The sequence below is a fragment of the Callionymus lyra genome, chromosome 7, assembly GCF_982586985.1.
Source record: "Callionymus lyra chromosome 7, fCalLyr1.hap1.1, whole genome shotgun sequence".
Classification (NCBI taxonomy): Eukaryota; Metazoa; Chordata; class Actinopteri; order Syngnathiformes; family Callionymidae; genus Callionymus; species Callionymus lyra.
In genome coordinates, this window is record NC_141824.1 from 28,526,734 (window position 1) to 28,598,822 (window position 72,089).

A 72,089-nucleotide genomic window follows, 5' to 3' on the forward strand; every position below is an offset into this window, starting at 1 on the left:
CCGTTTTTTTTTTTTTGGTAACTAGACAAAAAAAACGCTAGGCCTCTGTACATACAAAAACTGATTATTTACCCTCTATTCTTGAATGAAAGTGTGTTTTTTTTGTGGGATGAATTAACAATAACAACGCTAGGCTTCTGTACATTAAAAATGCTACATTTGTTGTGGGTCCTGATGGTGTGGCTGCTGAACCAACAAGGTGTTCTCTATGCTCTCTCTGACACTTCTGTCCCTCGTGTTGCTCTTGCTGTGGTTGCTGCTGGAGAAGCTAGGGCCCTGGGACAAATTATTAAGAAATGCAAAGTTGTTTGTGATTTGACGAAAAAAGCAGACAAATCTAGCCTGTTAGAGACATTATATCTTCCTGATGTAAGATGTAAGATGTAACAGTAAATAGTTAATCCCAGAATACCATACTCTGATTGCTCCACTCAGAGCTATGATGAAAGCAGCCATAAGAACACTAAATGAAAACTTGTGTGGTCAAATGATGCAGAATTTTATTTTAACTAATTAAAAGTGACTCTGTCTAGAGCTGCTGACTTGTCACCTCCAGACTATACTATAGAGACTATACTATACTAAACCATTCCATCTTGATGTGAGTGAAATGTATGATATTGTTCTTTGGGAATTAGACTTAAATAGTGAAAATGGTAAAAATAGAGACTAAAATACTGTAAGAAGATCAAACAAAAAGAATAGATTAAGAGATAATTAAAAGAAACACTGAGAAAAATAAATATGACATTCTTCTCTCTAGTTGAATAAACCAAATACCTATAGACTAAGAGGAAATCTCCTTGAAGTGAATATTAATTAAAGAAAACAGTTAAGAATAAGCAAAAAAGTAATCTAGAATAGATACTGTATTTCTGTTATGGGTAAATAAATAAAGAGGTCTGACTGACACCTGATCAAATTAACTATTACACTCATAAAACAGATTTGAACACACACAACACTCTCAGACATTCACACAATTCTTACAAACAACACACTGAGCTCAGAGATAAACAAAAATACAGATGAAGTCTTAAATTTTAAATGCTATAACCTGCTCCCTGTGTGTGTGAGAGAGTGAAAGAATTCCCTTGAACCCCCGCCTCCGTCTCTCTCTTCTCCATGAAGTCAAAACATACTGATAATTTGAACTCTCTGCTAACTTCAAGGTTTTTTCAAACAAAACACATGACAAACTTTAACAGACATCCACAGACATACAAAGTTTGGAATACACATCTCATGACACATACACAACGTCCTCATCTCCACCTGAATAGATTCATAACTGACCTTCTCATACATTCTGATCATTCTTATCCTGTTAGGTGGTGTTGAGAAGCCCTTCAGTGAGGGAGAAATAAGAAGCCACTGTCCACTGCAGACTTTTAAATATATCAAAAGATATCCTCGTTAGAAGGTGAACAAGAAACATGAGCCAACATGTGTAAAGATAAAATCTTGATTAGCATACTTTTAAATGTATATATGAACAAATGTAGTTTTAAGAAAGTACTCTTTTGACATGTGGTGAAATAGTAAAGATGTGTAAATTACCAAACAAACAGAAATCATGATTTGAGATGAATCCAACTTCCCTCAAATATGTACCTTCTTTTAGCATTAAGTAATGTAAGGAAATGAAAACTTTACTGTAATCGATCATTTAGATTTAACACACATTTCAAATAATCACTTGATTAACTGATAATGTTCCATATTTCATTCATATTAAATAATCATTGTCTTGCATTGCATCCATTCACTGCAACTACTGAGATTCATATCCACAGGTCAAATAAGCCTTTCACACACTGAGAAAGATTAAACAATCCCAGATTCCCAGCAAGTCTGTGGCAACCTGTTTGAAAACTCACACTGAAAGCCACAACAGGCCAGCAAGTCGCTGGGAACAGTTTCTTTCTAGAAGACAACAACCTTTGGTGAATTTCCACGACGACCACGTGCGGCGGCCATCTTAGAATCAAGTGTTTACAGTTACTGACCAATCCTTCATGTACAATTGACTAGAGGCGTTAACGTGAATATTCATACTATAAAAGATCCACCATTTTGTGAGATCTTTGCGATCTGGCATTCGAAGACGTCTGCGATAGAACACTCTCCTTGCTAGCGCCTGTGTTCACGTAACTTTGTCTCTGACTTTTGCATAATTCACTAAACAAGCATTTTTCTTAAACTCATCCATGTGTCTGTCCTTCATTTTCCACCACCACGTATGAGACTGGGGAGGGGTCGGTTCACCGGAAAAAAAATCCCCACACTTAAAAAATGCTAGGCTACTGTACATACAAAAACCCCTGAGTTATCTATCATAACCTCAGGTTCTACGAGTTGGTGCGAAGCCCTCTAACGGCTTCGCTATTGGTTTACCCCGACGCACCGCCTCGTCTCTGAGAAAGCTTAATGAACTCGCCACCCAGCAGGGGGCAGTCCACTTCCTATAAAGGCGGGAAGCACCCGCCGCACTTTCTCCAACTGAAAACTCAGCGAGAAGGGCGGCCGCTGGGCGACGAGGTTAGAGGGCTTCGCACCAACTCGTAGAACCTGAGGTTATGATAGATAACTCAGGGGTTCTACGTCATTGGTGCTCCGCCCTCTAACGGCTTCGCTATTGGTTTACCCAAAAGGCGAAGCCTGACGGGATAAATGTACCCCCAGCTGGACGCCGCTCCTGAAGCAGCATCGCTAGGGCCCCACCGGCCCAGGATCCAAGTCCACTGGAGCCGTGGGCCTCGAGGGGGGGCACAGCAGCGCTCAAAACCGCATGAGCTTCTGATCCCTCCGTCACGTCGAAGAGATAGGCCTTAGCAAGGTAGACGTGGACGCCCAAGAAGCAGCTGAGCAGATATCCTCTGCTGCCACACCCCGCAAAAAGAGCCACTGAGGCTGCCACGCCACGGGTGGAATGTGCCCTCAGACCGCTAGGAGCGGATCCACCCGCTGCTCGGTAGGCCCGGATAATGGCCGATCTCACCCAATGAGAGAACCTCTGGGGGGAGACCGCCTCTCCCCGTCGGCATCTACCGTGGCAGACAAAGAGGGCATCAGAGCGCCTAAACACGGCCACCCGCCGCAAGTAACAGGCCAACGCCCTCACTGGACACAACAGGTGGAGACGTTCCTGACCCGGGTCCGAGTGGAGCGGCGGGTGAAAGGCCCGCAGCGTGAAGGTCGTCGCCCGGAACAAGGAACTCAGAATCTTCGGGCGGAACGCTGGGTTAGGACACAAAGACACCGAAGACTCCTCAACGCCAAAGGAAGACACCCAGGGCTAATGGAGAGGGCACAAAGCTCACTTGCTCTCTTCGTGGTTGTTAGTGCCAGAAGGAGCGATACCTTGAAGACAAGATATCCAGTGGGACTTGGTCAAGAGGCTCGAAGGTCGGGCCTGTGAGAGAGTCCAGTACCAACTGGAGATCCCACTGAGGGCTGGAAGGCCTTGCAGGAGGTCGAAGCCTGCAGGCACCCCGCAGGAAACGCGCCACCAAGGGGTGGGCGCGAACCGAAGCACCCTCAAAACCGACATGCCTCGTCGCTATGGCTGATGCGAACACTCTCAGTGTCGCCACAGTCCGCCCGTTATCCAGCAATGTTGCAGGAAAGACAGGATAGCGGAGACCAAACAAGAGCTGGGGTCCAAGGACCTGTCTGAACACCAGCGAGAGAAATCCCCCACTTTGAGGCATAAGCCTGCGTGTTGACGGGGCCCGGGCGTTCTCCAGCGTGTGGAGAACGTCCGGGTCCAAAGTCCCGATCAGCTCGTCCCGTGCAGGAGCCACACCTTGAGAGGCCGGCCCAGCACCGGGGGCGCTGTCAGAGTCCCCCCCGCCTGACACAGGGCAGCGGGGCCCCAAGGGATGGCCCACGGGGCCCCGACCGCCATGCGCACCAGCTCTGGGAACCAGAGCGCCCCCGGGGAGTCTGGTGCTACTAGAATTAACCTCAGCCCCCCCCCGCCTCGCCCTCCGAATCAAGGGGAGAAGGAGCCGCGGAGGAGGGAAGGCGAACAGTAGACCGAGTGGCCACCTCGAATGGGCTAAGCGTCCACGCCTAGTGGGGGGCAATCCGAAGCCCTGAGGGAGAACCAAAGAGGGCATTTGAAGTTCTCCTTGCTGGCGAAGAGGTCTGCAACCGGGTGACCGAATCGAGACCAGATCTCGCTTGCCACTGACTCGGACAGACCCCATTCGTCCTGGACGGCCCCCCTCGACAGTCTGTCCGCTACTGCATTCCGCTCGCCCGGTACGTCCTGAGCTCTGAGCGAAAGCAGGTGACAGTCTGCCCACAGCCAAATCTTCTTTGCCACACTCAGAAGGGCTGGGGATCTGACTCCACCTTGGCGATTTACGTACGCCACCGGTGGAGCTGTCGGATAGTACTAGGACGTTGGAACGTGACAGTTGGGGAGAGAGGTGAAACAGGACATTGTGAATCGCCTTCAGCTCTAGCCAGTTTATGTGTCTGAGCACCGGACTGCTCCAGACCCCACTGGCGTAGGCCTGACCCGAGGTGCCTCCCCAACCTGTCAGAGAAGCGTCTGTAAACACTTGAGTGCAACGAAGGACGCAACCCAATGGAACTCTCCGCCTGAGGTTGGCTAGAGAGTTCCAAAACTGGATGTCCTGCAAAACCCGAGCGGGAAGGCGCACTTTCCGACCTCTTCTCCGCTTGAGGTCTAGCTTGAGACGACCAAACCATCTCTGAAGCTCCCTCATGTGCAGCAAGCCCAGCCGAACAACCGTGTGGGCTGCTGCCATGAGCCCCAGGAGGGACATAACAGTGCCTGCTGTTGTCACGTGACACCGAGCTTCCAGCAACTGTGTTGTCAGTCGGAGAATGGGCTGGATACGCACGTCCGGGAGGCGCGCGTATCCCTCCTCCGAGTTCAACAGTACCCCCAGGTAACTAACTGTTGAACTGGAGTCAGAGCGCTCTTGCTGAGGTTCATTGTGAACCCCAGGGTGGCAATATGGCTCAACACCTTCTGTGTGTGAGCGTAACTTCCTGCCTCTGACCTGGCAAGGATCAACTAGTCGTCCAGATAGGTCAAGATCCTTACCCCACTCACTCGCAATGGCTCCACTGCCGCTTCCACACACTTGGTGAAGGTCCTGGGTGCCAGAGAGTAGCCGAACGGGAGTCGAGTGTATTGAAACACCCGACCCTCGAGGGCGAAACGCAAGTACTTTCGATGTCTCTTGACTATCGGTATGTGAAAGTACGCGTCGGTCAGGTCGATAGATGTCATCCAATCTCCTGGACTTACACCTGAAAGCAGTTTCTTGACCGTCAACATGCGAAACGGGCGGGTAGCTATGAACTTGTTCAAATAGCTGAGGTCCAGAATGGGCCTCCAACCCCCGGTCTTCTTCGCCACGAGGAAGTACCGGGAGTAAAACCCTGTCATCATCTCGGCTGCAGGGACCAGTTCTACGACCTCCTTCTGCAGCAGAGTAGACACCTCGTTTCTCAAACAGGATAATTTCTCCTGCTCCGCCATACGCGTCCAGAGAATCCCTGAAAACGCGGGGGTTGACGGGCAAAAAGTAGCGCATAGCCCCGCCTGATTACTCCCCCCAGCCAAGTGGGTCTTAGAAGTAAAACCAGGCGACTCCAAGTCGAATAATGTTCTGTCAGAACCGCAGCCCTGGCGAACCTTGGGTAGTCCTCCGGCCCGCCCCCCAAGGGCGGGCCATAGACGAAAGGGCATCACACAAGCCGCGTCTCTATCTCTTGAATCCACAGAGCATGTACTCGAGTTGGATTCACTAGAACCCCCACTCTCATACATAAAAACCGGCTCTGTGGGAGAAGCGCGCAAGTGCGCGTGAGACACCTCAGATGCGCGTCGTGCGTGTTCCCTTCCCCCCCCGGAAGTCTTCCCAACTCCCTGAGCACTTCTTAGTGTCACCGGAGCTGACAAAACCCGCGATGTGGAGGAAAGTGCTGGAGAATTAACCCGGAGCTGAAGTGAGTTAGGTCGCGCGCGCGTCGGCACCGCATCACTCACCCGGTCCCGTACATTCTCAAGCTCCGCTGGCGGTCCAGACCTGCTCGTCACTCGTGAGATCCGACCGCCACGCACCTCTCCAGTTGATCGACCAGACGGGGCGGAAGTTCTTCGCCCTCGCCTGGTCTCAGGACGGCGAGAAAACTCGCGCGTAGAAACACCAGGTTGCGTCAGTTCCATGGCGTTTCTCCGCCGCCAAACGTGACGTCCTCCACGGTGCCAGTGCTTGTAGACAGCGCTGTGGGGGAAGGAACAACCTCCGATCAACATAGACATGTCTGGACTAGTTCCACTCACCTCCGCTGTCAAGCTCTGTCGGGCACGAGCGCTGGTTGACGCGGAAGTAAACACAGCTGACTCAGCCGGTCTCGCGGACCTCTGCTCGTCTGTAAACAAAACACATGTGGTTGGAGTCTGCCCCTCATTCGTGTGGACAGACTCCGTTATTACAGTCTCGGCATAACCCGGGCGAAGGGGTTTAAACCCTCCTTCGAACTGTGTTCTGAGAGGAAACTCTCGCCGTCTATGAACGGCAGAGCATGTTAGCTTAGCATTAGCGGCGAAAATCTCTAATGACGCCTGTGAATACGTCACACTCACAGGCGGAGCCACATGCACACTACTAACATCTCTCAGAACGAACCACAGAAACGTCATACGTTCTCTTGTTTTATTCCGCGTATCCCCGTCGCGCCTCGTCATCACGCCAAACGTGACGTCATCCATGACGTTTCTCCGCCAAACGTGACGTCATCCATGGCGCCGGGATTTTCTTGACAACGCTCATCGGCGGTCAAACCCCGTCATTGCATGTCAACACGGAAGTAAACACAGCTGATCAAGCCGGTCTCGTGGACATTTGCTTATCAGGCCGACGAACGGGATCTTCTCCGCGTATCCCCGTCGCGCCTCGTCATCACGCCCATGCAGGTGATGGCGGAGCTGTGCCGCCTCCTGCCGGGCCATTCCTCTCAATGGTGCGTCCGTTCCATGGCGTTTCTCCGCCAAACGTGACGTCATCCATGACGTTTCTCCGCCAACGTGACGTCATCCATGACGTTTCTCCGCCAAACGTGACGTCATCCATGGCGCCGGGATTTTTTTGACAACGCTCATCGGCTGTCAAACCCCGTCAGCGCATGTCAACACGGAAGTGAAGTAAACACAGCTGATCAAGCCGGTCTCGTGGACATTTGCTTATCTGGAAACAAAGCACATGGTTGAGTCTGCCCTTCATTCGTGTGGACAGACTCCGTTATTACAGTCTCGGCATGACCCGGACGAAGGGGTTTAAAACCTCCTCCGAACTGTGTTCTGAGAGGAAACTCTCGCCGTCTATGAACGGCGGAGCATGTTAGCTTAGCATTAGCGACGAAAGTCTCTAATGACGCCTGTGAATACGTCACACTCACAGGCGGAGCCACATGCACACTAACACCTCTCAAGTGAACCCGTCGAGTGCTGCAGGAGGGCCATGTGGCCTGCAAGAGATACTCACCTGATCGCTCTCGCATACCTCATGGTCGACTCCATGCAGCGAGCCAGTCATCCTCCTCTTCGACGTCTGTTCATGACCGATGGACGACTCAGCTCGACTCATCAGGGCCCAACACGTTGGAACGTGAGCTTGTCGAGTGCAGCTCACAGGACTGCCATGTTGCTTTCTTAAACAACATGGCAGTCCTGTGTTGATCATAATCATGATCTGAGGCAGCGTGGGTCGACAAGCCTCGAACGCTTCCCAACACTGTCAAAAGCCGTGGGAAGCGCTCGGAAGGCCACATAATCATCACGTGTGATTTGGGCCTCTAGGCAAACGAAGCAGACATGTGTGTCTCCTCTTCAGGGAGTCTTCGTGCACACATGGTTCACTTCAATATTCATTCGCCATCATTACATTCCACTGTCAGGAGCTTTCTCGCTGAGTTGAAAAAGGAGAAAGTGCGGCGGGTGCTTCCCGCCTTTATAGGAAGTGGACTGCCCCCTGCTGGGTGGCGAGTTCATTAAGCTTTCTCAGAGACGAGGCGGTGCCTCGGGGTAAACCAATAGCGAAGCCGTTAGAGGGCGGAGCACCAATGACGTAGAACTGATTATTTACCCTCTATTCTTGAATGAAAGTGTGGGTTGCCATTCAAGGTTTGTTTTTTTCACAACTTGGATGGCCAGTGTTTTGCACAATAATTTCTGGGGGGAAGGGAAGGCATTCACTCAGGACAGACACTTGTCTCCACTGTCTCACCAACTCTGCCTGCTGTGTACTGGAAACTCCATTTTCCTGACAGGGATTAATAAAGTATATCAAATCGAATCTACTATCACCAGAAATAACAGTCCCTTTTCTATTTCAGAATTATGTATGCATTTCCGTTTTTGCAGAGGAGGCGGAGAGCCTCTCCCTGCCTAAGCCGAAGTGGCTCTTGGCTGTCTACACCAGGGATGTTCTGGGGCGCCTTCCGGAAGTCAAGGCCATGATCACCAGCGTCCTAGGTTCCTTCCTGACAATGGACTCCACCAAAACGGTATCACAGCACCTATTATCATCTATCTATTGTCATAATACTATGTTTTATTTACACACAGAATAGTTTTTGACTCTTTCGTATTATCTCCAAAGTTGACCAAGAAACTGGCCAGCGCCTCTACGGGCACAGCTGCATGGTGCACAAACGTGGGCAACGAGCACGGCCAGGTTCTCGTCTCTGTCCTCGAGCGAGTGCAAAGGCCTGGATGCCATGGCGGTCGGCCTCATGAAAAGGAACAGAGAGGCTAGAGTGGACCCACCCAAGCTGATGTATGTGGACAGAGACTGCTGTAGCCTGCATGGCCATTTTCGGTTGAAGGTCATGTTCTCCGAGTGGCCGCTGCTCACGGTTCGCCTGGACATATGGCACTTAATGCACAGCTTCTCCACCAGCGTCACCACGGAGGCCCATCCCCTATACGGCATTTTCATGGCCCGCCTCTCGAGGTGCATCTTTGAGTGGGATCCGGAGGACGTTGTGCCAAAAAGGATAAGGGGGCGGCGCGGGGGGCCGGTCATGTCTCGGAGGATGCCGTCGACGGTCTCATCAGCCGGAAGGAGTTGGCGCGCCACTGCCGGAGGAGGACCAGGGGGATGGAGGAGACCGTCAGACAGATTGGTTCGCTGATCAGGCTGTTTGACAGCGCAAGCGGGAAGGACACTTTGGGCGTTCCGTTGTTGGACCATGAGCGGATCCAGAAAATCTGGAAGGAGCGCGGAGACACGTGCCGTTTATCCAGGACCCCAAGGGCGTGTCTTTGTACCTGAAGACAGGCACCCTGAAGAAAGGCGTGGAGCTGCCGTGCTACAGGTGTGCCTGTGGCTCCACGTCCCTGGAGTCCTTCCACCTCCACCTAAACAGGTTCATCCCAGGTAAGCTACGAGTCTTAACAATGACACCACAGTCCTTCGCAGTGACGAGACACCATTGTAATAACCATTGGCATTGTTATTCAGGATCATTGCACAGCTTAAACCCAGCGATGTGCATTTCCAGCGTATCTTCTGGAGGGGCTGATGCGCTGGAACGACTGGCGCATGGAGGCGGCGGTCGAGCCTCTGGTGCGCTCGTACAAAAGCACTGTCAGGGAGGCGGTGGAGCAGCTGAGCTGGCTGGTGCTCGAACGGACATGTTATGAGCGGTACCGCAGACCTGGAAAGTACACAGGCAAGACATTAATATTATAACTTCATCATATTTGGAATACATGGAATATTATTATTGCTTTTCATCCACAATTTGTGTCGGATCAAATATTGAAAACGATTGCTTTATCTGTCTTCTTTTGTAGGGGAACTCCTGGTGATTGAATACTTGTACAGTCAGACGTGATGTGGAACTTCACGATTAAGGGGTTCCACAAACACAAATAAATGATCTAAGGAAGAGGACGCGAATGACGGCACACTTCAAGTTCTCCTAGAAGAAGACCCCTCCAACGTCTCCCCCTTGCCCGCCTCGGGACGACCAGCCGTCCGCATCTGCTGTGGCTTCTGTTGCGCCTGCGACCTCTCGGGTAGGATGCCTTCGTGGCCGTATTCAGACGAATGTCAACATGGCTTTAACACTCTTGTTTATTCATTTGTAGGGAGAAGTCGTGGGACCGGACAGAGTTGCCGGCTGGGACAAGGTCCAGGATCTGGCTGACACTTTAGGGCAGCGGTTGACGTCCTGTCCGGCGCATATCCAGCTGATCGTTGGATCGAATCCAGCAGCCTCCAGCCATCCAGGGTCTCATCTCTCTGACCTCCGCTCGTCGGAGCGTCAAGCGGACATCAAAATAAAAACTGGAAAAACCGGGAAAGACACACCAGACATAACATACTTATTCATGCTCCATTACAATACTCCATAATGTAACCTTCCTAGCTGTGGCCAGGTTGATCAAATCATCGTTTCTGTTTTAGTGTCATGAGCTGACAGTTGAATAAAGGAATAAAACCAACTATGAACTTAAAAAGAGACAATGAAGAAACTTGTTTTTCACAGCCCAAACAGATCTGTTTTTCTTCAGAGTTGTGCAGTTTTATGACCATATCAGAACACATTTGAGATCCACTAAATGAGGTTTTACTTCTCAAATCTAGGACATTCGCTTCTGTTGCACAAAATTAGACAAAATTGTATTTCTCTGGATGAAATTAACCAGAATTGTCTCTTTCCCTGCATGCTTATGTACCATTTGTGAGCGATACAAGTGGATATAATTGGACTTTCAGAGACAGTAATGGGACTGAAGTAATCAACTGCACAATCAGTACATCTTCACACTGATCACTGTCTTTGAAAATAATACTTAATGGGCACAAATAGAGGAAGATAGAACATGCAAGAATAAAACCATTGGTGTCATGAACCGATCAGGACACGAGACCCAGATGCGGAAGTGTCAATAATCCACGGAGGAACAGCTCAGAATAAAAGTATTTTAATAATCCAAACGGTCCGTAATGGGAACGAACTGGAACAAAAAACAAAACAGGCGCTCGGGACGGAGGCAGGGCACGGCTGGAGATCGGGGTCTCAAACAGCAACTAAAAACAAAAAGACAAAAAGACTCACGTGAGTAAAATAAAGCGCTGACAACGTCAAGGGTTTCCATAGGATTACAAAGTTCAGATTTCAAACGCGAGGAGCGAGATCAGAAGGATAGCCAACCTGGTCTGGAAACTCAATACTCTGGCGAGTTCTTCCGGGTAGAGATGCTCCTTATCAATAGGAAGAACCCGCCACTCAATCATCACCAGCCAGCAAACACACCTTCAAAATAAAACAGGACGAACATAAACATGACAGTACCCCCCCCCCTCTAGGTAGCGCCTCCAGGCGTTCTACCAGGTCTCTCCGGGTGCTCCCGGTAGAAGTTTCGGAGGAGGGAGAGGTCAAGGATGAGAGAGCGGAAATCCAAGATCGTTCCTCTGGACCGTAGCCCTCCCAGTCCACTAGATACTGATAACCCCAACCTCTGCGGCGAACCTCCAGGATCTTGTGGACTCTATACGCGGGATGATCGTCGATGATGAATGGAGGAGGTGGAGGCTCGGCTGGCGAACTGAGAGGACCAGAGGTGACAGGCTTCAGGAGTGAGACGTGGAAAGTAGGGTGGACCGTGAGCGATGGGGGAAGCTTGAGGCGCATGGCCGTGGGACTGATGATCCTCTCAATCTCGAAAGGACATACGAACCTGGGGGCAAGCTTACGAGATTCCACTGGAAGGGGGAGGTCCCGGGTGGAAAGCCAGACCTTCTGGCCAGGTGAGTAATCGGGGGCTGGCACACGGTGCTTGTCAGCGAGACGTTGATTACGGATGGCGATGCGGGACAAAGCAGCCCTGGTATGGTGCCAGATAGATCGACAACATCGTAGGTGGGCCCGGACAGAGGGAACCGCAGCTTCCCTCTCCTGAGAGGGAAAGAGAGGTGGTTGATATCCGTAGGCAGCCATGAAAGGTGACATCCCAGTGGCTGATGACGTCAGGGAGTTGTGGGCATACTCCACCCAGGGGATATGCTGACACCAGGAGGCGGGTTGACGAGCCGACACACAACGTAGTGCTGATTTCAAGTCCTGGTTAGCCCGTTCCGTCTGTCCATTGCTCTGCGGATTGTAGCCTGATGAAAGACTAGCATTAGCCCCCAGGGACTTGCAGAATGCTCTGCAGACTTGAGAGGAAAACTGAGGTCCACGATCCGAGACGATGTCCACTGGAATGCCATGAATTCTAAAAATGTGTTGTAACCAGCAGTCCGCTGTCTCCAATGCGGACGGCCACTTGATCAGAGGGGTGAAGTGCACTGTAATCCTTACGGCACCGTAAGGATTACAGTCATACCCATGGAGGGAGGAAGACCAGTGATGAAGTCCACTGAGATGAGCGACCAGGGGCGACTCGGCACAGGTAAGGGTTGAAGGAGTCCAGCTGGGGGGCGACGAGATGACTTTCTGCGAGCACAAGTGGCACAGGCAGCCACAAACTCCTTGACACCGCGTGCCATCTCCGGCCACCAGAATCTCTGTCTGAGAAAAGCGAGAGTCCTTGAAACGCTAGGGTGGCACGCTACCCTGTGGTTGTGCCCCCACTGAAGCACTTGGGCACGAGCTGGCTGCGGAACAAAGAGTCGATCAGACGGTCCAGAGCTGGGTCCTGGGTGATTCTCCTGAGCCTCCAGAACTACCCTCTCTATATCCCAGCTGGCCGCCCTGATAAAGCACCTTTGAGGGAGGATGGTCTCATCCGCAAGACCCTCCTGGGGAGGAGCAAACTGTCGGGATAAGGCGTCAGGCTTAATGTTCTTACCTCCTGGACGATAAGTCAGTGAGAAGTCAAACCGCCCCAGAAACAGGGCCCAACAGGCCTGGCGGGAGTTCAGGCGCCTGGCCTCCTGTAAATAAAGCAAGTTCTTGTGATCTGTTAGCACCAGAAAAGGCACCTCTGAGCCCTCCAGCCAGTGCCTCCACTCCTGAAGTGCAGCCACCACCGCCAGGAGCTCCCGGTTGCCAATGTCATAGTTGCGCTCCGCTTGAGACAGTTTCCGGGAATAAAAAGCACATGGATGCACCTTGTTGTCCCTAGAGCACCTCTGGGAAAGCACCGCTCCTATGCCGGTGTCAGAGGCGGCCACCTCCACGATGAACTGAGGGGCTGGGTCCGGGTGTTGTAGGATGGGTGCGGAGGAGAACAGCGAGCGCAGCTGGTTGAAGGAGTCTTCCGCCTTGGCGGACCAGAGGAAAGGACTCTTAGTGGAGGTAAGCTGGGTTAGTGGAGCGGTAACCTGGCTATAACCCCGGATGAACCTACGATAGAAATTAGCGAATCCCAGGAACTGTTGCAACTGCTTGCGGCTAACAGGCACCGGCCACTGGGAAACTGCCTCAACCTTCATAGGATCTGGCCTCAGCTGACCCTGCCCTAAAATAAAACCAAGAAAACTCATGGTGGAAACTCCAAACTCACACTTCTCTGCTTTGACAAACAGTCTGTTCTCTAACAGCCGTTGGAGAACGCGGCGGACATGGCTGAGGTGTTCATCACGGGAACTGGAAATAATCAAAATGTCATCAAGATAGACGTAAACAAAATCATTTAAGAAATCCCATAAAACTATACTCGAAGTGTCCTAAGGGAGTCTTAAATGCTGTCTTCCACTCATCGCCCTCTCTAATACGAACCAAGTGATACGCACTTCGAAGGTCCAGCTTGGTGAAGACCATGGCCTTGTTCAGTGGATCAAAAGATGGGTCTATGAGAGAGAGGGGATAACGATTGTTGATGGTGATACTGTTTAACCCCCTGTAGTCTATGCAGGGTCTCAGGGATTTGTCCTTCTTGCTAATGAAAAAGAACCCTGCACCAAGAGGCGAAGAAGAGGGGTGAATCAAACCGGCCGTCAGTGACTCCCCGATATAGGTGTCGAGGGCCTGACGCTCAGGACGAGAAACCTTGTACAGTCGACTACAGGGAAGTGGAGAACCAGGAAGTAAGTCGATGGCGCAGTCATAAGGACGGTGTGGTGGTAGGGATAGCGCACTCTCCTTGCTAAAAACCTCACCCAAACTGTGATACTCCGGAGGAACGGAGGAAAGATCAGGAGGGGGAGAAATGGGAAGCGGAGGACGAGAGGTAGTAGGCGCAGAACGAAGACACTGTGAAAGACAATGAGGACTCCAACCAAGTACAGTAGAATTCACCCAGTCAAAGTGAGGTTTATGGATACGAAGCCAGGGGAGACCAAGAACTATAGGAGAAGAGGGAGATGAAATGAGAAGAAAACAAATGACCTCAGAGTGGTTACCCGAAATAGTGAGGGAAAGGGGAGTGGTCTGGTGAGTCACGTCGAAGAGAGGTCGGCCATCTATGGCGCAGACCGGGAGGGGAACGTCAAGTCTAACCAGGGGGATGTTAAGGGAAAGGGCAAAGTCCCGAGTGGCGAGCTGATCCTTGATGGAGTTAATTAACACCTGGGTAAAAGCAGTTATTAGCGCGGGCTCATTCCAACCACTCTCAGCGGCTAATATTCGAAAACTTATAGAATAATCCCCCACAGACTCATCTCCCTGTCTTAAACAAAGTAATCTTCGAGCGGAAACAGCGGGAGAGCGATGTGGCAAGTCGAAAACCCGCCGCATCTCGTCAGTAAAACAATCATAATTAGACAGAGCTGGAGAGTTAGACTCCCACAGAGAAGTTGCCCAGTCAGCTGCTCTACCCCGGAGGAGATTTATCAAATAAGCGATCTGGGCGCGACCAGTGGAAAACCATGATGGCTGCTGGCTAAACACTAGTTGGACCTGGAGCAAGAAACGTGCACAACAACCCACATCTCCATTATAATGCTCCGGAGTAGGTATAACTGGTTCACGTAGAGCAGGCAGTCTTTCAGGATGAGAATGAGCGGAGGCAGTCGGCGCGCGCACAGAGGCTGCGGCGGCTGCAACAGGTGCGGGAGGGGTCAAACGAAGAGTTAGCTCACCCACAGTAGCTGACAGCTTTACGAGCGCTGAGTGACTGTCACGTGTCACCTCCTCGACGGTACAGAGTCTGGTTCCTTGCGAGCCGAGAGCTTGGCGGAGCTCCTTTACTTCCGCTGGGTCCATCTTGTGGCCAGAGTATTCTGTCATGAACCGATCAGGACAGGAGACCCAGATGCGGAAGTGTCAATAATCCACGGAGGAACAGCTCAGAAAAAAAGTATTTTAATAATCCAAACGGTCCGTAATGGGAACGAACAGGAACAAAAAACAAAACAGGTGCTCGGGACGGAGGCAGGGCACGACTGGAGATCGGGGTCTCAAACAGCAACTAAAAACAAAAAGACAAAAAGTGTCACGTGAGTAAAATAAAGCGCTGACAACGTCAGGGGTTTCCATAGGATTACAAAGTTCAGATTTCAAACGCGAGGAGCGAGATCAGAAGGATAGCCAACCTGGTCTGGAAACTCAATACTCTGGCGAGTTCTTCCGGGTAGAGATGCCCCTTATCAATAGTAGGAACCCGCCACTCAATCATCACCAGCCGTGCACCTGCCAGCGTCTGTCAATAGAAACACACAGGACACATACAAACGGAAACACACCTTCAAAATAAAACAGGACGAACATAAACATGATAATTGGTCCACAAATGATAAGAAATCAATAGATAAATAGATAGATAGAAACTTAATAGATCCCTCTGGAGGTCTTCTTCGGGATTGTTTTTCCAGCCAGCACACAGCAATACAGTACAAGAACAAGAACAACATTTTCTATAAAAAGAAAGTGCAAGATGACAGAATTTAAGTCTGAAGTTAAAGAACAAGATCAAAGAAAAGATAACAAAGACAAAGGATACAAAGATTAACATAGAATATCATCATCTTTTGGCTCCACTCCTGCCCACACACTTAATTAGACTTAAACAGTCTAATAGCCACGAGGAATTAATGAGTCCCTGAGTCTGTAAGAGTTGCATCTGGGAAGAAGCATTCGTGCACTCCATCTGCTTCTCTGTTCACTGATGACAGTGTTCAGAGGATGACTGTCATCATCAATGATGGACAGTAGTTTGTCCTCTCTGCAACTGTAAGTAAGTAAGTAAGTAAGTAATATTTATTTATATAGCGCTTTTCTAGACCAGGGTCACAAAGCGCTTAAACAATCAAAACAATACTCAAAAAAGTATATACTTTAAAGATCAAGATAATACTGAGAACAACACAGGAGTTCCAGAAAATCAAGGAAAAGCCTGAACAAATAGAAACGTCTTAAGATGTTTCTTAAAGGAGTCAGTAGACTCCATCAAGCGCAAAGAGAGAAGAAGATTGTTCCAAAGCTTAGGAGCAACAGCCTGAAAAGATTTCTCTCCTCTGGTCCTGAGTCGTGTGCGAGGAACCATAAGTAGATTCTGATCCATAGACCTCAGAGCTCGAGCTGGGGTGTAAGGCTGTCACCAGAGAGTCCAGCTTCATGCCAACCACAGAGCCAGCCTTCCTGATCAGCCTGTCCAACCTGTTGACACTCCCCTTGGACACATTCCCACCCCAACACACCACAGCACAAAACAGGACACTGGCCACTACAGACTGGTAGAACATGCAGAGGAGTTTCCTGCAGATGTTAAATGATTGGAGCCTCCTCAGAAAGTACAGTATACTATGAACTTTCTTATACACATTGTCTGTGTTGCAGGAGCAGTCCAGTTTACTGTCACAGCCACACACCAAGTACTTATTTTTAACTATCTCCACCTCGTCACCTCTGATGGACACTGGCCGTGGCTTTGTCCTGGACCTCCCAAAGTCCAAGACCAGCTCCTTGGTCTTTGAGGTGTTCAGCTGCAAGTGGTTCCTCTCACTCCAGTCCACAAAGTCACGTATCAGACTCCTGTACCAGTCCTTGCTGTTGTCCCTGATGCATCCAACAATGGCAGTGAAGTCAGCATACTTCTGGACAAGACTCAGCTCGGAGTTGTAGCAGAAGTCTGAAGGATATATGGTGAAGAGGAGAGGGGCCAGTACAGTCCCCTTAGGTGCTCCTGTACTGCATACCACAGTGTCAGACGTAATGTCCTTCAGCCTGACTGTCTGATACTGTCGTCGATCAGTGAAATAATCCGAGCTCAGAGAGTCCACATGCATCCGTGTCAGTTTGTCCTGGAGCAGAGTGGGCTGGATAGTGTTGCAGGCACTAGAAAAGTCCAGGAACAGGATCAACAGAATAGGAGTTTAGAATGATGGAGGACACGTACTGATAATTAGTTGTTATAGAAAAACAATTTTCTTGATACTGCCAATTAGTTTGGGTGAGTTTGGGTAAACTTACATTTTTGTAAAGGTTGTAGAGTTTATCTTAATGTGACAAGAACTGCCTCATTGTATTTGACTTTTACACTCGACTTTGGCTTTTAGCTTAAACTCTTTCTCGTTGGTTATAGTTTACAGTGATTACGATAGGCAAACAAATCAATGGCTAAAAGCCAATCGTATTAAAAAGTTTGATAAATTATTGATTCAAACTCAACTCAACTCAAATATAGATCTGAATGTCATAGGATCAAGACGCCTATGATCCAAGATGGACATAGAATTAAAGGGCAACTAATATAAAAACCCAAATTTCCTAAATCACACGTTTCAAATGTTCAAGTCTTCCTCTCCAAGATGCAGTAAGTCTCTCATCATGACGATGTTTTGAAGTTACTACTATATAAAGTTCTCCCCCATCTGAAATTGCAATGTGGGTGTGGTTGAGATTTACAAGATTTGATTTCTAGAAAAGGCGCTTTACAAATAAGATTACTTTCTTTCTTTCTTAGTTACTTTCTTACTTACTTACCTACTTGCTTGCTTACTTGCTTGCTTGCTTACTTATTTACCGTACTTTCAGCACTATTAGGCATACCAGATTATGAGGCGCAAATTAATGGCCTATTTTAGAACTGTTTTCATAATAGGGTGCATCGGATTATAAGGCACATAGAATAAAAGACACAGTCAAACGTTTGACTGGGGTTGCATTATGCTCCCACTAGATAAAGCTGTGCTAAAGGGAATGTCAACAAAAGAGTCAGATAAAGTCAAACTTTATTAAGCGTTCTGACAAATCTGTTCACTCCCACGGTAACGATGACTGGTGTTGTGAGCAGACAAATGTTGAGTGCGCAGCAGAGAAGTTGAGCGTGTGTATGACAGCTAGAGCGTGTGTGTATGACATGTTGAACGCACGTGTATGACTGGTTGAGCGCACAGCAGAGTGATTGTGCGCCAAAAAAAATTGTTTGGAGTGTACAACAACCAAGACAAATTCGCTCAAAACGGTGGCAGTAATCCCACCCTGTGATGACGCAATGATGTAATCCCGCCCACGGCGTGTCGGCTCAGTCGGCGCAGTTTCAAGAAAGTGTTTGTAAAAAAAGTCACCCACCAGGTAATGTTCATATATAAAGCGCTCCGGATTATTAGGTTAGGTTAGGTAGAACTTTATTGATCCCTCAGGACGTCTCCTTCGGTAAATTGTTTTTTTCCAATTAGACACAGCAATACAGCAATTAAAGTAAAAATAAGAACAAGCTCGAGCGAACCAGGTCTATCACAGCTTCCTGCACTCGAAAGATGGGCAAGGTTGTAACGGCCAGGTATGTCCACGTATTCACTGTACAACATGTTTTACTTTCTCTTGTCATAAATCAGAATCCTCCATCTAAAGCCACCATGATCATCCACCCTATGTTTTGTTTAACGATGCTGAACCCAAGAGCAGACAGAGGCGATGTTCAAGGGAATACAAAAAGGGTTTATTGAATAGGAGGGGAGCAGGTAGTGGATGAGGAAGCCGGAGGAAGAGCGAGGTGGGCGAGCTGGAGTGAGTGATCCGGGTAACTGCAGGTAGAGGAACAAAAGGTTAGATGTGGTCCAAAAAACAACAAGAGACTAGAGTTAGAGAGCGAGGTAGCAAATAACACTGAGCCAGGCACGTATAGTTACCACGGTTGTGCGTAGTACGATCTGGCGCCGACCGTGGGGAATCTAAGGGTTTATGAAGGGGGTTGATTGGGGATCAAGACCAGGTGAGCATGATTGAAGATGAGGACCAGGTGTGAGGTGAGATGACAGGGGGAGTGGCAGACCAGGAGGAGGAAAACACAGCAGACTGCTGTGACCACAACACCCTAGTCACCTTTTTCCTGGTACTTTCATCTCTAACTATCCTCAATCAACTCTGAGCTCCCCACGTTGTATCTGCTGTAAAACTAGGAAATATCTTCTAAACTAGACGAACCTTGATCGTGAAAACTCAGCCATTGTAACAGATTACATGATCATTAACAGTGCAGGTGTGTGTTATTGCAGCTCAAAAAGGCAACTATAGTGCTTATTATTTTTGCTGCAAAGTTAACTCTAGATTGCCGTTTTTGAAAAACTAATTTCTGCTTCCCTTCATAGAAAAGTGGTTCTACACTCAAACTTTATAGGAAACTTACTTAAAATGTTTATATTTATTTCAAAAGCATCTTGAGAGCTTTTGCGTGTGGTATTAAACTGTATAAAAATGTGCATGAGGTTGAATATGTTCATACATTGACCGGTTTATTTCTGAATATTTGAATAGACCGAGTCAACATTCATCAACTGTCATTCCTTCCATTGTGTTGTCATTGAAATATGTGTGCAACATGGTGCAGGTAGTGTCCCTGAATGTTGCTAATAAGTAAGAAAAGAAACAAGTTTTAAGAAGAGTAAGAATAGAGGAAAAGGTGCAGTGCAGTGCAGTGCAGTGCACTGGATGGATGGATGGATGGATGGATGGATGGATGGATGGATGGATGGACGGACGGACGGACGGACGGACGGACGGACGGACGGACGGACGGACGGACGGACGATGAAGCTGATCATGAAGTCAAATATAATAATAATAATAATAATTTGGATTTATTTCTACCTCTGATTCCCTTATCATGATTTGCTACTCCAGGCAAGAAGCCTGTCTCAGGAGCACACAGAGACTTCTACTATGCTTTTGGGAAGAAACTAGAGCACACACAGGAATAATGTATAAAAATCCATTCAAAAACAATAAAAAAAAACAGGTACCCTTAATGATAATGTACTATGATACAAATCACTTAATTTACGTGTAAATATGGGAAAAGTCACACACAGGTTAAAATTCTGAGACCGTCTTCTCCATCTTACACCTTGTACTCATGCATTAAAAGTAGCCTCTTTTTTTATCTTCGCCCAAAACTCTTTAAATATTTTAATCCATTTTACTTAAGCTTCTCATTTTTTTTCCAGAGGTAAAGGTGGATTTCTATTTTACACTCATTTTCATTATTTCATGATCTAACTCTTACACAAGAACTCTTCCTACTGTTTGATTTTTGATTCTGTTGAAGAGGTGGTCTTTATGCATTGATGATGTATTTCCTCTGCAGGTTTGCCTGATGGGTGACTGTGTAGGAGGTGTTTTATGCTTCGATGCATTATGCTTCAGCAACCACCAAAGACCCGGCAGCCCAAACCACAGCAGCAGGAACAACAGCACAGAGAGTCTGAAGGTGGGACTACCAGAGAAAATGCTTTTTGGTGAAAAGGACTTTTTCAGTTATGTCTAAACGCTGCAATGAATGATATCAAGGAATATTTTAGATGTCGGTTTTGTAAGCAAATAAATAGAATGTATTTTAAATACTAATGAATCCATGTTGTAAAAAGGCAATAAAAGATCAATAGATTAAAATATGTATTAAAATAGTATTAAATATGGTTCACATTTGAGCTTATAGGATTAGATATAGCACTTGGATAATCAGTGCTTGGTTCAAATTTAAAATTTGACTTGATCTTTAACTGTTACTGCAGCCAAGTTTTCAAACCGTCCTGCTACTCAGTGAGAAAAGATATTTGTTAAGATTACGGGTAATGCTTTTGGGTTATTGATTCTTCTGCTTCTGCAAATATGGCTGAAGCTGCAGGTGACGAGTTGCCATGGCAATAACAACGCTAAAGTACTTTCACCAATTCAAGTTCATATTGGACAGTTTTACTCAGCTGCCTGTATTGAAAATGTGATAATGTTCTTAAAGCAGGATCTTTTTTAACTTTTCAGATTTAGCCCTGTCTTTTTATTCTCTCTTCTTACTCTGACTCAAAAGGAGTTGTTCGTTACTCGCTTCTCTTCCTCCTAACTCCGGTCTGCTAAAAGAATCGAGTCCAGGTCTGAGTTCAAGCAAGAGACTCAGTAAGCAACTCAGTAACAAAGTGACTCTTATGATGGAGACAGTTTGTCAACAGGCCAGAACAGCTTTTTCTCCAGGTGAGGCAGCACTCATTTCAGACATTGTCTCCAGAATGAAGAACTATCTGTACAACGTGAACCATAATAATGGCACTATAGAACTGGATCTGAAGATTAAGGGTGTCTACTTTGGTTGTGTTTGCTAAATAGTGAATGGTTCCTACTTATATTACTAATCTCTGCTTGTTCAACACTCTAAGCACTTTACACTATGCCCTCATTTACATACGGACGGGGGTAGGCTGTGATGCACCAACTCCCGATCAGGAGCAATCAGGATTAAGCGTCCTGATGAGGGATACAACACGATCATATCTGGAGCTGTGCTTGGACCTGCAACTTCCTAGACACAGCCACTACTCCACTGTATGAGCTATGTTTTCGGTACTAAACAAAGAAGTAGTTTCATTGCAGTATAGTACTTTAAACCATTTTAATGTAAGAATATATGATATTTGTTACATTTGTTGCATCGGGTTACAAAGTTTTGTTTCTTTTTACTGTTAATTACATTATATTATGTGATATTATGTCATTTAACGTACGTTGTACTGTACTGTGTTAAGTTATATTATGTTACCACTTTACATTACTTTATATAATTAATTTAATCATTATTACTTTATGTAATTGTGTTGTACTGTATTGCATTGTATTGTATCATTAAAAAAATGATTGAAGGAAGAACAGGGATAATGTGGGACCATTATCAGTTTATGATTCACTATATCAATCCCATAAACTTGGCAGGCCACACACCCAATAGTAGTGGACCAGCATTTCATTGTAACAACCATGTGTATATCAAGTATATTTCCTGGAAAGTGTCACCTTGTCTCACCTCTCTTTATCAATATTTGGAGCTCGACTGCCCAGCTGCCTCCCCACCTCTGCAGGTCTATAAATAGCTTGTTTGTGTCTGAGCCAGCCAGTGTGTCTGGAAGAGTCCCCCTGCAGGGGAATTTATTTGGCTAAAGGGGTTCATGTTGCTATGTAGCAGCATCGCTGCTGAGACATGACAAGCTCACATCAATCCACTGTCTCTCTTCGTTGTCTTCATTAGGATGCGCCGCACACCTTTCATTTGTAATACTGATGTGTGAGGGAACTGACCTCTGAGCCTTTGTTTCCTCTCTGTACCACTGGTCCATCTCTGTCACAAAGACCGCTCATCAAAGGTCCCTTTTTCTCACACATTAGCCCTCCCGTTTGACTCATGCCTTTCCGCTTTTCACTCAATAGCACACATTTTAGTCTCCACTCCCCTCCCTGTGGCTCACATTTTGGAATTGTATATGAGCAAATGGAGAACCTGGAGAGTCCCACAAAGTAGTGGAGATCTTAGTTTAACAGTGGAAAAACTGAAGCCAACATTCTTAGGACCGGCTCGCTACTACGATATGACCGTCTCAGTCATGCATTCTCTGCATTGTCTACAAGTTTCCCTAGTTAGGCCTCAAGCTACACGACTCATTAATAAAAAAGGACACACATTTAGCTTTATTACAAAACTAACTCAAATTCATCAAGCACTGCTGTGTCAGGACTGTCCATTAAATCTTATTGAGTCTGTTCAGGACATTTTCACATGCAATTGATTCAGTTACAAAACAATATAGACACAAGTCGCTTAGACTTTTGACAACCTTAACTATCACTGTCTACTGTATACATGGTACCTGCCACTTATTTATAGACACATTGGTCTCTTTCTGTGTCCTAATACATTTTCAGATTCCACGTTTTTTTAAAGGTCTGGGTTCTGTTGTTACTGATTCTCAATCATGGATACAAACATCTCACTGACATGTAGACCACAGTCAGGAGAATAGCATAATTGCTACAACAAACAGATTTTCGGAATCGATTCAGGCTGAATTCTAGAGTAAAGATGTTGCAGGCTCTCTGGGAGTGGGAGGCGGAAATCAATTTCCTGGATCTGATTGTTTGATGCCTCTAGCCGTGTCACACAACGCAGTGTTGTTTGTTTCAACGCAACATGACAATAATTTTCCCACTCAGGGTATAAATGTGGTGTGTTTATGTCAAGTTATGAAGCAATCTTCTCCGAGTGGTTCCAAATCATAACCACCTGCAACCAAGCGGCTAGAGCTTACTTCATGTTTTGCATCGTGGGTCTGAGAGGACCACAATTTCATTCATGCTGTGTGTCTTGATAGATGTATATTTGACAAATAAGAACTAGAGTTTCTTCCAATTCTGATCAGCTATAGCATTAGGACCACCTGCTTACTATGATGATGTGTTTCTTTTGACAAGCAAATGCTTTTGGATTCTTTGGAATTCATAGTGTTCTGTGTATAAATTGATCTATCTTTAATTATTACGTCTGGTCTGTGATCAGCTAATAATAATTTGTTTCAATGTGTTGTTTGTATTTCTAAATCTACTGCCTTCTTCACACTAAGCCATAATAAACTACAAAAGCACACATTGAACTCTTGTTAAAGAATTGATGTTGCTTTTATAGTCTTATCACAATAAACATGTAGTCATGCTTTCTGTGGCTCACATGAGCTGGAAGGAATGTGCCCGGTTAGAGTTTCGTTTCTCGAGAAAGTCTTTAAAGACTGAAAATAATGACGTAAACGGTGCCTTTAACCAACAGCTAAAAGCAAATTTTGAGTGGTCTACAAGAGCCAGTTAAACAAGTGAAGCAGAAAAAACACGACAGAGCAAGCGGTGCATACTACATCTGTCACAGAAAAGGTCACATAGCTTGTGAATGTTACCAAAATCCAAAAGGAGGAAAGCCAGGACGGAGATGATGATGACGATGAGGAAAAAGCATTACTAGAGAAAGTAAATAGAGAAAAGACAAAGAAAAGTTCAGAAGAGACAGAAAAAAAAATTACTACGTTCCAGAAATTGAAAAAAATAACTCAAACGAAGCAGCTATTTATTTACTGTCAAATGAAACAGATTACAAACTTAAATCAGAAATTGTACTACTAATTAATGGTCATCCTATGCCAATTTTAGTAGATACCGGAGCGGAACAAACAGTAAACAATTTCCTGAAGGAGACCTCCTGAGGGATCAATAAAGCTTTACCTTACCTTACCTAATCAGTGACATCAATAACTTTACAACAGGAGAAAAAAACATAAGAGTAATGTCAGCAAATGTAATTGTAAAAATCAGCCCAATCAGTGAAATACTGACAAGACAAGATAGTGATTTGATTACTGCAAAAGTCTGGTACAAGATTTGCAAGCAGTAAATGCAGCAGTACAGCAGAGGGCGCCAAATATATCAAATCACATACGTTGCTCAACTTGATAAACTCCAAAAAGGACATTATTGTAGATGTAAGCAATGCTTTTTGGTCCATTCCTTTAGAAAAAGAAAGTCAAGCATGGTTTGCTTTTACTTACAAAGGAGAAAAACTAACTGGGACAAGATTACCACAAGAGTACACTGCAAGTCCAACCATTTTTACCTTAACCAAACAAGGTAGAACAGTGAACCAAGAAAGAAAGGAGCCAAACTAAGTTATACATAGGCCCCGAAGAAAAAACCTGGTTACCAAAATTAAATGGGCTGCGGTATTGAGTCATGGATTGACCCTTGTCTCAACAGGAGACATGGTAGACCAGTTAATGGGATTTATAACACGCACAGGTTTTATTCCTTCTTGAAGAATTTTTGTAAGCAGAAATAACTCCCAAGGTCAATTGAGACTAAAACATGGCTCATTCCCTGATCCAATTTATCCATTTCAGACCATTCCCCTAGATTTAATTCAGTTATCTAAACAGAAAGGTGTTGAATATTGTCTAGTATTTATTTTGTATTTATTCCTCAGTTTGGAATTCTGGAGATCATCAGAAGTGACAACGGATCACATTTTGTCAACGAAGTAATTGATAGCAACAGACATCGGTGACCTGGTCTTCATCAAGGTCATCAAGCGAAAGGCGTGGAACAGTGATCGCTAGGAAGGTCCATTCCGGGTTCTCCTCACCACCCCTACGGCTGTAAAGGTGGAAGGAAAAATCCCCTGGATTCACCTTTCCCACTGCAAACTGCAACATCTTTACAACCCTCCGAGACCTGTTACTGCAGACCACAACTCATCCAAGCAACAATAAGATGCAGGACTTCAAACTACTGAGCTGAGACAACAACAGTGTTCTGACAGGGTTTTTATCGTGCTAGTAACCTCTGAGTACCCTGGGCACTGCAACAATGATTTGTCCCCCTTTTCTACACCCCTTACTCACCACATGTGTGCAGACTGCATACCAGCTGTGTATACTCACTCATGGAAGCGTAAAACAAACCCTGGAAGTTTAAAAAAGCGAAGATGTTTCTGAGTCAGAGTGTCTAAAATAAAAGAATATTGTAAAGTGTATGACCTTCGGCCTCCAGACTAGAACCGCTGCTGCAACCTCTCTTCCACAAGCTGCCTCCGTTCGCCGTGCCGCGATATCAGCGCTACCCACTAGGAGATTGTTGCTCTCTGCTTATAGGTAACCAACACGTGTGTATGTCTAGAAACAATGTAATATGTTGTATTGTATTTCTAGTTCAAAACAAAAAAAAAAGTTAGGTTTGGCATTTGGATGTGTCACCTTTCAGGATTGTGCTGTAATCCTAGTCTAAAGTACCTGAATGCTACCAGAAGTACCAGAGAGTGTCAAACATTCAGGCTTATTTAAGCCCCATAAAGTCTCTCAAAGAAAAAACAGGAATTATTCTTAATTTTCTCAGGCTAAACGTCCTTCAGGAGACAGGCGTGTGAGATTGTAGTCTGCCTCCTGTAGTGATGCCTGTGGGGAGCTCTGCTGTTATGACTCAGTTGTTAACAGGCCGCTGATTTATTTGAAGCATGTTTTTAGAAGACAGATATCACCTGCTCTCCCTGGTCATGTTAACAACTAGAGGAGGACACGCTATGAGAGACAAACCACTGAAATGTTTTTGATTATTCTTCATAACTCAATGTTGAATACCATAACAATTATTCTCTATACTAGACTATCTTTTGATCCACATCTTTGGAACAGATCTGTAAAACAAAAAGTATGAAAACAAATGACTTAATCCTTATTTGGAAAATCATGTTAAAACTTTTTATTTCCTTCATTTGAAAAGGCAAAAAGATTGGATTTTTTAAAACATGATTGTAACTAATAAATACATGATAATCAAACAGAGATTATGAATCGAAACCTTTAGGTCAGTAAGTAGTGCCTTTCACGGACCAGGGTCAAAAATCGGTTAAACAACTAAACAATACACAGTAAAAAAAAACATACAAATTAATAAACTTTAAAAGGTGAAAACAACAAAGTGACAAACACCAGCCCCAAGATAAAATAACAAAAGCCTGCCCAATAAGAATGTCTTAAGCTGTTTCTGAAGGAGTCAGTAGATCCATCAAACACAGAGGGAGAGGAAGATCGTTCCAAAGCTTAGGAGCAACAGCCTGGATGGATTTCTCTCCTCTGGTCTTGAAGCGTGTGATGGATTCTGATGGTTTTAGGTAGAAACGTATTTGTAGTGTTATAAAAACAAAGCCTCTGTTCTCTGTCATAGAGAAGGTGTTTGAATGTTCTATGTCATTAAAAAAACGAAGATACAAGAGTTATAGGACTGCAACATAGAGTGCAATTTTAGTTTATGTTTTCTCGACAGTCGTCATATCCTGTCTATCTTTGTGCCAATAAGTGTCGTCTCTGGTGCCGCTGATAGTTGTGGGTCATGATTTTGTTGATGGTTTCTTTGTGTGTGTTTGTGATGAGTGACTAGAAAGTGTTTTTGTTGTCCTGGTGCAAAGGACAGGTTAACAGTTATGTTAATAGTGTTCTGTTCATCATTTATAATTTGTTCTATCCTGTATGATGTATTTCCTAGTATAATAAGATGTGTTTACATCTTCTATCTGAACCAGGAGCAAAGAAACACTTACACTAATGATTATTCATCATTTACTGTCAAAGTGTTTATTTTACATTATATTTATATGTTTTAAGATTAAATAATTTGTTATACTGTTTCTTTCATGGTATAGGCAGATAAATGTACTGACACAAAGAGCCCCAACAAGAACATTTTTCACCAGCTTCCACTGTGGTCCATGTAAACTAAAATCTGAACAATACATTTCAAAATGTTGCCTTATATCCACATCATGGTAAGTTCTTTGCCGAACCTCTGATGATCTGATAATTGAATCATGCTCAGCCAATTGCAAATCAGAACGCTGAACACCTTTCAGTGTGAACACTGAGGCAGAAATTCGAAGTTGCAGCAACAGCAAAATGTAATTAGCTGTCTGCATTTCTTTTCCTTTGATCAAGCCTGCATGCTGTCAAATGATATGTTCAATTAGGGAGCGCAACTGTAGAGAAAACACACATATTGTTTCTTCACTGTAACTTGATAATCAGCTGATATGATGGCAACAATGCAATAAGACCTGAGTTTTAATAAATACGTTCATAGAGGGGAGAAGCCGTCGTCATTGATCTTGAGCTTCAAATATACATGTTTCAAATGTTGAAGTCTTCCTCACTAAGATACAGTAAGGTTTTTAGAAGTTATTACTATATAAAGTAGCGAAACGAGAGGTTATAGAGAGTGCATTAAGAGAGTCCATTATGATGTAATAATGGGCCTCACTCCTCCTCCAGTCAGCTGTTATCATGGCCGCTTTGTTTATACAACAAGACCCTTGGAGGTAGAGTTTCAGATGACAGTGCCATTGAACTTGCTTGCAAAATCTTTAACCATTAAAGTTTTGCTGTTTTCGTTTGCTGTTTCTGTTTTGATGAATGCTGATGATCACGTAATAACTTAATAACTCACCTACATGTTTCGAGTGGAAAAGGGTAACTTCAGGTTTTAAGCGTTTTCCGAGTTGCTGATCATATAAAGCATTAAAGTGCAGAAGGAGTGAACACAAAGTAAGTAAGTAAGTAAGTAATATTTATTTATATAGCGCTTTTCGAGACCAGGGTCAAAGAAGGAAGTTTAGAATGAAATAAAAGGAGAAAAAAAGTCAGGTGGTTGTTAAAATCATTCCTTCGTCCTGAATCGTTTTTTAGTCCCTAAAAGTCAGTTGGATTGAACACTGCCCTGAGAATAAATCTTTGTTTTGATACTGAGCACTATACATTTTTCTGATAACACGATGCTCAGCATGAGTCTTTTATTAGGCAAAATAACAGCCCTGATTCAACAATTGACGCCTGTACAATCACCTCACTTTCCTCCGCTATTTCTCTTTTTCTCCACAGCCGAGAGCATCCAGGGCCATCCAAGTGTGTTTCTCGATGGTGAGCAAACTCATGGGGCTTTTAACTTCTCTGAGATCAACCCTGAGGAAGCGACACAAGACAGGCGACGGCGGGCGAGCGTGACCAGCGTGGAGAGTGAAATGTCGATCTGGTCGATCGGTCAGCTTGGAAACACCGTTGCTAACAGTGAGTGGGAGGAAGTTAAATTCATAGCTCAGTTTTTTCACTGATGAGTGCACTTGGACTTGGCAAATATGGGGGTGATCATTTCTAAAAGTACACACAATCCTATTATATTAAGCCACAATTTTACGTAATTACTGAATTAGCGGAGAATGTGTAGTGAGTCACAGCCACAGTGATAAAAAAAGGTCTGTCGACACCTGCTGCTCTAACACTATGAATGAACCACCTTGTCGCAATGACTATATAATATATTTGTGTTAGAGTGAACATTTTGTCTATTCAAGGATTGAGACTCAATGGACAGTCTTTTGGGATTTAATGGCCATCGTGTAGTAATTCAGTTTAGTTACTTGTCATCTTTTTGATAAGGAACAAAATGAGATTCTCACATTGTAAAATGTATTCTAATGATAGAAAAAAATGCAGGCAAAATCTTGCAAAAAATACATACATGCTTACACATTTATTAACACTTCTGCATGAGTGACAACTTTAATTAGAGCTGTCAAACTGAAAATAATAATATTGTAAAAAGAGTGACCATCTATTTCCTTTCAGGCAAATTACATTTGAATAAATGTTTTAATTAGCTTGAATTTCAGTGGGTGTTTGTAAAATGGTATTTTATTTTTATTGTTGATTAAGTGGTTCAGATGTTTTATGTTTTTGTTGCATCCCTTTTTTCCAATCATGATGGAGTTTGTTTGGGAAAAAGTTGCAAAGTTACATAAAAAACAGAAGGAGTTTGTTTATCAGTAAATGTGTTGTGTTTTAATAAGGTAGGTTAATTTATGTGTTGATCAAACATTAAGTAACTGGTAGCCTGCTGTTCTGAAATAATAATCCACAAACCCGACACAAAATGAAAAACAGCAATAAGACCTTCTTTATACTAAACTTAGCGACTCAAAGCTGTCAAGTGTCGAACAGGAGACAGTATTTTAGGCTTACAACATTAGGTTAGTCATTAACACACACAAAGAAGATAACTCATGACAAACAACGTTAAGCGAATGATTACAGACTAAAAGAGAGTTACGGGACAGAAGGATGGTTTCACAGCAGCAATAAGCAGGGAGACAGAGGTAACAAGTGTGTCGGAGATGAGCAGGAGCAGGATTGGGGCAGGTTAACTGGAACAGTAGTGTAATACCAAGTGCAGTGACAAGACCCAAAAGCAAAAAAAAACAAGGAAAAAGCAAGAAAGACACACAAAAAATGTAAACTTAGGGAAATCCAAAAAAAAAAAAGCCTGAAGGAAACCAAGTAGCAGTGACATGACTGTTTGCAGAAAAAAACACCTTGCACTCCTGGAAAATATTTTAGAATTTGATTTGACTTTGGTTAAAAGGGATATATCAACTTCTCATTTACACTGAGAGAAAGGTTAAGGGTCTATCAGAAAATAGAAATATTTTTGTAGGTAACATATAAAACATGTATCAAGGCAGCATGTTCTCTACACCTACCATCCCACCCATTACCTCATCCAACGCAAACTCAAAAAGTAAAATCTCAGGTTATGTTTTCAACATTTGTCAAATCTACACCAGGATTTATGGTGTTTCCTAAAACTATCATTAGCTATGGGAACATAAAATTACTTCAGAATGTTCTTTTGGAAAATGTTTTTCTATCGAGTAGTATTTTAAATGAATCAATGAACATTAGACATTAGAAGCAAGATGCTTTCTTGTCACATTCCTTGCACTTTGTCTACTAAGGATCCAGTTGTCTTGAAAAGCTTTTCAACATAAGTGCATCTTGTTTGCAGTTCTTTCACATTTCCGATAATGATGTATTTCAATGTGATTTAGATTCTGCTCATTCGGTGGATAGCTTGGTTCTTGACTGAACTATCATCCCAGTAAGCCATCTTCTGGGGAGAAGGTATATCTGTATCGCTTATAATGACTACCTTGAAGTGGGACCTTTTTCTTTTCAAGCAGTCGCATTAAGCCATGGCTTTATGAAAAGTAAGTAAGTAAGTAAAGGTTATTTGTAAAGCACCTTTCAAGACCAGGGTCACAAATCGCTTAAACAATCAAAAACAATACACAGTTCAAATATATACTTTAAAAGGCCAAGACACATAAGACAAACACAGGAGTCCCAGAAAAACAGGGAAAAGCCTGTACAAATAAGAATGTCTTAAGATGTTTCTTGAAGGAGTGAGTAGATTTCTCTCCTCTGGTCCGGAAGCGTGTGCATGGAGCCATCAGTAGTTTCTGATGTAGAGGGAGCCTGCCCATGAATAGCTCTGAAAGTAATAACCAGAATTTTAAAATTGATACTGAAAGAAACTTGCAGCCAGTGAAGAGTTTTAAGAAATGGGGAAATGTGAGTTCTTCTATTATAGCAGGTCAGAATTCTCGCTGCGGAGTTTTGTAAAAACTCCAGGCGAGACAGCTCCTTGTTGACACGAAAATAAACTGTTACAATAGTCTAAATGAGAAGACACAAACACATGGATTACAAGCTTCAGAGCGTGTGCTCAGATACTAAAATGTGATATTTTGTTTGTGGTCCACCAAATGTCAGCTGAACAAAGGCAACCAGTTAAAGGTTTAGTTCACCCAAATTTCAAACTTCACTCATTTTCTACTCACCCTCATGTTGACTAAGGTTTGGAATTTAAGAGTAATCTGTTCCTTTTTATAGTTATAGGCAAAAAGTCCACACATCCATTTTAATAAGCAACATGATCCCAGTGGACGAACTTCCTCCGAAAACATATACCTTCATACTACTCGTCTGTAATGTCCATCTTGATTATATTGAAGCCTTGATGAGAATTGTTCCGTAAAAAATTAAACAACTTTATATTTACGCTTGTTTGTGGCAAAGTTTCTCTCTTCTCTTTTTCTCTGGGAGGTTTTTGATCTGGAGCAACCGTTCGGTTAAAACAGAGAACAAAAATTTACAATTCTGTTTGATTTTTGAGTCAAGAGAATTAATGGGTCAGTTGTAGGTCAGAAATCCTACAGACAGAGCTGTAAACAAACTTCAGGAAGGTCCCTGTCGAGACATTTGCATTCGTATCCTTATAGATAAAAAGGGAAGTTGAGTTTGAACTGCCTCTGGCATTGTTTGCATATTTTGTTCACAAATAACCTCGTCCACTTTTATCTTAATACAGTAAATCCCCGATATGGAAAATGACAAAAGTGAAGTTAGTACTTCAGTACTTGTCCCTCATTTACTTGTCTTAATGAAATCATTAATTTGATATATTCTTTTAAACTTTAATGTGCATTATTTGATCAGAGGAAATGTATGTACGAGCTCACTTTTTGAATGCTCTTTGGAAAATGAATGCAGCATCCTGATGCCGTAGTCTTTATGACAGTAAGGATGATGTCAGTTACATAAATGGATCACCACCTGAGTGAAGAACAGTTATGAAGTGGTTGTTGCAGTCTCACAGCACTGAGAAACATACATAATACATTGCATTATATGAGAAGCTATCCAAGCTAGCCACTGTTGCCTACGGGTAGATAAAACGACATCAGAAATGCAACACAAAGTTAGTTTTCCCATCCAACTCGTCTGGATTATCTTTCCTACCTTCTTTCTCTTCCTTACCACATCCATTACATTTATTGGTTGACCTCTACCTTTCCCTGGTGTTACCATCTTTATCCTTTTTTGTCATCATATCTGTGTTCAAACCGTCTATCCTCTATTCATCCGAATTACTCTGATTTACCTCATCTTTTCCAGTCACTCCCAAAGAAAACCACTGTAACTCTACTAACTCTGACTTTAGTCTTTGTGTCAGCTGTCTCTTAACATACGTTATGGCAGCTCTCACTCCTGTCCTATACAACTTCTCTTTCACTCTTGCAGCTACTCACTATACATGTTTTCTCTATCTGTTCTTCCTTGTCTCACTATTTTTGATACTCCGGATGATTGTCTCCAAATACCTGGTTTGTCAGTCTTCTCCTTCCCCCATTCACTCTTTGCTCCTACTGATCTTGAGAAAAGGGAAGGCTTTTTCTCGACTTCCTACTTCAAATCACTATATCTTCAGCAAACATCATCCTCAATGAAGGCAGCTCTACATTTTGTTAGTTATCATGATTGCAAACAAGATAGAGTCTGGTGTCATCCTTGAATAAACTTCAGAAAAACATTTTGTATAATATTAATTCATATCCTTCATGGTCTTTCATACTGTGCCATAATGCAATTCACATGTGAATATATTGACAAGTCCTCACCATCAGTCCATCTTTATTAATGATGAATGGAGTGAATAATATCACATAAGCAGTCTTTTGAAAATATGCACAAACTCTCAGGAAGTCAGGATGCAATGGTGACTCATGCTGACTCATGAAAAGCCTCCAGTGATATCAGACCTCTTTTATAGTTCGGCCTTGATGATGTATCATTGGCAGGAAGTGAGACTGTGCACGACGCACGGAGCCAAACAAAGAAAAGGTCACAAGAGACATTTGGTGGAGTTAACGGCCATCAAGGCTTTAAGGATTCACCTCATACACCACCGTTGAGCAACTGGCCAGCAGGTGTCATCACAATTATATTGAGCATGTTAGACACCGTCACAGCAATTCCATGGCAAATATGAAATCCTGCACTTTTGGATGCTATTATTGACAAAAGTGAATGGCAGGACTGGCAGCTGCAAAAGTCAGATCAAAAAACCTTGAGTGGGTTTAAGTTCTGCAAAAGGGCTCGACTAAACCGAACCAACGCAATTGGAATTCTGCCGTGATGACTTTAACCAGAGAAATGTTTTAGTGACTTTTTTTTAAATTATAATTTAATTTTTTTTTAAGAAGTATGAAAGCATACTAAAAGTGAGTGAAGTGAAGCTTTGCAATTATCTATCTTTGTATTCTTATCATGTAAAACAGGTGATAAGGAGAAATTCCTGAAAAAATTACATTGACAGAGTGCTTTAGAATTTTCACTAACAGCCTTATTTTCAGCATCTGATTACTTGATATTATTATTAGTTTACACTGATCTTTTTTTCTTTCAGTTGATCTGTCCAGGTTAATTAAGCGTTTGAGTCTTCCTCTCCAAGATGCAGTAACTCTCTCATCATGAAGATGTTTTGGCGTTATTACTTATAATACTAGATAGATATAGATATAATACTAGTTCTCACCGGTCTGAAATCTCTGCGAACGAGAGGTTACGTGATAATGGCTTCACTCCTCCAGCCGAGCTGTAATCACATCCCGCTTTGATTATGCAAAAATATATATATTATGCTGTGAGTGGTCAATGCTTGACCAACACATCAACACAGATTAGTTGCCCTTTAAGCAGACTTGAATCTCAAACTGTAGTTTGAATCAAAAATTGTATTTAAAAATGGGCGACTCTGAGGCACAACCATGTGATTCTGGTCGTTGTTTAGATGCTCTCCAGCACTGTATAATGTAACAATTCAAGTGCTGGAACTATTCTATCAGATGGTGTTTGACTGTTCTAGTTAGGATAAACCTTCAAGGAGTTTTGGTAATTTGAAGTGTCAATATTTTCAGCCGCGACTGACCGTCAATAGAGGGTTGAACCAGATCGATGCTAATTAGTCTTGGTTTTTTCCTTCTCAGCTCATGCGTTGCGACTATGTGAAGACACAGGAAGCTGACAATCTGGACTCTGCTCCATTCTCTCCCTCCAGCCCGAGAGAAAAATGGCTCAGAAGAAGTTAACACGTTAAACTGCGGGTATGAAAGTTTTTACTTACTTTACAAGTAACTTTACAGCACATTAACTCCTGAGAGTGTGAATGTTCATGTCCCTCTAAAGCACAATCTTGACGTCTAAACATCCTCACCTTCACTTTGAGAAACTTAAGCTGGCAGACTACATCTGTTATTTGATTCTGCTGAGACCTTCAGTGCTGAAAAGTCCAGTCACTTCAAACCAGTGAAAGCCTCTTTCATCCTCAAGACAACAATTTAGCGTTTGTGCTCCTGCTAAAAATAGGCTCTTACAAACAGAGCGCCATACAAACATCTTTATTTTTCCTATTTCTTTGCCACATTATTCACCCGTCCTTGGCTTAGTTCAGTGCTTCTCAATTATTTGCTGTTAGGCCCCCCTAAGAAGAAGTAAAAAATTTCGCGCCCCCCCCCGAAATATACAAATATACGCTGCCACCGGAAATAATATCATTTGTCAATAAAATTGCACCTCTGCATAACATTATATTCTTATTAACATTAAGGAAGACTAAATAAAGAAATATGGATCAATTTAACAAATAATTACTTTATTAACACAGTAGAAACAACTTAAAGAGCATAAATTTAGTGCAAATATAAATATAATATATAAATATAAATAATAATTAAATGAAATTGACCAGCAACATTAACTCAGGAGCACAATATATAAAACAATTTGAACCAGCTGATACTGAAAAATAAAGACTATAATCAATAAATAATACATTCAAATTGCTCAGAAAAATCAACTCAGGAGCACAATATATACAACTATTTGAACCAGCAATATATAAAACACTATGATACTGAATACTTATACATTGTAATTGATCAGCAACATCAACTCAGGAGCATAAAATATTAAACTCTTAAAAACCGAAAATGAATAAGACAATGTGTGCTGATTTGTTTCTTTTATCAAAATGAGGAAGTGAGGAAGCTTAATGGCTACAATTAGCACGTTTTGCAGAGCACAGCTTCTTTAGCACTCAAAAAACGGGACGACTGTTGATGATACTCAGCACGTTTTCGCTGGAAAAACTCAAGCGGCTTATCAGCGTGATTGGGGTGTGTAGTATGAAATGCCAATGTTTTCAGACACAGCAAACAGACCGGTCTTTCCTCTTCTCCCACCGTATTAACGGTGAAGCCAAGCGCTACATACGCCTCGTCATACTTCCTCGTCTTGGCTTTCGGGACACTTGCCTCGGTATCTCCGTCTTTGTCCGCTACTCTTTTCCTCCCCGTTAGATACTTATCCATGCTATTCACTGCACTTCCACGGTTCGTTTACTCCACACACTCCTGCTCTGCTCTGTGCTACGGGCTCTTCTTCGGTGCAAAAAGACCCACTCCCTGCGTACACTGACAACGAGAGCACCACTGCCACCTACCTTAGTGGATGCGCAATTACACTTTATTCTTATACGACACGTAAAAAAAAAAGCATGTTCCCCAGGGTCACTCGCGCCCCCCCTGGCATCGCTCCGCGCCCCCCTATTTGAGAAACACTGGCTTAGTTGAACATTTGTGATGCAAGGCCCTAATGAAAGTATCCCCCAGTTGGAACATTATTCTATGGGTTGATGGCGCTGATTCAATTTGAGGTCAGGCAGCCAATCAGCTGCTCCTACTTCTGGTCTTTTCTGCCTGGTAAGAGGTTTTTGTCATCTGAAGGGTGAGACAGTATATATGACGGTTACGGTTCTCCCCCTGGATCTTATCAGCTCACCCCGAAGGCCTTGTTTCACAGTTATTAATGCAAAATGGAACCTAATATGTTCATTTGTGGTCTTTGTCTTGGTTTTAGTTTTTATGATCGTCGGTGTCCGGGTGGTTTTTTCGAATAATCTTTCTAAAACATTAATAATTGTTTAAGAAACAGATGTTTATTTTTCATTTTCCATTTTCCATTTGTATCCAGAATTTTTTTCTATGGAAATAAATGTAGTTTTGAGTGATTTGTTTCTGAATTGTTTGGCTTCTACAGCTTCAACTCATGCAGTACAAACAACTATCAACATTTTACTTTTTTGTGTTCAACGAAAACTCTCTTCTGTAGAGACAGTATAATTCTTCTGACATCCTACTCATGACGCAGCCTTACTTTGGCACATTTTAATTTGATATGGAGGCCACAGACAGTATAAATCTTGAATCATAGAACTGATTTATGAAGTGACATCAGCGCCTTGGTTTAAGTATTGACTTCTCCAGTTTTATACAGTATGCCTGATCAAGAACAATCTTTGGTACCTTGAAGAACAAACATGCAAAAACGTCCAACCACAGGGTGAATGACGTTATTGCCACAGAGGATGGCCCGCAGACCCTAGTGGGTCGATTCATGTATGGATCGCTGGACATGGTCACTTTGACTGGAGAGAAGGTAATTCTCACCGGTCCTCATCCGAAGGTTTAAACTAATTACCCAAACTGATCTTTTCTTCTGTAGGTCGACATCCTACTCATGACGCAGCCTCAGTCCGGCCGATGGGTTCATTTTGACAGAGAGGTCACCAACAGCAGAGTCACTTACATCATCTCTAAGAGCAAGAAGCTCAGCCTTGGAGTGTATCCCATTAAAATCTCACCTCTTGATCCAGAGGTTCTCACTAACTATAGGCCTATCTCTAATCTTGTCTTCATTTCAAAACTTCTGGAGAAAGTGGTAACAAGTCAGCTCTGTGATTATCTCCAGGACAATGATCAATTTGAGGTGTTTCAGTCTGGTTCTAGGGAACACCACAGCACAGAGACCGCCCTGGTAAAAGTTAGTAACGACCTACTGATGGCCTCTGATCAGGGCCATGTTTCAGTTCTTGTTCTTCTAGATCTTAAAACGGATAAAACCGGAGTCCGTTTCCGTCGCTCCAACACGACGTCACCTCCGGGTCTTAATACTTTGCTTTATGGAGAAAAAAGGATCAATTCAGAGTGTACGGTCGTTTATTCACCGCTTAAAAACAAACAAACATAGACACTTTTACAATCTATCGGACTCGCTCTTTGCCGGCAGCTGTACAGGTCAATAGCTCCGGGAAAGATGGTCTTGGGTTATGGGTCGTCTCTACATTTAAGGGAAAGTTTCCTGTCCAGGGGGTCGCCTATTCCGGGGCAGTGGTTCTTTTATGTTAACTCCTGTTTCGAGTCACCTGGAGAGTAACTTCCTTCCTTGCCTGTTGTGTGGGCAAGTTCCTTTGTCTTCCAGCCCCCCTTTTTTGGGTGTGTTCCGTGTTGCCCTTTTGTTTCGCGTCCACAGGTGTGAACAGAGCAGACAGACAGTCCTTCATTAAATCGCTGAATAATCTCTAGTCTGTTTCAAGCTACCCTTGACACAGTGTATATCAGTATGAAAGTGAAATGTTGGTTGTGAATGTGTATTTAAACGTTTAAGCTCTTAGATGAGGCTAGTATTTTATACTCTATATTTTGATCATCTTTTTAGCATTAATTTAACTTATGGCGTATACGTATAGTGTAGAATTTCCAATCTAACAACTCCCCCTGTTGACGTGGCCTTTACAGGTCACGTCATAAACAAAAAGGTCCAATTTTCTAAGTAAATGTTTGTTCCGCAGCAATATTTTATCATTACTTTATTATTATATTATCTAATATTATCATTTTCCCAATAACATATTATTATCATGTACCTGCACACGCTATATGTATAACCGAAAATATAATCATCTGTCTGTTATGTTAAAACATTTTAAAACGGTGACACAAGGTTTGGCCTTATTTAGAAGTGGTCTTTCATCATTCTTTCATGTTTCTCAGTAGTCCAGTCCATCAGCATTATCGTTGTCATCATCATAATTTGCTGTTGGTCCGATTGTTCCTCTTTGGTTGTTGGTATGATTGTTCTTCACCAGTCGGTCCGACTGTTCTTCCTCGTAGTCTAGCTGGTCTTCTTCGTCCATGATCCGATTCCAGGCGTGTAGAGGAAAAAACGATCCCAGAAATCAGTCTTCTTCAATCTTCTCCGAGTCCATCTTCTTGAACCTATACACAAACAACCTTCATTCAGGAGTAGCTCTGACCAAAAAAGGTTTTTTTATTAATGTAATAGAATTGGGTAATTTCCCCATGTACTTATCCGCTTGTTTCTTCTGATGGGGAATGTGGTTGATGCTTCTGAGTGCGTTTACTCATCCAGGTCAGAAAATCCTGCGTCCACTGATTTTGACCCTGGTTGGAGAGAGTAATATACACGTCCGCTGCCCTCTGCCTGTTATCTGGCAGTATGAGTCGACCACAATACATATTCTTTTACCCCATTTGTTTTGTTGTTCGTGTTTATTTTGTATTTTTATTATTTCCATATTGGTTCTTTACATTTTTTATATATTTTTTTATTTCTACTTTTAATATATATTTTATTTCTACTTTAGTTTATTTTAAATCTAGATCAGTTTTAGTTTTAATCTAAATGAGCTAATTTTTATTGTTAGTGTAGTTTAAGTTTTTAGGTTCATTCTTAGTTTTTATTTGCTTATTTTTTCATTTTTCTTTTCTTTTTCACTTTGATTTACCCGGGGCGTCCCCTAATTAGGACATAAAACCAGTAATCCCCAAATTAGGAACATCACTGTCACCAATACTGTTCACTGTTCATTCATTGCTCATTCCATTCATTCCATTCATACATCAATTTCTCCTCGAGGACACATAACATCTTTTTATGTTACCTGTCCTTTGGGCTACTGATGTCTGATCATCTCAAAGATCACCTTGATCCAACTCCCCCTGTTAAATTACGCCGTCTCTGCTGTAGTCCTTCTTGTGGAACCTGTGAGAGTCTTAAGATGTTATTTTACAAGGTTTTCTTCAAATGGTGGTGTGATTGTTCTGCACTGGTGTTGGTGCCACCCCCTGCTGTGTCACATTCCAGGTATCTCCACCTGAATGCTAATTTAAACCTGGATCCTTCATGACCTTTGTTAGATCATTTTTGAGGCTTCCTTTGTCTCCTTCAACTGTAAAAGGAGAACTAGACATATCCGTTAAATACAAGAAAAACATACAACTTTTCTTTCTGCAAGATTGAAACTGGGGTGTTATGTTGTCTGACCTCACCTGTGCTGAACTTGGAAATCATTCCTTTACCATTCAATTAAAACCTACATCTATTTTATATGAAACCTTTTAAGTCAATATTCAAATGAATGTCACCACTATTTATTTATGTTGCTAAGACTTCCCTGTCAGAACCATCTCTTCTAAATGAGATTGAAAAGCATTGTACAGTAAGGATGCAAGAGTAACCATTTTCACTTTCATTGATAAATTCAACTTCAGTAATTAACAAATTCCTGATAAAAACATATCTCATGAGCTTTGTAATGCAATGTTTTTTCAAAGCCAACTAGAGTCCTTTGTGCATCATCGTCTTGCCCCAAAAAACATCTTTCCTTTTGACCAATTGTTTTTATCATTAATTACCCAGAGACTTTCTTAAATGACCATTTCAGCAACTGATTCACACCTCCACTTCTACAACCTGATTCACACCTTCATTACTACTCAAAATTCTTCTCCTTACCTACATCTTACAACTGGACACAGGAGTCACTTTCTCCATGAGCCTGACATCATCTCCCCCACTGCAACACGGCTCATGTCGCATTGTTTACAACCTGTGGAATGTCAGCAGGGGTCTGTGTCCTTTGTTTTAACTGTCCTCACAACACAACTCGCTCCAGCCTCTGTGTAGCTGATTTAAAACATCTCCTTTCCTGTAATTACACAACTTAACACATTCAGTTAGAAATAGCCTTAAAAAATGGAATTATTTTGTCTTGTTGCTACTGTATCATTTTTAGCTATTCTTTTATGCTACCATTAGTTTGATGAGGGCTGAGGATTCATATCAGGTAGGGGGGTGAAAGCAGATTTATGCATTATTGTATTTTAGGCTGTTAAATAATGCTGAAGATAGAAAGGACATTCATTACTCCAGTGATCTGGTTGCCCACATGAATAACAACAGTCGTCGTGTGGTGTGAAATACTGTGGGGCTGCAGTAATTGGTGGCCGTTGTGCCATTTGTTTTTCTTTCTGTCTTTCCTTGACCTGTTGACGAAGCTCAGAGAGTTTTGTTTTATTCAATTGTCTCATGTCATTTTTGTCACATTCTTCTTGTTCTTTCAATTCTTCATTAAACATCTTAACATAATGGCTTAAATATTCTTCCAATCTATTATAGATTTTTTATCCAATCCTACTACAGCCTCTAAACGGTTTCTTACAGAAGTTGGGCATCCCTTTACAATTGCCCCCCTGAAGAGTGCAAGGTGACTGTCAGTTAGTGGACCACCCAGTTGTTCCTCCCACTTAGTCCTATAACGTGTTACATATTCACTACCACTTTCTTCATTTTTGTACATGCATGACGTTAGTTCATTCACATCCACCTTTGTAGGGAACGCCTCCCTCATGGCCAGCCATATATGTCTTGAATGATGAGAGAATGGTGTTTGATGAGGCTCGCATTCTGTTCCTGCTTCTTCTTCTATTTTTGACACTTTATCAGCACCCACACATGCTGTAACAATTTGTCTCCAATCTCCAATAGCCAATACAATTCCTGTCATATTGTTGCAAAAAACATTAATCCACGGACCTGCTCCTCTTTCCAACGGAGGAAGTTTTTCTTTCAGACATTGTACATCCATCATACTTGCTGAGACATAATCAGTATAATCCCTCCTTCTTCCACTTTTCACCACTAAAGGAAATTGTCCAGAAAGGCTTGTTCCCAATCCATCTGATCTTTCTTTTAGTGTCCCTTTCTCACCTTTTCTAGTTTTTACTGTATGTTTAGAAGGTTTCAATGGCGTGCCTGGCTCAAGTTTATACTTACAATATTTGTCTAGTTCTTCATCCTCACTGCTGCTTTCTTCCTCGCTGTACTTTTTCTTTTTCAATTTATCTGCTTTGTCCTTTGCTTTTTTACGCAACTTTTCTATGGTTTCTAGTGCACTTGTCAGGGCTGCACTCACATCTTCATCTTCTTTATTTTGTCCTTGTCTAATTGCCATTTCAACTGATCTGCTAAGTGTTTTTTCTGCTGTGTCTAACAGATCTCTTGTGAGATTTTCTTGCCTGTGTGTTATTATTGCTACATTATCAATAATCTCTTTTACATTTATCATTTTTGTTTTATCTATTTCATTACCATCTTGATCCATCATCAGCTGCCCTCCAGTAACATTGAACACTGGTGCCTGGGTGTTCACTTTCTCTTTCATTACCATTTTTTGCAATTCATCAGACAACATTTGTGAGTTTACATTTTGGTTTCCACCTTCTAGGTAAGGTGGTGGTGAATCAGTTTTTTCAGTTACATTATTTTCATCAACAACTTCCTTTTTAACAGCTTTCACTGGTGCCATCACTTCAGTATTTAACTTTATCATTTTTACCATTTCCATAATCACAAAAAATCTGTCTCTATCGGTTTTAGTTTTTTCTAACAAAGCCAGTCTGTATTTTTCACTAAACAACATGCTTGTTTTTCTCCTCCTAATGACTTCAAGTTCAAGATTAATACTTTTCACATTTTCACCAAGAATATCTTCTTCAGGCATAGGCATGCCCCAATCAGGCAGATTTCCAACCTTCCTTTGCTCTTTAGCCCATTTATACCAGTTTTTCACAACATTTTTCCGATCCAACGGAGAAATTTTTTCCACATAAGAACTTACAGAGCGAAACAATACAGCACCACATGATCCTATTCCACGAGACTGCCATTTTAACCGCAGTTCAGATAACTCCATTTCTTCTTTTTATTTATTTTGTTTTTCCTTATTTTTAATTAATTTTTATTTTATTTATTTTTACACCAATTGTTCGTCTCCCTCTCTATATGAGAACTGTCACGCTTGAATACCTATATTATAATCCCAAACTTTATTATGACATGACAATCAAACAAAGTTATTTTTACCCTTTTTTTTTTTTTTAAAAACTCATAGAACTTACAAGAAAAAACTCTTTTTTAAACCAATGGAAACTGAAGAATTTCTTTCCACAAAACTTGAAAAAACACGTATTAGCATTAACGTCGCATTTAGTCAAGAAAGTCGTTATTTTTTTTATCACAATATAGGTACTCACTATGCAACCAACGTAACATAAGAAACAACAAAAGTATTTCAACCCTTGTCAAAAAACTTGCGGCATCAATCCTCGCAAGAAAATGCTTTTTAAACCAAAAAACACGCTTGAATACTTATATTATAATGACCAAAAATCTATTAAAAAACTTGTAATATAAAATTCACAAGCAAAAAACGCTTTTTCAACCAATAGAAGTCCACGGCAGTTGACCGTAAAACTACTTTTATAAATAACTCCAAGTAAGCCGTTTTTTCCCCTCTTTTAAAAATAAACTCGCAGCATAAAACTTACAAGAAAAAAACCTCTTTTTTAACCAATAGAAATTCAAGAAAGCTTATCTATAAATTTCTTCCCACAAAACTTAAAAAACACACATTAGCGTTAACGTTGTATTTAATCAAGAAAGTGTTTTTATTTTTTATCATAATATAAGTACTCACTAGTCAGCGTAACCATACCCAGAAACTCGATTATTTAACCAAGAAAAGCCTTTTTTTTTTAAAACATTCCGTTCGTACTCTCGGGCGTTAAGCATCTCTAAAAGGGTGAATTAAATGCCTTTAAAATGTGCTAATAGAGATATATTTGTCACTCGACAGAATCCCCGGCCAATTTTGTTCTGTCTGTGATTACTTTATGTGCCGAGAATCGTAACGGAAAATCCAAACCAAAACAACAAGTTATATGTTCGTTTTCTTTTACAAGCGGAATCAACGCACAACCCATCCACTCACACAGCTTCGGACATCGGTCAACTCAGCCAGACGAAACTAAATGCAGAAATCAAATAAAAGGCTTTCTGCTTACCTTATCTTTGTCCCGTTCGTCCGGCTGAGAAAAAACTTCAGTCAGTCGCCATTCCTCTTTCCAAGAATCTCCAAAACAAATCCTGGTCACGGCACCATTTAAAACGGATAAAACCGGAGTCCGTTTCCGTCGCTCCAACACGACGTCACCTCCGGGTCTTAATACTTTGCTTTATGGAGAAAAAAGGATCAATTCAGAGTGTACGGTCGTTTATTCACCGCTTCAAAACAAACAAACATAGACACTTTTACGATCGATCGGACTCGCTCTTTGCCGGCAGCTGTACAGGTCAATAGCTCCGGGAAAGACGGTCTTGGGTTATGGGTCGTCTCTACATCTCTAGAAAACGATATAGGCATTCGTGGAACTGCTCTTAACTGGTTTAAATCTTACCTGTCAGATAAAACGCACCATGTACATGTCAACCACCTCTCATCGACACACACTAAGGTCAGCTATGGTGTCCCACAAGGTTCTGTTCTTGGTCCAATACTATTCACAATCTATATGATCCCACTAGGGGACTTGATCAGAAGACACTCTATACACTTTCACTGTTATGCTGATGACACCCAACTCTACTTGTCCATGAAGCCAGATGATAGAAATCAGCTAACACAACTACAGTCCTCTATTACAGATATCAAGTCCTGGATGACCAAAAACTTCCTCCTACTGAACTCAGAAAAGACTGAGGTTTTACTAGTCCGCAACATCTCAGACAATCATTAACTAATGATCTAACTTTACATAATGGACTTGCTCCTGCTACTAGCACCACTGCAAAGAATCTGGTTGTATGCTTTGACGAGGACTTATCATTTAAGTCACACATAAAACAAATCTCACAGACTGCTTACTTCCACCTTCGTAACATTTAAAAAAATAGACACTTCCTTCCTTTAGATGCCGCTGAGAAGCTCATCCATGCTTTTATAACCTCCAGGCTGGACTATTGTAACTCTCTTCTGTCAGGGTGTTCTAAAAAGTCTCTCAGAACTCTTCAGCTCATTCAGAACTCTGCAGCTCGTGTCCTGACTAAGACTAAGAGGCGCGAACACATTTCCCCTGTGCTGTCTTCCCTACATTGGCTTCCTGTAGAATTTAGAATACAATTTAAAATCCTTCTCCTAACCTATAAAGCCTTACATGGTCTAGCACCAACATACATTAAAGATTTAATCCAAACTTACCAACCCTCTAGGACCTTACGATCCTTAAACTCTGATCTATTAGTTATACCACAAATCTCTAAATGTAGATTTGGAGCCAGGGCCTTCAGTTTTCAAGCCCCTCTGCTATGGAACCAACTACCGGCTTCAGGAGGGCAGACACACTCTCTATGTTTAAAAACAATCTTAAAACCTTAATTTTCGATAAAGCCTATAACTAACTTAACTGTTTATCTTTAGCTGCTATAACTAACTTTATCTTAGCTGCTATAGGCTGAGAATGCTGGAGGAGTTTTAGACACCTAGCTCTGTATATCCTTCTTTTCTGCATCACATTCATCACCAGTGCAGTTTAAACCCACACCTTTTTATTTCTCTCCCAGAAACCCCAGGGCTCCACCTCCAGAGCTGCTGCTGATCCAGGATCTTCACCACGTCATCAGATCCGAGTTCTCTCCAGCACCTCCATGAACTCTCCTACACTCTCCTCTTTTTTCGCACTATATCCTCCCTCACTCCTCTCCTTATCCATCTGTCTACCCCCCCATCCTTTCTCCCAGCCGGTCAAAGCGGCAGGCCGTCAACAATGAGTCAGGTTCCGCTCGAGGTTTCTGCCTTCTAAAAGGAAGTTTTTCCTCGCCATAGCTCACTGTACAGCTCACTGAACTCACTGTACAGTGTTTCGCTTCTTGCTCTTTGTTGAATTGCTGGGATCTATTTTTCCTTAATCAACTATAGTCTTATTTCAACTGTATAGTGTCTTGAGATAACTTTGTTATGATAAGACACTTTAAATAAAATTGAATTGAATTGAATTGAATTGAAAATGGTGGTGAAGTAAGCATTTGACCCAGAGAGAAAATCACATGCTGCTCTCTGGAATTCTATATGAAGACTGTATAAAAACCGACCTTGAAAAGAACCGTGTGAGGCAACGTCTGGAGCTCATGCTGCTTTGTGTTTCTTTTTCCCCCCTTTTTACTCCTTTTATCCGCAGGGGGGATCAAACAAGTGCAGTGCATGGAGTGTGTGGTCTTCAGCATTGACGGCTCCTTTGCTGCCAGTGTGTCAATCATGGGTAGTGATCCGAAAGTTCCCTGGAGCTGTGCACGTGGTCAGGTCAGACTCACTCTCCAGCTGGTCAAACTTAAGTCTGAATTTAAAATGCCGAGCACCTCTCTGGTTTCCTTCAGACACTGGCAAGACCTTGGCTACCTGATTATCTACATCACAGGACGTCCTGATATGCAGAAGCAGCATGTGGTGTCCTGGCTGTCGCAGCATAATTTCCCTCACGGGATGATCTTCTTCTCTGAAGGATCAGTTCATGATCCACTGCGACAGAAGACCATTTTTCTGAGGAACCTCATACAAGAGGCAAGTCTTCATCATACGCCTGCTAGCATGCTTAATGCTGCAGTACAGAGAGCATCTTGTATACATATTGTTAGATTGGAAATGATTATACACTATACGTATACGCCATAGTTAAATTAATGCTAAAAAGATAATCAAAATATGAAGTATAAATTACTAGCTTCATCTAAGAGCTTAAACGTTTGAATACACATTCACAACCAACATTTCCCTCAGACTGATTTACACTGTTTCAAGAAAAGCTTGGAACAGACTTAGAGATAATCAGCGACATCTGTCTGTCTGCCCGGCTCACACCTGTGGGCGTGAAACAAAAGAGCAAAACGGAACACACCCAAAAAGGGGAGGCCAGTCAGACGAACGGGCCCAAAATATGGTAAGCAGAAAACCTTTTATTTAATTTCTGCATTTAGTTTCGTCTGGCTGAGTTAATCGATTTAGAAGCCGTATGAGTGGATGGGTTGTGCGTTGGTTCCGCTTGTAAGGCAAACAAACATATAACTTGTTGTTTTGTTTTCCGTTACGACTCTTGGCACCTAAAGTAATCACAAATAGAACATAATTGGCCGGGGGTTCTGTCGAGTGACAAACATATCTATATCTCTATTAGCACGTTTTAAAGGCATTTAATTCACCCTTTTCAGAGATGCTTAACCCCCTTGAGTACGGATGGTGTGTGTATGAAAAAATAGAGCTTTTTATAGGTTACGCTGCCTTATGAATACTTATATTATGATAAAAAACAAAAGCCAACTTTCTTGATTAATGCAACGTTAACGCTAATGTGTGTTTTTCAAGTTTTAAATAAAGAAATGTATAGCTTTCTTAAATTTCTATTGGCTAAAAAATATAGTTTTTTTCTTGTAAGTTTTATGCTGCGAGTTTATTTTTAAAAGAGGGAAAAAAAACGGCTTACTATATTTATAAAAGCAGTTTCACGGTCAACTGCCGTGGACTTCTATTGGTTGAAAAAAGCGTTTTTTGCTTGTGAATTTCATGTTGCAAGTTTTTTATACTAATTTTTGGTCATTATAAAATAAGTATTCAAGCGTGTTATAATATTTTTGGGGAAAAAAGCATTTCTTGCACCGCAAGTTTTATGAATTGAAATACTCTTGTTGTTTCTTATGTTACGTTGGTTGCATAGTGAGTACCTATATTGTGATAAAAAAAATAACGACTTTCTTGACTAAATGCCAATATAATGCTAATACGTGTTTTTCAAGTTTTGTGGAAAGAAATTCTTCAGTTTCTATTGGTTTAAAAAATAGTTTTTTCTTGTAAGTTCTATGAGTTTTTTTTAAAAGGGTAAAAATAACTTTATTTGATTGTCATGTCATAATAAAGTTTGGGATTATAATATAGGTATTCAAGCGTGACTGTTCTCTTATAGAGAGGGAGACGAACAATTGGTGTAAAAATAAATAAAATAAAAATAAAAAAATAAGGAAAAAATAAAATAAATAAAAATAAGAAATGGATTTATCTGAACTGCGGGTAAAATGGCAGTCTCGTGGAATAGGATCATGTGGTGCTGTATTGTTTCGCTCTGTAAGTTCGTATGTGGAAAAAATTGCTCCGTTGGATCGGAAAAATGTTGTAAAAAACTGGTATGTGAAAAATACAGACTGGCTTTGTTAGAAAACTAAAACTGATAGAGACTGATTTTTTGTGATTATGGAAATGGTAAAAATGATAAAGTTAAATATTGAAGTGACGGCACCAGTGAAAGCTGTTAAAAAGGAAGTTGTTGATGAAAATAATGTAACTGAAAAAACTGATTCACCACCACCTTACCTAGAAGGTGGAAACCAAAATGTAAACTCACAAATGTTGTCTGATAGATTGCAAAAAATGGTAATGAAAGAGAAAGTGAACACCCAGACACCAGTGTTCAATGTTACAGGAGGGCAGCTGATGATGGATCAAGATGGTAATGAAATAGATAAAACAAAAATGATACATTTAAAAGAGATAATCGATAATGTAGCAATAATAACACATAGGCAAGACATTCTCACAAGATATCTGTTAGACACAGCAGAAAAAACACTTAACATATTTGAAATAGCAATAAGAAAAGAAAAAGTAGATAAAGATGTGAGTGCAGCCATGACAAGTACACTTGGAACTATAGAGAAGCTGTGTGAGGAGATAGATGACAAATCAGAAAAATTGAAAAAGAAAAATGACAGTGAGGAAAGAATCAGCAGTAAGAATGAGGAACAAGACAATCATTGTAATTATAGACTTGACCCAGGCACGCCACTGACACCCTCTAAACATAAAGTTAAAACTAGAAAAGGTGAGAAAGGGAGACTAGATGGATTGGGAACAGGACCTCATGAACAGTTTCCTCTAGTGATGAAGAGTAGAAGAAAGAGGGATTATACTGATTACGTCTCAGCAACTATGATGGATGTACAATGTCTGAAAGAAAAACTTTCTCCTTTGGAAAGAGGAGCAGGTCCGTGGATTAGAATAGAATAGAATAGAAAAGCTTTATTCATCCCCAGAGGGGAAACACACTTTCACAACAGCGCAGTTTAAAAAAATAAAGTGCAAGGAAAAAGAAATAACAAAAGAGATAATACAAAATAAAATAAAAACGATCTTAAGAATATACAATTATTTACAAAAATTAGAAATTTAACACTATTAACAAAATAAAATAGAATAAAATAAAATAAATTGAAATAAAAACGGGAAAAAAAATAAATAAATAAAAAAACACACGAGAAGAAAAACACACTACGGATTAGCATCAGGATATTTAAAGTAGAGAGTTAAATATCCTCACACCAGTTGGGATGAAGGACCTTCTATAACGCTCCGTCCTACACTGGGGGTGCCTGAGCCTGCCACTGAAGGAGCTGGCCAGCTCCTCCACGGTCAGGTGCAGTTAAAAATTAAATTTTTTTGCAACAATATGACAGGAATTGTATTGGCTATTGAAGATTGGAGACAAATTGTTATGGCATGTGTGGATTTTGAAGCAGGAACTTGTAGGGAGCCATATCAAGCACTTTCTTCTCCTCATGCAAAACGAATATTTAAGGCCATGAGAAAGGTGTTCCCTACAAAGGTGGATGTGAATGAACTGATGTCATGCATGCACAAAGATGGGGAAGCTGAACAGCGGCAGCAAATGGCTGCAGCCCAACAGTATTTCACACCAGGCGACCACCCAAAAAAGGGGGGCTGGAAGACAAAGGAACTTGCCCACACAACAGGGAAGCAAGGAAGTTACTCTCCAGGTGACCCGAGACAGGAACTAATGTGAAAGAACCACTGCCCCGGAAGAGACGACCCCATGGACAGGAAACTTTCCCTTAAATACAGTGAAGACCCATAACACGAGACCGTCTTTCCCGGAGCTATTGACCTGTAGAGCTGCCGGCAAAGAGCGAGTCCTTTCGATCGTAAAGTTTGTATCTTTGTTTGACTTGAAGCGGCGAATAAACGACCCGTACACTCTGCATTTTGACCTTTTCTCTCCATAAAGCAAAGTATTAAGACCCGGACGTGACGTCGTGTTGGAGCGACAGAAACGGACTAGTTTTAATCGTTTTAATATGTAACCGGCTGGTTGTTTTTAGTTGGTTATTGAGATGATTGTTTACATTCTCTTGGTTACAGCACACCCTCTCATTAGCTAATTGGCCTCACCTGCTTATGGAGTGGAGACTATAAAGGGATGCGTCACTCAGTCTTCCCCTCTCCTGTGTCCTTTGGTTTCCCTTTATTTCTGTTATAATTACTAACTGTGTTTTGTTGATTTCAATTATGATTATTTATGGACTACGTCAGTTGTAAGGCATTCGCTGCACTGTTTGGCTAATCAATAAACTATATTTTCTGGTACTTGTGTTTGTGCCTGTATTCATTTGCTGGAGGTTTCTACGCGCAGGGTCGTGGGTTTATATCTTTAGGTGCAAGGCCTAAAGTGGCGTTGTTGGGTACTGATTAACACCAGTCCACCGTTACTCCCCGGGCTAGTGTTTAGAATCGGTTACACATAGGATAAAGGAAGAGAAACCACCTTCAACCTGCTGTGTTTACATATGTTAAACACTAGAACCTCCGCCTAGGCGATAATGAGGATACCAGAGAGGAATATTCACACTAGTTTTTAATCGTAGAAACACAGGTTAAACAGTCCGGAACCAAACCAACTAACAGAATGTTATGATTCCAGTGTTTTTCTGTTGTTCAAACTGATTCTTGGGTAAAAGTGTAGTTTTATCTCACATCAAAAGTCACTAATTGCTAGATTCTACTAGCAATGTTTGATTTTGTCGTTCACCGTGCTGATCAACAGGCTCAAAGTGATAGTTCACCAAAAATTCAAACTTCACTCATTTTATACTCACCCTCATGTTAACTAGGGTTTTGATTATATTCAGGGTAATCTGTTCCTTATTAGAGTTATATGAAATGAATCAAATGATGCTCAGTAGGTCTTCATTTTAATTTTCCTCAAATTAGACACACTAAAAACATCCAAATACCTCAGTGGTGCTCGTCTGTTGCGTCCCTCTAGTAAGTAAGTAAGAAAACGTTATTTGTAAAGTGCCTTTCTAGACCAGGGTCACAAAGATTTAACAAACAAAAACAATATACAGCTAAGTGCAGTTTTAAATGACACATAAGACAAACACAGGTCCCATAAGGTTAGAAAAAAGCCTGGACAAATAAGAATGTCTTAAGATGTTTCTTGAAGGAGTCAGTAGACTCCATCAAACGCTGAGGGAGAGGAAACTTGTTCAAAAGCTTAGGAGCAACAGCCTGGAAGGATTTTTCTCTTCTGATCCGAAAGCGTGTGCACGGAATAATCAGCGGATTCTGATCCACAGACCTCAGAGCCCAAGCTGGGGTGTAAAGCTTGATCAGATCACTGATGTAAGGAGGAGCCTGACCATGAATAGCTCTGAAAGTAAGAACCAGAATTTAAAAATGGATCCTGTAAGAAATTAGCAGCCAGTGAAGAGTTTTAAGGGTCGAGTTTTGTCTTAACTGCAGGCGAGAAAGCTCCTTCTTGTTTAGACACGAAAATAAAATGTTACAATAGTCTAAACGAGAAGACACAGACGCGGTTCACAAGCTCGAGATTTTGAATTTTTTCTCAGTTGAAGGAAATAATTTCTGGTCAGATTTCTGCAGTGTTGCACTACTTCACTTGTAGTGAAGTCCCAATTGTTCTGGAAATACTAAAAAAGTTAAAAAAAAAAAAATGTTTAAGACAATTTCTAGCAGCTGTTTCAAGAATAAAAGGCGATACAGACAGGAAGTACTAGACTGTATGAGCTCTAAACAGCCACCAATTCCAGTAATAAACAGGCAAGGAAACACGTACAAGGAATATGAAAATAGGACAGAAAGTATGGAGTTCAGTCAAGGGGCAGAAAGGCTAAATTCCTGAATCAAAGAGAACACAAAATAAGAGACGAAGAAACAAAGCCAAATACCAACACCAGGAGACATTATGGGCTGATGGTAGAAATGGCACAGGTGAGATTGAAACAACTCCTTGGTGGAGTGCTCTTTCATCAATAAGCGTTTGTCTGGCAGGTATTCATACTTTGACCTCTCAGATGTCTCACTTGTGTCGCTGCAGTGTCACATCAAGATCAACTCTTCCTACGGCTCCATGAAAGACATCTCTGTTTACAACATGCTTGGCCTCAGTCCCAAACAGATCTACATCGTGGGGCGACCTTCCAAGAAGCACCAGAACCAGTGTCAGGTACTTAAAGAATCATTTTCGTTACACTTTGTTGAGCTCCTATTTTGTTGCTCTATCTTTTGAATGCTGCATGCAGTTCCTGAGTGAGGGCTACGCTGCACACCTATCTACCCTGCAGTTTGGCCACAGAGCCAGACCCAAGAAGTCCTCGTCTGTCCGTATGGTTCTCAGGAAAGGCTTGTTTGGTTTGTCGGCAAAGTCAGACTTCTTGTGTAAGCGGACCCACCTGCGCAGGACCATGTCTGTTCAGCAACCAGACCCACCCTGAACAACCAACCCCAAACCAGAGCCAGCAGGAGTCAGACAAGGACCATGGTGGAGGCAGTGGCGGGCAAGGTGTGTGGGGGAGGGCAGCAATGCACAGAGGAGACACCACCCCATGACGGCCAACAAGGTGCTTGGATTGTGATGGAACAGAGGAGCAGAACGATGAGGTCTTTGTCCTGGTGAGATTTAAATGTTTTCCCGCAAAACTTATTTTTGTAAGAATAAATATTGTAAATAGAAATATTTTAAGCGTATGCTTTTGGAGAGTTATGTTGTAGATTTATTTCAGCCTTAAAAATATATATGTTGTGTGTGGGATTAGAATTAATTATAATAATTTGACGAAAGAGAGTGTTTGTTTTTGTCCTTCCTGCCATGACACCAGAGTTCAGTTTTAAGTTATGACATTTTATTTCCTAAAAGCATACTGATAGACTTTCTGACATTGTCATTTATTTTACATTTCATTAAGTGATTGGTCTCATTTTAAACATTTGTGACTCAGAGGACAGGTGTAAAACTTAAGGCCCATGTGCCAAATCTGGCTCTCCAAGTCATTTTATTTCGCCTGCTGGATTGATTTAAAATGTAGTAAATAAAGTTAATGTTGATATTTTGATCTATAAAGATGCCAGTATTAAAGTTACGATTCGAGACTTCTATAAGAGAAAATCTTACGTTGATGGGAGAGAATTTTATAAAGTTGAACAAATGCAGAGTTTGACACCCCCGCTCTAGCGTCTATGAGTGTAATTTGACAACCAAACTACTTTACAGATTTTTTAACTTGAGCACTGAGAGACTGTTTGAAGTTACCAGGAAGATAAAACCAAAAACTGACAAAACACAAACACAAATCTTATTGTGTAAGTGTTGAGAGAGCACAACAAAGATTCCAGAGCATTGCAGTTACACTGTTCAGTCACTAAGGGGAGCCAGACATTATTATCAATCTTAAATGTTGCTGCTTATAGCTACAACAAGAATAGTTTTTGTTTATCTATTTTTGCTGAAAAAAATCAAAATTTTGCTACTTTGACATCAATTTTTTTTTAAATATTCATGTTACTTTTAGGCCACCTTGATGATCTTCGGCTAGTCACACCAGGAAATTATTTCATTACAGCTTCAGCAAGTTCATGTAAGTAAATAAAGTAAGTAATTTATATTTATAGAGCACTTTTCTAGACCAGGGTCACAAATCGCTTTAACAATCAAAACAATACTCAAAAAAATATATACTAAAAAGATCAAGATAACACTGACAACAACACAGGAGTCCCAGAGAATCAGAAAAGCCAGCACAAATAAAAATGTCTTAAGATGTTTCTTGAAAGAGTCAGTAGACTCCATCAAGCGCAAAGAGAGAGGAAGATTGTTCCAAAGTTTAGGAGCAACAGCCTGGAAGGATTTCTCTCCTCTGGTCCTGAACTGTGTACGAGGAACCATCAGTAGATTCTGATCCACAGACCTCAGAGCCCGAGCTGAGATGTAAGGCTGGATCAGATCAGTGATGTAAGGAGGAGCCACGAATAGCTCTGAAAGTAAGAACGAGAATTTTAAAGTTGATCCTGAAAGAAACTGGAAGCCACTAAAGAGATTTAGGGTTTGGAGAAATGCGAGTTCTTCTACTTGAGCGGGTCAGAAGTCTCACTGCAGAGTTTTATATTAACTGCAAGTGAGACAACTCCTTCTTGTTAAGACATGAAAACAGACTGTTGCAATAGTCCAAACGAGAAGACACAAACGCATGGATTACAAGCTCCAGATCATGTTGTGACAACATTTTCCTTAGTTAAGAGATTTTTCTCAGTTGAAGGAAACAGTTTCAGTTTTCTGCAGTGTTAAACTAGAGACATGTCTTTACAACACCCAGGTTTCTCAGGCTCAGTTTGTCAGACTGTCCACTAAGTACTGACTCAACACTGGAACCTTATCATCAGGAGCAATAACCAGATTTTCAGTTTTGTCCACATTAAGCTGCAAAGTGTTTTCACTTATCCATTGTTTGATTTCATCAAAACAGCAGTAGAGCTAGATGTCATCATCTAAAATATGGTAAGAAACATCAGAGAAATCTCTGAATGATTTTACCCAGGGGAAACCTCAGCAAAAACAATAACGGACCCAGAACAGAACCTTGAGGGACTCCACACAACAGATCCACCGATTCAGACCTCATTTGATTGGCCGATACACTGAAACTGCGCCCAGAAAGGTATAACGAGAACAACTGTAACATAGACCCAGACAATCCCACTTGATGCAGGATCACTCTGGTGATCTGGTGATCAACTGTGTCAAACGCAATGAGGATAGATCCAAGAGAACCAGAACAGTGTATTGACCTGAACTGGATGACATCATGATGTCACTGGAAACTTTCATTAAGGCTGTGTCCGTAGAGTGGTGTTTGCGGAAGCCAGACTGAAATTTCTCATGGATGTCGCTCTTAGCCAGGAACAAAGAACGCTGCTCAGACACCACCTTCTCCAAGATCTTGGACAAGAAAGGGAGCTTAGAAATAGGCCTAAAATTACTGAGGTCAGTGGGGTCTATTCCTGGCTTTTTGAGCAAAGGCTCCACAATCGCATATTTAAATGCATTGGGAAAAACCCCTGTGGAAAGGGAGAGGTTCACCATATTGGTAACCCAGGGGCCAATTACATCAAACACTTTGAGAGCCTACAAGGAAGGCCGTCGTCTAAGCAAGCGGAGGGTTTCATCTTGTTCACCATAGTCGAAAATTAGCAAAAACTTTGTATTCTTGCTTTTTTTTTTTATACGTGTTTATCTGTAAATGGTGCTGCTTAAATTGTGAATTTCTCTACAGAGATGAATAAAAGTATCTATCTAGTGTTGTTTTGTTTGAAAGCCTGAGTCCGCTCAGTCTGACGGAGGTTTGTTCGAGGCCGTTTGGTATGATACCTGACGATGTCCTAAAATGTACACCGTACCAGAGATACAGCACTGAAGGATGACCATGAGGTGGAGACAGGCTCAGTGACAGCAGGGGTTCCACACAAAGGGGGAGAGATTTTCTCTTTGATCAATTCAATTTTGAAATCTCAACAAAGCATTACTGTCAGCTTCACAGAAGACAGGCATGATTTGAGGAGCAGGAGACATTCATTTCCACCATCTCATTGTATGAAGACATCAGATCCCTGAGGTTAATTCTGTGCACCTCAAGTTTAGTGGACTTCCAGAGACGCTCAATCTTTCAACAAAGCCTCTTCAGACTCAGGAGATCTTCATTTGTTCAAGGGGCCCCTTTTTTTTTTCTAATTTTCAAGTTCAATTTAACAGGTGCCACTTGATCCAGTATTTCAACACAATAAGTAGTGAAATGTATGGAAACTTACAACTTCCTGAGCTGTTATTTAATGTTGAGAAAACACGGACAACCCCAATAAAAATAAAAATAAATAGGCAAATATTATCTTGTCACATTAAATGTAAAAGCTGTTAATGTTTGCTGTACTGTACTTTTCTGCACCAATATTATGTTGTATCGTAAAATTTTTTGACAATGTTCATGTCATTTGAATAAAAATAAAATTTGAATGATGTTAGTGAAAGCAATGTTGGAAACACGACGTAAGTTGTATGTGTGATTACTGAAAGTGGCCTCCACTATCATTAACATTAAGTCTGAAGAGACTTTGTCGAAAGATTGAGTGTCTCTGGAAGACACAGAAGTGGTTTCAAACTTATCTTGGAGTGTAGATCGCAAGGGAAATATCTTTAACCCTCTACTCTCTCTGATTGCCGCGTCTATACGACTCCCTGTTGTGACGTCCCTTAATTGCAGTTTGCTGAATGAAATTACTAGGTAATGGTATAATATTGTATCTACATTTTAAAAGAAATGAGCTAGAATCCCAATCTTTCTTTCCAGTTTATAAATGCTGTTTCATATTTTTGAGTGTAGAAGTCTCCAAAGCTCAGTAGGAGAGACCATATCAGAGAAAATAAACGAGTGCAGAAGTTTAAAAAGACTTTTTTCGGGAGCTAATTATTTCTGTGTGCAGTTTGTATGTCCTCCCTGAACTTGTGTGGGTTTACTCCGGGTACTTCCCAGGGGTTATAAAGTTATCATTTCTTTTTTTTCGATTTTAACAAGAAATATTTCCATAAAATGCTAAATAAAGTTAGCTGCTTTGTAAAAGTGTAAATAGATTTTCAGAGGTGAGGTGAAAAGTTTTTTGCCAACTTATGCTACATGAAGCTCTACCTCAAGTGAACTAGAAAATATTCTGAAGCATGATAAAAAAAATTGATTTTTATCAAATCTTCATTTTCTTTCTGCTGCCACATGAAACCAGTGAACAAGACATCACAATGCATTGAGTCCCTTCCTGGAACATGAAAAAAAGAATGGAGGAATTCATGTGAGAGAGCAATTAAATGAAATGTCTAGTGTGAGTAGAGTGGTTCAGATGACACAGCCACAAATCAGTGTCTTCAACTCATTAACAGTTGTTTGTTGACTCATCTTGGAAAGCATTGGTCCAGTGACTCAGTATACAAGCGCTTGCTTCTTCAAATGTAGCTGTAGCCTGAAAAAAAATCTTATTAAAGCCTGATATATTCTTCAAAAGATTTTGTTGTTACCTCTGTTCTTTTGTATTCTTAGCATTAGTTTTTACTCTTAACTACAATAAACCAAAACCTTTTTAAAGATTGATTATATCAAGAAGTTTGTTTTAATACCTATGTCTCAAGGATTTAATACTTTCACAAGCTTCACTCTGGGTTTAAATCATACATCTTAATCCTCAAACCTGCCAAGTGTCACAGTTTGAGTCAGTTGAGCCACTCTAACGCCACACTTGACATTTCTCTCACTTATTTATTCTCATTTAATACTTGCCAATATCTATTTGTTTCATGATAAGCGTCAGTCGTAATAAACAACAGTCAGAAGCAACATAAAACGGGTCTCTCTGACTACCTTGAATTACTGACTGCATACAACACAGAGACAACATTGCGTGGTCGAGTCACCGTAATCTATCTAATCTAATGTTCATTTGAACTTTTGAAAGAAAAAATTGTTTTTGGCTGATGCTTTATTTTCCTTTTGAATACCTACTTTGTGCTGCAGAAAAGAGCTTAATTTAAGGTTTCAATGGTTGTGCAGTAGCCGATCACAACTCTATCATCCATCATGATTGTAAAAATGGAAACGCTTGAGCCATAGAGCTCCTGCCTCTGGCATCATAAACACCTGAAAATCTGCCACAAACCCCAACAATGTAAGACTCTTAAACATCTTACTTCAATCTATTGTTAAACATCTGCATTACTTACAAGAAGTATTCACAGTTGGAGAATATATTAAGAACATTTATTTTACTTTTATTTCTCCTTTGGTACCACAACAAAAGATACAGGACTGTAGTGTCCAAAGTTTTGAGACTTTGTCAGTGACAACTCAAACCTTTATAAACGATTTTTAAAAGATACAAGAACAATTTTCTCATACAAGTTTATTGTCCTTATACAGAGTTTTATATTTTTGTACTACACACATATATACAGTATAGTGTTGTAGCTTGGTAGAGTGATATCACGGTGCAGCTTTTTTTGTCACATTTCTGAGCACATATTATCCATTAGCAGTCAGGGTTTATTGGACCCTGCACCATTTTAAGTGCAACTAAAGTTGTGTGTATTCATTACAACCCTCTACAACACAAAAATGGTTAATGTATGTGTGTATATACACTACTGTTTTGGGGTCACCCACACAATTTTGTGTTCTCTATTAAAAGTCACCCTTCTTTTGATCAAAAAAGTTGCAAAATGCAGAATCCAAAGAATACTTTAAATATCTGTGTAGCGACAGAACGATGTGGGAACCAACTTTATCGTGTGTCAAAAAGTGATCTTCTGGTGATGCATTCACGGACCCTCGGACCTTTCAGCATCGCTCCCTGATTGCCCAATCGTTTGCAGCTGGTGATTCCTCCTTTGAAACAAAAAGTAAAAGAAAGAACCATGGGAAAACTATGACAATTGCAAACCTTTGGCAGTTAATTTGTTGAGATAATCTGAAGAAATTTCAGCCAACGCTTCCTAAAGCACCTCCCACAAGTTGGATTTACTTGATGGGCACTTCTGGCGTGCCATACAGTCAAACCTCTCCCAAAACAGCTCAATGGGGTTGAGATCTGGTGACTGCGCTGGCCACTCCATTACAGACAGAATACCAGCTGCTTCTTCTCTAAAAAGCTCTTGCATAACTTGAAGGTGTTCTTTGGGTCATTGTCCTCTTGTAGGTTGAAACTGGTTCCAATCAAGTGCTGACCACAGGGTATAGCATGGCATCGAAAAATGGATCTTATCTTGTTCAAAATCCCCTTTACCTCGTACAAATCTCCCACTTGACCAACACCAAACATCCCCAGATCACCACATGACCTTGCTTGACAAATGATGTCAGGCACTGTTCCAGCATCTTTTTATTTTAAACTTGTTTATGGTCAATTCACATCAATCATAGATGACATATCCATATTATGTAGTATACATACAACAAGGTACTCCTGTTCAAGTCACCCATCAAGTAGATACAATAAACACAGCAATACAAACGAAAATCAAAAAGAAAAAAGTTTAAATATTTTTTTTTTTTAAAAACAACAACCTTTACCTTGAGACAAATAAAGCTAGAGCTAAACATTCAGTATGACAGTATCTGTATTCAGATGATGCATCTCAATATACTTTTACCTCTTCAGAATTGACACAAAAGGGTGAGAAGGAAGTGAAGTTAAACAAATCCACAAAAACAAATCCCAATTGTATTACAATGCTATTACAACAGTAATTGCTCACCAACCAACCAGTTCTTTGCCGTAATATTGAATGACAGGGGACCATCTTTTTTCAAACAAAGAGACTTTAAGTTGGAGTTGGGCAGTCATTTTTTACATCTGGTAAACATGCTTTAGCTTCTGTTTCCATTGATCGAATGTTGGCGGATTTATTTTCATCCAGTGAATTGTGATCATTTTTCTCACAGTTAATAACAGTATATGTAGTAAATAAAGCAGGTCATGGTACTCGCGCGGAACGCAGGAGAGATCGGCGACGAGGTTCGGCGCACTGGAAGTGAAATGATCGTCTCAACTCAAAAACGAAATCTTCATGACACAGAACATCTACATTTCACTGGGGACAGTTTAACATCAATAAAAAAAGGTACATTTTTAACTCTGGCTTTTTTATATGCTGACTTATGCTATAATGAGCTCAGGGGCGGTGTAAGTAGTAGCACTTTGAGAGGGATTGAGACTCTGTCTCAGCAGTGGGAACATCAGGGAACAGCATGTCACATCAAGATAAAAATGACTAAGCTGGATTCAGGGACACAAGCAGACAGACAGAGAGAGGTAATAAAGTGAGCGAAGAGATACAGGCCGGAGGGACGCGGTGATACAAGGTGATGGTCAACTCAAGACCAAAGGCAGGAGTCGTGTTGAGGGAAATAATATCTGACTGATACAAATCAGCACCCCAGGCCACGTCTGGCAAGGTGATTGAGTTTGGGAAACTGTGGTTATGGAATCTGACAGCCGCGAATATACTGTATAAGAAGAATATTGGATGATTTGTTATCATTATTGAAAGTTCACACAGGTGTAAAAGCGCGGCCGGTCCGCTGTCATTGCCTCGGGAAAGCTCCAGGGTGGTGACGACCGAGACTGACACAATGCCTCTTTCTCACACAACCTCCCTTTAAACCGAAAATGAGCATCTACGACAGCCTGACTCTTGTTTTAAGGTTTATGCCTTTAAAGGGAAGTTTCTTGTTATCTTTTGATTTTATCATAAGCCATGCTTCTTAAATCACAATTATCATGTCGCCTTCAAAAACATCTAGCAGGAATGGCTCCATATGTTGAATAAGTGTATATTGTACTAAAACAGGGTTTTGAATGTTCTTATATAATCCAACACATCCTCACACCCGAGGCGTCATACCGTCCCACGGCGTGCAATTCCCCCCTGGCGTCCCTAAGGTGACGTTATGGGGGGACAAAAACGTCGGTTTTAGCCTAAACGGGCCACCCAGTTATATACAGAGCACTCCCCGACGTCGGATTCAAACGACCCGGGTAACGTTTGACGCATCGCTCAACTCTTCGTTGCCATGGTAACGTGACGTGACGTGTCGCTGTTGTCATTTGGCTACCGTAATTCTAAAACTATGAAGCGCACTTCAAATGTTTAATGACAACAGTGCGATTCTACCCCCGGTTGTGCTTAACGACTTCGAACCACTTTAAGGATGTACACAGTGACCATAAATCGGTAAAAACTGCTTCATATGTATTTTTTTATGGTTGGATTGTTCACGTAATTGCGGAAGTCAAGAGGCTCTCGCGGATTAATACATGCTTAAAAGGTCCTGTAAAAGTGACTATCTTGTATATTTTTAGGTGTTTCAACTCCATAATGTTGACATTGTTTTATGAATAAGTAAAATAAAGTCTGGATGTGCTATTTCGCTTGATCCTCTTTATAATCCGGTGCGCCTTTCTATAAAAATAGAATCTTTCATTGAGATTGCGTTTATGCACATATGTTTTCTTTTTATTTAGCTGCCATTATGAGCAATCTATGTGACGTTTGTCAACAGTAATCGCGATCCTGCAGAGGTGATGTCACACACGCTAATAAACGGGAGTTTAGAAAAACACACATTGACAATTGTGCTTGTTTGTTTAAAAGTGCCATTGTATACAATTGTAGATGTGTGATTGTATAAAGACCGAGTTAAGTTCTGTAGTTCCAGCGTCTGGTAAAAAGTTTTCAAACTTGCGCACACGCAACTTCCTCCAAACCTCCCGATGTTGACGTCACACTTGTTGACAAAGATCTATAGCATTTTGTCCTCACGTTTGTGCAGTAACTTGACGGAACCAGGTGCGCGTCAGTCGTCTTTTGAGGTAAGATATAATTATTGCTTTAAGTCGACTCAGAAACAATGTTTCATTGAGTGTAACGTAACTTTCTGTGGTGCGTTAACATGAGAACTAGTTGGCTAAAACTTAGCTTTTTAAATTATAATGCAACTCACACATGTATTTTGTTTGTTATTTTGAAAGGACAATATATTTATATTCCAATAAAAAGTTTGCTAAATTGGTAGGTCATGGTAGGTGATTTATTTTATTAATATTCAAGATATTGATTTCATTTATCACTTCCGCATATTAATACAGATAACATATTTGTCGTATTTAATTATATAAGTATACGTTTATTTTAACCCTTTTGGATGAGGGATTTGATCTGTTGTAGTTTTCTTTAAATGAAAGAATATATATAAAATAATAGTGAAAAGTATTTTAAATTCCAGCATAAAGAGGTAAACCAGATGGAAACACCATCAAACAATGGATGAAGGAAACATGGAGAGCTTATCTCTGAATGCATGATCAAGTATACTTGCTTGTATTTATTGATTTATTATATTTAAAAGGGAGCACTTGTATGTTTTTGTTTTGTTTTTGCATGAAAGTGACCTGCAAGAACTTCCCAGAACTCCAGACCTGCTTGACATGAAACCTTTCTCTCTGTGGTTCATGCCAAATGATTTCAAATGTGAAGTAAGTGAGTAAGTAATATTTGTAAGCATAGTGAACACAAACTTGTAAACCTACAGCACATCCCATTATGGAAATAATCTAAAATGCAATTCTATGTTATTTTCTAGGTGAGATGGAGTGCTGCATATCAGGTGCTGGACTAACCATCGGAGGTGGAAGGGGACAACACATATCAAAAGCAGGTGAGATGGTTACATCATACACACTTTGTCAATAAAATTGTCATGTTTGGTAATAATGATAAATACATTTCTTTGGCAGAACGCGCTGACATGCTGATGCTTATGGCAAGGTTTTCTGGGTTCTGCTGTTGGCCCGTCAAGGTGGTAGGTACCAGACTGAAGAGTCTTTTTCAATAGATTTTACACTTTAAATGATCGGAATCATACGACTTCATTAAGACAATGTTTTCCAGGTTCTGTTGACTTTCGGACAAAGAGGATTCAACATTGTTATGGCAGTAAGGAGATGGCAGGAAGTGAAAGATTCTTGAGAAGGAGATGAACCACCTCTGGAAGTCTCTGTCAAGTCGTTGTGATTCCCTGAAAGAGTTGTCTCGCATGGAAGCATCACAGCAAGGTAAGAGTTTATTTAGCAAGTGAAGAACAGAAATAGTCCAAGTACAGCTGCTCATTCTTATTGTCTCATTCTTTTAAGATGCACCATGGGCTTGAGTGGTGAGGCTTTGAAGGGTCTTCAGAGCATTTAAGGAGTAGGAGCAAGTCAGTCATGACGTCACTCGAACCATGACTCGGACTAGAAACTACTACACATAAGTCTTCGCTGAGGATGAGACCATCAACGTCGTGCAGATTCATATTGAATAAGGTCCCATAGTATTCATCATCAGTGCAGGTAATGTGTTGTGAAAATGACTATTGGCGATTTAAAAGTTGTAAAAAGGTCTCTGTTTACCCCAGTTTGAGATCGACATAGAGTTCAACATGAACAATATTCAGGCAAAGCAGACATCATTTGTTAATGAATCATGAATGAATGAATGAATTCTTTATTTCAAACATGTTACATAACAAAGTAAACTTAAGACAAACAAACAAAACCAATGACATTAGTCAAACAATAATATTTACCCAACATGTCGAAAAAGTAAGAAGGATGAAGCATAAGCTCGTCTATACCTAACCCTTCTCCACTACTCAATTATTAACCATCAACACCCAAAGTACATCAACAAAATACAAACATAAACAAACAAACATGCAGCAAAACACAGTGGAGATATTTAAGCTATAAATAGAGATAAATCACTGCTTTCTTGAAATCACCACACTTGCAATAACTTTCATAATTTCTTAATTTTGTCATTCCATGTGATGTGGGTAAGCAGTAAAAAATGATTTAATTCATCAGTAATCATCATTGTTTAAAATAGCAACTGAAGAGCTATTTGTAAATTACACTCAAACTATGAAATAGAAGACAGCACGTCTAAAAGCTTAGTGAGACCAACAGTACATGTTTGTTTGTTTTGCACTTTAAAATATACATATTTATGTTATTGATAGGTGACTCAAGACTGCTGTTATACTATCAGAAAACTACACAAACCAACATGATAGTTGTAAAGCTGATATTTATATGACACATTCAGATGGTCTCCTACTATCGTGTGAGAAGTTTGGTGTCAATCAGTCCAAAAATGAGTGGGGGGTTGTCATTCTTCTGTCAAGATGGTCTCTGAGTGTAATAGAATGACCAGAACTGATCTTCCAGGAATGGACTTAGGCAACTTTTTTTCTACTTGGACCTCAGAGCTGATATTTGGATATGTTATTCTAGACTCCATTCTAAGTGGAACTGTGGTGGTTTGATGTTGCTATGAACTTCCTGTGCCCCATGGTATCATGGGAAACTTCGAGTAATCGGGACTTTGAAGCTCTATAAATCGACCATTGTAAATGTAAATGATCTGAAACTTTTAGAGGTTCTTCATGTTCGATTTGTACACATATGTTTTCAAGGGCGTTTTTCTAGGTGCTTCCTGAAGCTACTTTCGGTTTGGGAGGGGCTATCATTATGGTTCCACCAGCATTTGATTTTAGAGGTGTCAGAGGTCACACAGACCAGGTTTCATATATCTGAGGGTCACATAGGTCAAATAAGAGCAAAAGAGCAACAGTCATGAAAAACACGTTTTTGGCCCCGGTTCATTCCCAGCGGCCCCTGGGGGTCTAAAAATGAGCATGATAGTACACACTAGCTTCAATATCAAGCCTCTGTTAATTATTGATTAGCTGTAAGGAGTACATGTTACTGATTACTAACGTATGATTATATATCTACTAATGCAATACATGTTATTGATTACTAACGTATGATTATAGATCTAATTATTCCAATAGTAGTAAACTTTTAAGGCATGAATGCCTTTGACACTGGATAAGCTATTAACTCCAATATGAATATTGTACTGTTTTTTATCACCTGTCATAATAAAAGATATGAACTGTTATCATAAAACTTTATTTTAATTTTTTAAGCATTCATTGGTATCAATTATAGGCATCTCTGAAGTTACAACTGCATTGATCATGTTGGGATGAATACTATGGGAGCATTATTCAAAATTATATCAAATTGTGCTTTATTACAGGTTTCATATCAAACAATTGTTCACAGATCGTCACAAATGTCACGAGTAACCATCAGAGTCAATCTGCACAACGTTGTTATGTTGTCTGTATTAATATGCGGAAGTGATAAATGAAATCAATATCTTGAATATTGATCAAATAAATCGCCTACCATGACCTACCAATATAGCAAACTTTTTATTGGAATATAAATATATTTTCTTCCTTTCAAAATAACAAACAAAATACGTGTGTGAGTTGCATTATAATTTAAAAAGCTAAGTTTTAGCCAACTAGCTCTCGTGTTAACGCACCACAGAAAGTTACATTACACGCAATGAAACATTATTTCTGAGTCGACTTAAAGCAATAATTATATCTTACCTCAATAGACGAGTGACGCGCACCTGGTTCCGTCAAGTTACTGCACAAACGTGAGGACAAAAATGCTAACAAGTGTGACGTCAACATCCGGAGGTTTGGAGGAAGTTGCATGTGCGCAAGTTTGAAAGCTTTTTACCAGATGCTGAAACTACAGAATTTAACTTAGTCTTTATACAATTACACATCTACAATTGTATTCAATGGATCTTTTAAACAAACAAGCACAATATCTTATTTTATTCCTGTAGTGTTGTAACATACCAGATGTCACAAGGAATATATATATATATATATATATTATGGCATATACAAGCATGTTTTTTGTTATTGTTCATGCTCTGTAAATTTATGTTATTATATATTCTGTTTGTGTTTGTGAATTTGTATGGCGGGAAAATCGGGGGGAAGTTTTTTTAAGGGGGTTGAGGGGAGGGGAGGGGAGAGGGAAGTGAGAGGTGAGTCGAGACACCTGGGGAACCAGAGGAACGAGAGGAACCAGCGACAAAAGCACGAGGCAGGTGGACAAACTGTCCGTGTCCTTCAACCGGGGAATTATTTTTTCATCACGCCGGCAACACGGATGAGTAGTTTGCTTTTTTCCACCTGATCCTAACGCAGTGATTGCTCGGATAAACGCGACTTCACGGCGGGCTGTCCTGCATCTCTGCGCCTCACCGGGGGAAGTTCACCTAGGATTCACTTAACGCAGCCTTTTTCTTTGGACAATAATGGACTTGAACATTGGACACTGATCGCGGGGGATTTGACTGTGGGGTGTCACGGGTGTTCGTTGTTTTGTTCATGTTTGTTTGATCCTCCTTTAAGGAGCGCTTTTTGTTAAATGTTATCAAGTAAATATATTTTGATTAACTTCTATAACGGCTTCATGTGTGGTCAGTGTTGTTATAATTAATCCTGTCACTCTGGAGCGTCACCAAGTCCGCACCAGAGCTCCGCCCCATGAAGAATGTGTGTGTGACGATCTCTCGAGGAGTTATGTGAGAAGGTCCGTTACAGTGTGACGGGTCTACATTCCGTGCACGTTCAGATTCTACGTCTGAGCTGTGTAAAAAAATAAGGTCAAATACAGATTAAATGCAGATTTTTCAAGTTAAAGAAACAAGGAACATTTATTAGGAACTGGATCATTACTTTGTCAAAGTGTGTTTTTCTAAACTCCCGTTTATTAGCGTGTGTGACGTCACCTCTGCAGGATCGCGATTACTGTTGACAAACGTCACATAGATTGCTCATAATCGCAGCTAAATAAAAAGAAAACATATGTCCATAAACGCAATCTCAATGAAAGATTCTATTTTTATAGAAAGGCGCACCGGATTATAAAGAGGATCAAGCGAAATAGCGCATCCAGACTTTATTTTACTCATTCATAAAACAATGTCAACATTATGGAGTTGAAAGATCTAAAAATATACAACATAGTCACTTTTACAGGACCTTTTAAGCATGTATTAATCCGCGAGAGCCTCTTGACTTCAGCAATGCGTGAACAATCCAAGCTTCAAAAAATACAAATTAATAATTGATTACCGATTTATGGTCACTGTGTACGACCTCAAAGTGGTTCGAGGTCGTTAAGCCCAATCGGGGGTGGAATCGCACTGTTGACATTAAACTTTTCAAGTGCGCTTCATAGTTTTAGAATTACAACAGTGACACGTCACGAGTTGAGCGACGCATCAAACGTTACCCAGGTCGTTTGAATCCGACATTTGCCATCCCTTAAACCCACTATAAGCCTTTTAGCCCGCCGTTCTTGCTGGAATGTCAAAATATATGTAAATTATATACATGGAATCGTACACATTTTGTGAGGATGATGTTTGTTATAATTCAGGCAGAAATATCTCAAATGTGTTAACATCTTTGATTTTTGAAGAGCTGCAGGTGCATGTGCAGGACCAGGTGTCAGTCTCAATCATCAAAATCCAAACATGTTGTCCTCATCAATGACATTTAATGAGAATAACATGTTTGCTCTTCCTAAGAGGCACTAATTGCTTCTTCTATCATGTGTGTGCATGAGTGATTATCAATGTGTGAGGAATCATTGGTGTCTTTGGAAGTGGACTCTAGCCTCAGGCGTCCAGATCGACATCAGAGCCTCTAGGTCTGTTTCACAGTTGACGAGCAGACTGTTAGACGATGGAATTTATTACCTAGTTTCCTTCACGCATACATTCGTACGCGCAAATAAATGTATACACGTTTTATGACAACAGAGCCTTTTATTGTAATGCGACAGTAAATTGTAAGTAAGTAAGTAAGTAATTTTTTTTGTATAGCGCTTTTGCAGACCAGGGTCACAAAGCGCTTTAACAATCAAAACAATATTCAATAAAGTGAAGAGTTTTAAGGATCAGAGAAATGTGAGTTCTTCTACTTGAGCGGGTTAGAATTCTCGCTGCAGAGTTCTGAATCAATTGTTTTCTTGTTTACATAATACAGCAACAGTAAGCCCCCTGCAGGTAGGGTTTCTCTATGATCTGTCAGCACCTGCAGCAGGTATGCAATGAGATTTTTAAAAAACAAAAAAACAGGTCCATATTTAGGTGGAAAAGAGCAAGAAACTGGATCTTTTGAACTTGATGTGGGGGGTAAATTGTTATTGCTACTTGTATCCTTTGGTCTATAAAAACACCAAAACTAAATGTTAGCCTGTGAATATTGCATCACAAAACGTGATCAAGTTTTAAAAATAAAGTGTACAAACATGTTGTCGGATTAAAGTTAAGTTTGATTGTTTATTTTAAAATTAAAGGGTTTCATTGTAGAAAAGCACTTGTACAAATACCAGTTGACTCTTCATAATAACGTAGGTCAACTTCATTTACGTGAGTTCAGTGACCAACAGAAACAGGCGGTAAGATCAAGATGCAATGACTGTGCTGCATTCACTGTCACAGGGAGACAGAAAGAGGATTCATACCAGAGGGAAGTGGTAAGCCGAGGTGCTGGTGGACCGCTTGAACACAAATGTGAAACTGTGCTCAGGATATAAAAACGGTTGTGTTGTACATTTCCAAACTCTTATGACGAAGACCTCTTATTATTATTATCCTTATTATTATGATCTGACAGCATCAGTCACAGACTAGAAAACATGTGAGCACAGGTACTAGAAAGCAGCTCTCCCATCATTCAGAAAGAAAGAAATCTGAATTAAGAATGAAACTGTACCAGAAAGGTCAACAATATTTGAGATAGTAAAGCATATCAATGTTGTCTTACCACGCCCCCGTTAACTTTTTTTCATGGGAGTAAAGGTCCACAACAACAAAGAACAGTTCAGTTCCAGTTGTGAGGAGTCATGCAGCCGTCAGACAGGTTGTTCCGTTGCAGCTGGCTGCGGCAAAAGATTCCGTTGGCGTACAGAGATGAACTTTACCACATCTTGATGATGACGGGCCCTGTGGTATGGATTCACACTCTTTCTTACTCACAAATTACAAAGCAGTTTTAGACAAAACCTTTGAACTCATTAGTTTAATAATGCTATAGATTTGTCAACTACATCTACATAAGCGCGCACAGTTAGTAAAACCTCATCCGAGCTGCTCAGTGACATCCATATTGTGATTTTCACCACAAAAATTGCCTTGGATTTTTTATTGTTATCTCTTTCAGCTCTGTTCAGATTAAGAATATTACAATTATTATTATTAAACTTAATAAATGAAAGATACACTTAAAAATATATTGTCTTTACAAAAGAAAGCAATCAGATCACTGAAATAATTTAATTTGATTTAATTGTAGCTTCAAAATGTGTCAGATAGCAGTAATACTACAAAACTCTCTTTAAAGGGCAACTAATGAAAACATCTAACTCAATTGACTTGCCCATGTGTTCCAAATGTTAGTCTCCTGCTTTAAGATGCAGTCTCTCATCATGATGATGTTTTGAAGTTATTCATCTAGAAAGTTCTCCTCGTCTGTATTCTCGGCAAATAAGCAGTTACAAGACCGGATTCCATTATGACATGATCACTCCTCCACCAGCTGTAATCACGTCTTTGTTAATACAACGAGTCCCTCGGAGGTGGAGACGTCCAGGATTGATGACGCACTTTGACAAGCCTCAATGTTATAAACAAACACAGAAGAGTGGGTGTCGTTGTGGTAAACAAGATTTAATCTCCAGAAAAAAGTTTTCAGTGGGCAAGACCATTTTAAGTACATTTTCTAATGTAAATAATTGAATTAATAGAGAATTTTGTACAACCAGATACATACTGATGAGTTCAAATGAGGTCAAAATGTAAGTAAGTAAGTAAGTAATATTTATTTATATAGTGCTTTTCCAGACCAGGGTCACAAAGCGCTTAAACAAACAAAACAATACTCAAAAAAGTATATACACTTTAAAGATCAAGATAATACTGAGAACAACACAACAGGAGTTCCAGAAAATCAAGGAAAAGCCTGAACAAATAGAAACGTCTGAAGATGTTTCTTAAAGGAGTCAGTAGACTCCATCAAGCGCAAAGAGAGAGGAAGATTGTTCCAAAGCTTAGGAGCAACAGCCTGAAAAGATTTCTCTCCTCTGGTCCTGAGTCGTGTGCGTGGAACCATAAGTAGATTCTGATCCACAGACCTCAGAGCCCGAGCTGGGGTGTAAGGCTGGATCAGATCAGTGATGTAAGGAGGAGCCTGACAATGAATAACTCTGAAAGTAAGAACCAGAATTTTAAAGTTGATCCTGAAAGAAACTGGAAGCCAGTGAAGAGTTTTAAGGATCGGAGAAATGTGAGTTCTTCTACTTGAGTGGGTTAGAATTCTCGCTGCAGAGTTCTGAATCAACTGCAGGCGAGACAACTCCTTCTTGTTAAGACATGAAAACAAACTGTTACAATAGTCCAGACGAGAAGAAACAAACGCATGGATTACAAGTTCCAGATCATGTTCCGACAACATTTTCCTAAGTTTAGAGATTTTTCTCAGTTGAAGGAAACAGTTTCTGGTCAGTTTTCTGCAGTGTCGAACAAGAGACATGTCTTTATCAAATACAACACCCAGGTTTCTCAGGCTCAGTTTGACAGACTGACCTAAGTCACCCAAGTACTGACTCAACCTTGGAATCTTATCATCAGGAGCAATCACCAGTGTTTCAGTTTTGTCCACATTTAGCTGTAGAGTGTTTTCACTCAGCCATTGTTAGATTTCTAGCAAACAATTGACTAAGCTGTTCAGCCTGTGGGGCTCAGTTGGATCAAAAGAGCAGTAGAGCTGGATGTCATCAGCAAAAATGTCATAAGAAACATCTGGAAATCTCTGAATGATTTTACCGAGGGGAATCAAGTACAGCAAAAACAATAAAGGACCCAGAACAGAACCTTGAGGGACTCCACACAACAGATCTGCCGATTCAGGCGTCATAGCTCAGATGGTAGAGTGGTTGCCTGCAGTCCATAAGGTTGCAGGTTCAATCCCAGCTCCAGACAAGCTTGTGTCGTTGTGTACCTGAGCAAGACTCTTTACCCTGATTGCTCCTGATGGTAGACTTGGTGCAGGTGTGCAGCCTACTCCCATCAGTATGTGTGAATGGCTGTCAAAAAGCACTACCAAATTTCCCCTTGTGGGACAAATAAGGGATTCTAAAAAAAAAAATAAAAAAAATTGATTTGCAGATACACTAAAACTGCACCCAGAAAGGTAAGATGAGAACCATTCTAACACAGACCCAGACAGTCCCACTTCATCCCTCAGTCTTCTCAGCAGGATCTGGTGATCAACTGTGTCAAAGGCTGAGGACAGATCCAAAAGAACCAGAACAGTGAATTTACCAGAGTCAGCCGACATCATGATTTCAAAATGTATTTAAGAGACACTTTAATCAAAACATTAGTTCCCCTTTAAGTTTTTTAAGAATCACCTCTATTGTATACTTTATTATGTGTCTGTAAAAAACTATTTTAATGGAAATATTTACATTACAAAATGTGCTTAAAATCCCACACTTTCTGGAGATTAAATTTTGTTTTCAACATACAAATGTTTGTCACTATGCATCCGTAACAATTATTATGTCATAATGGGCTCCACTGTCATAACCTCTTGTTCGCTGAAATTTTCATTAGTTGACCTTAAACTAGAATCTGTGGATAAGAGTTCTTTAGTCAATCAAAAAATAATATATGTTACATTTTTATGTTGTGCAGTTCCTCTCCAGAATCTTTGAAAACATGCTTGCATTCGTGGTGACAATGTTCGGTGGCCGTTTGGGAAACAACGTCATGGCCGGATATGGACTGGCAACTGCTGTAAGTCTTCATCTCTTCTTTGCACAGTTAGAAAAAAAAAATCAAATTTTGATTATTTTCTCGCCAACAGTTTAAAAACAGGAGTGATTGATATTGGCATTATGATATAGCTGTGTCGTGAAGAAACTGTAACATGTTTGACTTCATTTTGAAAGACCATTAGATGTCAATCTTTGCTTTATAATCTTTGACTCCTCTAATAAAATGAAACCTGACAGCCTTTTCAAACTGAGATTGCCATCTAGTGGCCTTATCGTAATGTATCATAATGTATCATCATACAGTTGGATGGTGTATCAAGAGGCGTCAATACAAAAAATAAATATTAATAGAAGTCAGTTGAAACTTGTGGAAGTGATCAGTATATAAATTCAGAAGAGCATAATCCTCCGCTGTCTTTCATTATGATGATTACTCTGAAAGTTATGAAACTTTAAATCGTTCCTTAATTTTATTGTTTTTTTTAGTTCTTAAATATCTCTACCATTTCTGTTGGAGGTGGACTAGGCCTAGCTTGTGACACCTTGGTATCTCAGGTCAGTGCATCAAGTATCAACCTACATCTTTATTAAGAGTGTCTTATAATATCTGATGTTGCTTTGCAGACATTTGGGGGCAAGAATCTGTTCCGAGTGGGGGTCATCCTCCAGCGAGGCATCATCATCCTGCTCTTGTTTTACTTGCCCTGCGTGGGCTTGCTTGTCAACGCTGAGAGCGTGCTCTTGTGTTTGGCTCAGCAGCCTGACGTGGCCAGGTGACCATCAGACATCCACATGTATGCACATCTGACTCAAGACAGGAAAGCTACACTACAAGCATGTACGGGTCCTTGATGGCCACATATTATTCTCAGTCGTGCAACTTCAAAGATCAACAGGGAGGAGGCAAATTTGTGGCTGATTCTTAACTTAACAGTGTTTATGAAATATGTATTCAGTAGTTATGGGTTGATGAGGCAGCATCAACCGTATCATGATACACTGTCAATTATTTTTTAAATGTCATTAGATGGCACTTTCTGCTTAATAATCTTTGATCTATTAATCAAAGATAACCTAGCCTAATTTTCAATTTGAGATTTCCTTTTAAAATATATCATTGTGTATCATAAAGCTGTATCTTAAGGTGTCAAAAAGTATACTTTTTATTTTTTAACTTGGTCAAGTCAATCATGCTAGTCTTAGACTAGCTCTTT

General features: G+C 41.1%; 1 protein-coding gene and 1 pseudogene across 1 annotated transcript in view; both read left to right on the forward strand.

The window, feature by feature from the left end:
* Positions 1 to 18,647: 18,647 nt before the first annotated feature.
* Positions 18,648 to 52,122, forward strand: LOC148076032 (membrane-associated phosphatidylinositol transfer protein 3-like; annotated as a pseudogene).
* Positions 52,123 to 67,941: 15,819 nt separating this feature from the next.
* LOC148076033 (multidrug and toxin extrusion protein 1-like) overlaps positions 67,942 to 72,089 on the forward strand; it is a 7,103-nt gene continuing 2,955 nt past the window's right edge. Inside the window, exons 1-4 of the mRNA XM_087794937.1 lie at positions 67,942 to 68,046; positions 70,793 to 70,894; positions 71,362 to 71,430; positions 71,500 to 71,648. Coding sequence (XP_087651063.1) covers positions 67,942 to 68,046; positions 70,793 to 70,894; positions 71,362 to 71,430; positions 71,500 to 71,648 — 425 coding nt within the window. The remainder of the gene's footprint in view (positions 68,047 to 70,792; positions 70,895 to 71,361; positions 71,431 to 71,499; positions 71,649 to 72,089) is intronic.